This window comes from Nelumbo lutea, chromosome 3, assembly GCF_056320005.1.
Source record: "Nelumbo lutea isolate HS-2025 chromosome 3, American lotus-T2T, whole genome shotgun sequence".
NCBI lineage: Eukaryota > Viridiplantae > Streptophyta > Magnoliopsida > Proteales > Nelumbonaceae > Nelumbo > Nelumbo lutea.
In genome coordinates this window covers 51,299,925-51,372,013 of record NC_142686.1, presented here as the reverse complement: position 1 = coordinate 51,372,013, position 72,089 = coordinate 51,299,925, and the positions used below count along the sequence as shown (strand labels likewise).

Below are 72,089 nucleotides of genomic sequence, written 5' to 3'. Positions count from 1 at the left end.
TGAATTAAAGTTTTTTCACCCTGTAATATAATGATGGTGGAACTGGAACACCGACTCATTGATGGCATTGGAGAGAGAGAGAGTGAGTGAGAGAGAGATTCTTAGGTGGCAGACTAGTGGAGTCATCTTTCAGTCAACAAATGGGTTTACGTCGGATTTCCTTTTATATATAAGGTGGACACGACTTCTTGAGCTCTTTTCCAGTTTCCATGAAAGGGAAGATGCTGATTTGCTTGGGGAGATTGGCTTAGGAGTCCTACACATTAAAAAGCCTCTTCAAGTACTTTCAATCCCAACCATCTTTTTCAATTTGTAAGCCTTCCCTTCATTATTAGGGCTACACTCCTCACATTTGTAGGGTTAGGGTTAGGCTTTGGCTTTTACTTGTCCTGCTCTTTTAGTATTTGCATTAGAATGGTTGGTTTAGAAGGAATCTCAAGTCCCATCCCAAACGAGGACCCAATCAGAACCGGGTTGAAATTTGAATATCTGTTAATAGTCTATCGATTCTGACCAAAGCAATAGCACTTTGAACTAGCTGTTGTCAAAATAAAAGGAAAATAAATGACTTTCCTCGGAAGACGCTTTGGCAAACAGATCCCACTTTGAACTATCTGTAAGGATTTTGGTACTTAATTGGGAGCCACGAATTGCCAAACCCTAAAATTTGACTGTATGATAGGGCATGACTCACCATTATCTGAAGTACCCTTAGACAGAAAGCCCCCTCTATCAATCCCTTGTGGTTTGGGTAGTACATAGTTTTCTCCTTCTTCATCAGATAGGGATGAGCAAAAAAATGAAAAATCGAACCGACCAAAACTGAATCGGTCAATTCGATGTTTTTAAAAAATTGAAGGTATTGATTCGGTTTCGGTTAACTAATATAGAAAACCGATGGTTAACTGAATCCACCGGTATACATATATTCCTATATATTTTATATATATTTATGTATATTATATATATTTTATATATATTTATGTATATTATATATATTTTATATATTATAAATTAATAAATATGCATTATATATAAATATATGTTTATAATATATGATATATTATTTATTATTTAAAATATAATATTATACATATATTTATAATTTTTATTATATATTTATATATTTTTATAATATATATTATAAAAATTAAAAAACCAAAAAAATTGACAAACCAGACCAATCAACCGATTAACCAATTGGTTTTGATTACTGGTTTTCCAAAAAATGATAATATTAATTGGTTCGGTTAAAAAAAAAGGTAACTAAACCGTGAACACTCCTACCATCAGGGATTTCATAATGGGGTTTGAACCTGTAAGGGTTTGTAACAAATCTTTCATTTATCTAGATAAAGGCCATGATGAGAATATTCAAAGACTTTCCTCTTTTTCAAAAGAAATTATTGGAATTAGTTGCATTAAAAGAAGTTTAGTTCTAAGTTTTTAACTCTAGTAATTACTTCACAATCACGTTGAACCCAAACAACGTGAAGACATCCTAATATAATATTTTGATTGAGTTGTACTATGACACCGTATAGAGGCATAATGCCTGAAAAACTAATTTAACCAATCAACTGGTGTTCATCAAAATTCTTCTGGTCAAAGTTCTTCTGCCATCCTACCCTTCGGGCATCATAGAAATTGTCTTTTTGATTTGATCATTAGCATGTTATTCTATTGGGGGTTGCAAGAAAATGCATGCTGTGATTGTGATTGTGGTCACAGTGGATGTGATCTCCCTCAAATCAGTTCAGTTCTCACCACTTAGGCCCCATATTATTTTTATTCTGCCCCTACATCCTTCAATCCTTCATTTTGGAAAAGGTCATCTCTTCTGCATTTCTCTTCTCTTATTGCTACCAAAGGTCGGTTGTTATTTATCTCTCATCCCTGAATCAAGATCCGTTGCTCAAAGGATGGTGGGTTCATCTCTTTAGTATATCTTCTAAACAAAAATTTTAAGTGATCACACAAATTTTTAAACCATCCATATATCTCCAGCATTTTTTCATGGGCATTTTGTTGTTTTAGATTAATTTATAAATTTTAATTTAGAACAGTTCGTCTCTAAGCCCTAAGGGATGACAATAGGCTATAGAAAGAGCAAATGACTTAATTTGCGGTTGACCTCAAAAACTTGAAGAGAGGCAAAGTGAGGATGATGACAATAATGATGGGTCATTACTAGGAACATTGGACTAGGTACTGTTGCCATTTATTGAAATGTTGGGGTAGATTAATAAGTTGATAGGTTAGATTATGAGTTAATCTGCATTGTTAATCAGGATTAGATCATGTTGATCTATATATAGACACATTCTGGTTGAGTAGGAAACATCAAAGGGTGTGCTCTCTGTACTGGAAGTATAACACGCGAATGTCAGGTATCAGTATGGGCACTCTCATGCAATATATGAAAGTGAATAAAGGAAGAGTGATCAGAGAAAGAAAGTGTTAGTAATGTAGGGATATTTTCGTAATTAAGAAAAACTAGTAAGGGGGAAGTCAGACTCAGTACGAGTTTAAAAGATGACGTGAGTCCTGTTTAATACAAGATACTCATCACTATTCACAGTCTGATTTTAGCTGAGTAGGGCATGTAAATGTTCAGGAGAGAGGAGAGAGGAGAGAGAGGCTTGTAAATACTAAATATTGATAGAGAGAGAAAAAAAAGAAAGAAAAAAAATGAGAGAGAGAGAAAGAGGCATGGAGGTGTGAGGTCGACTGAGAGGTAGAATATCTGTTACTGTTTAAGGAAAGAGCTATCATGCCACTGGCGACCAGACATTGTCGGGAACATGCAAAATAGCGGGCATTGGAAAACACATCCAAGACGACCAAGAAACCCCTCGAATCATTGACATGGTAAGGGTAGTTGCAGACTCCTGGACGAATGAACAAAGATTGCTTATTCTCAAGTTCTCACTTCTCTTTTTTTTTCTTGTTTTTTTATTCAATATAATATATAATAAAAAGGAAGACTGTCCTTCTTTCATATATTGGAGTTTCCTTTTACTAATTATATTTGTTTATAGCATGTGAAGGGATTGTATGTGGCTTTGGATATATATATATATATATATATATATATATATATATATATATATATATATATATATATATATTCAAAAAGGTCATTTCAAATTTTTTGCAAATGGGTTGAGTCTCATTATTATTTTCTTAGGGATGGAAATTTCTATATTAACCTATGGGTATTTGTCCCGCTTCTCTCATGGGTTTTTTTTTTTTTATTTGAATGATGAATTTTTGGATTTTACAATCTGTATGGGTAGGGTATGATATTAGATTAAATCCAACCCTCCCCCACCCAGCATATTGTTGAAAAACATATAAACTTTATGTATTAAGTGTTGAATTTAATAATATTTTGAATTTTATGTAAAAGATAATTGATAGTTTGTGTCTTTTCTATATGTCTTAATCAAATAATTGGAAATTTTATTGTTTCTTTGTATCGTTTTACTTATTTATTGCTTATATATGACATGAAATAATAAAAAATCAGATATGGGTTCTAAACCCAAACTACCCCTACCCTTTGAATGGTATCGGGGAGGGTAGGGTTGGGGAGGGTTCTACGTTTTCATGTATGAGAAAGGCTTGTATTCTCAAAATTCAATCCACTACAGATTTTGGAGCAGGTATAGGTTGGGAAATTTAAGGAGGCAAATAAGGTCTAAAATTTACCAAACCCTCCTTGAACCCCCTCCATTACCATCCCTACGGTGTCTTGTTACTTTCTTAAACATGGCACTAAAGATGCCCAACAATGTAGATTAAATCAAATGGCACGAACAACTAAGGCCCCATGACATGAAATAATAAAAAATCAGATATGGGTTCTAAACCCAAACTACCCCTACCCTTTGAATGGTATCGGGGAGGGTAGGGTTGGGGAGGGTTCTACGTTTTCATGTATGAGAAAGGCTTGTATTCTCAAAATTCAATCCACTACAGATTTTGGAGCAGGTATAGGTTGGGAAATTTAAGGAGGCAAATAAGGTCTAAAATTTACCAAACCCTCCTTGAACCCCCTCCATTACCATCGCTACGTTTCTTGTTACTTTCTTAACATAGGTAAATGCAATTACCTGGGTAAGTTTTTCTTGGGAAACACTTACCCAGGTAAGTATATTTACCCATGTTCTTTTATTTCTCAAGTAAAAAAGAAAATGGCCATTTTAACCATAAAAATTCATTATTAAAAGGGGCATTTTTGTCCCATTCAAATGTTGGAAACTTTCCCCCCAAGTGGGAAAGTTATTTACCCACCTAGGAGATGGATGATTGTGATACGCAGGAAAATGAACTTTCCTTGATCCCCACATTAATTTGAAAAAAGAATATGAAATTTTTTATCAATATAAACCAAAATCCCATTGACCAAATGTCCCCACTCTCAAAATCTAAAAAAAGAATGCCCTCTAAATACTATCAAATTGTAACAATTAACATAAAAAATTTATACGACAGTAACCACAGCCAATGGGCTTATTATCCAACTGCTCATGCTACATCAGAACAAAATTAACTTATTACTTTAGCTAAAACAAAGATAGCTAATACCATGATTAGGCATGGGGTTGTTCTTTTAATCTATTTTTATCTCCTAGGATATGTCTTGTATGGACTTCTTGTGTGATGATTGTAATTCTCTCTTCTTCGTGATTCAAAGCTTGACAAAACAGTAAAGGTGGCATCCTAGTTAAAACATTTAATATGAAACAGCTTCACCCTTAATTTTCTTTTTCTGTTTAATTGTTTTTTTTCTTCTTCCATAGAATAGATATAATACCCAAAACAAAGGCACAAAACTTAAAAAAAATAAAAAATAAAAAAATAAACCCCACTGCAGTGGATCTCCAAGATACCATCATATCTAATTATCTATGTACCAGTATAAGTTTTATATATTTGAAACAAACCAAAATTCTTCTTTACACGTGTACCATGATGCAACATCACGTGTCACATTAGTTTCTCCCATACTTGAATTTGTGTTGTATATTATTTTATTTTTCTTCTGCACATGCACACCCTTCTTTCTAGATCATGAAGCATTGGTAGGGTGGTCTGCATATATTTCTTTGAGTAACATCACACAAGGTCTAAAAAACTTCATATTTCGTGATCTGGAGTTAAACTGTGAGAGAGAGAGAGAGAGAGAGAGAGAGAGAGAGAGAGAGAGAGAGATGGAACTTCAGCCAAAGAAAAAAACAAAAAATGTCATGGAGAAAATAGAAAGTTCATGGAATAAGAGAACATGGATACATGTAATGGAAGCTAACATTGAATCATCCCACTGAATGGTAAAACTTCCTCTATATGGTGCCTCTGTGTGTACATCGATCCACTTATCTTTCTCCATGACTGTATTTCCTAATAGTAGACATAAAATGCAGCTCATATAAACTAAAGATTAGTGCTCAAGAACCTAAATAATCATAGAGAAACAGTAACTTATGTCTACAAATTTAAGTTGCATAAGAGGTGCTAGCTAGTAGTACCCAAGTCGAAGTTCCAAATCCAAATCCTCCTTTGACTCTCTACAGAGGCCGATCTCCAGATCCAGCCTAACGATCTCTGCCGTCTTCAAAAGCTTGCACTCATCTTGTTGCCTAAGACCCTTCAATTCTCTAACCCCAAAGCGAGGTTTCATAGTTCTATTCCGTGCAGTATCTCCGCCTTTTGAGCTGCAGGAAGCATCTAGCAGAGAACCAGTCCTTGTCTTCAGTTCGGCGGAGGATGCAGAAGTGGGTGATGAAGAGAAACAAGCAAGAGAGGGTGAAAGCAATGAAGGAAATGTGTAAGTGAATGAAGGGAGTCTAGTGGAGTGAGATGATGATAAGAAATCAACATTGGGGCTTGGATTGGGATTTGGGTTAGGCTTGTTTTGAGAACACTGAACTTCCCATGGAGGTGATTGTCTCATCCTGGCTCTATCTCTCCTGTGAACGTTCATATGACCCCCAAGAGCTTGAGCAGACTTAAATTCCCTTTTACAGAAGCTACATGTATATGATCTTGGAGGCCATGGAAACCCACCTAACATATCTCCTCCAAAACAGCCATTGTTATACTCCCAAGAGTCTCTAACTTTGTTGTTGCTGCTGCTGTTTATAAGGTCTATACGATCCAAACCTGATGAGTCTTTCATGCTGTTCATCAACCTGTTTCTCTCCATGGATTCTTCTGATTCAATCAAATCTTAACAAGATCAGAACAAGAGCAGTAGATATGCTTTATCTTGAACCAAATCTAGTAGAGAAAAGAAAGAGAACCCACCCAACTCTCAAAAGCAAAGGAAAAATAAAGGTGAACAATCAAGTAAAATAAAGTAATGGGGAGTCACTGACCTGAGAAAATTGTTGATGTTGTAGAGTTGTGATGGGTCTCAGGGAGTGGTAATGAGAGTTGCAGCTATGCCCATCAAGTTCTAATCCAGAAACTGAAAATCCCATTGAAGGTACCTATCTGCAAATGTTTCTTACTATATTTGGTTATTACTTGGCGAATGTAGAAACTAGCCTGCCAGGTTATACCTTTTTGCCAAATCTAGCTGAGATCTAGCGGATGTTCCTTGGTCCTTTTTAAATTGTATGCCAAATACTCTTAGTCAATATCAACGATTTTTATTTTTTTTTTCAGTTAGATTGTTAATTTTTTTCTCCATTTATCTTTCATATTTTCGGGCATTAATTATTTAAATAATTTAGTTTTGGAGGTTTAGAACATGACCCAGTTTGAAGTTTTGGGCAGGATCTTTTATCTGTGGACTGATATTTTTGCTTTCCCTCTTGCCATTTTTTGCTAATAAAAGGGCTGAAAATTACCATGCATCAAATACAAAAAACTGTGATTAAACAGAAGCTTTCCACTTGGGCCAGATAACAGATGTGGTTCACATGCTCATCCATCAACACCATTTGGTCATCAATAGATCATCAGATCACAAGTGCATAATGAAACATATGCATGACTCTAGTCTATATTCTTCTGGGCAGTAAAATCAAAGCAGATCGGGCCAAGGAGAAAGTCAAACCAGTCCATCCCCATTTCCTGTCTTATTTTTGGGATGTGCATGGATCAGGTTAATCGGTAAATCCGCCCTGATCAATGCAGCCTTAATGGGATATGGGTCGGGTTCGGGTTAAATGAGTCAGGTTATGTCGGGTTTTGTTAACTCTCGCTTACCTTTTCTTCTTTCCTCTCTCTCTCTCTCTCTCTCTCTCTCTGAGCGTAGTAGAGAACTGGAGACCGTTGATTGATTACTGCAGCCCTAGTGCACAATGATTGATGAGAAAGAGAGAAGAGATTCACTTCCCTCTCTCCATCTCCTTTCTCCTTTCTCCTTTATGAGAATAACCGAGAGTCTGAGTCTTGGCATTGACCACTGAAAGCCTACCTATTTCAAAGCAAGTCTCTTCTCCACATCTTACAGAAATAGGTAAATTCAGACCCCTTTTCTTCACAATACTCAGGGTTTAGAAATCACCTCAAAAAGAATGAGGACATTCCAATGTTAATTTCACAAGAATTCTTATTCTGATATGTCCTTATTTTCTGGATGCATTAGCTCAATTTATACTTCCATGCTGAAAAGATCTCAATTGCAAATATGCAACTAAAGCTAAAAACAGTATATATATGAAATGTCAAATAATTTCTGGAAACTAACAACAGGAGTTAAAGTTCAATGGATTAGCCGGGTTGGCATCATCAGTAGTAGGGACCCAAATCAGCCAATAAGAAGAAATTAAGTTCATGAAATTAAAAATTCAGATCTATTTCTAATTTGCCATTACCGCTTCTAAAGCTAGATCAGAGTTAATAAGAGCTTTATATTTGATGGAAATGGAAACCCATTAAACTGAGAGAGATGCTTTTACTTTGTTTGGACTTGGGAGAGAATTGCACATTAATTCAATCACTGCCTCAGAGGAGCTAAGAGCTTTATATTTGATGGAAATGGAAACCCATCAAACTGAGAGATGTTTTTACTTTGTTTGGACTTGGGAGTTGGGAGAGAGTTGCGCATTCAATCACTGCCTCAACGCTCGGCAGCTAGCTAGCCAACCAGTGGGTAGTGGGTGCCGAGCTCTTGCTTGTAGGTGAGTGTATGAACTATGAACAGTGCTTTCTGATTCTGAATTTCTGATAAAACACTAATGTTAATGGCATATTAGCATGGGCCGTACATTAATGGGGAAGGGCGCTGCAATGACTACATCGCCATCGCCGATGCATCCGATTTATGGTGAAAGGTAAATACAAGACAAACGAAGAGTATCTAATCTAACTGAACCAGATTCTCCCGTTTTCGTTTTGAGTTCTGAAGAAAAAGATAAAAAGGTTGCATTTAACATCTTCAAAAGAGAAACAATATCCTTCCAGATTTAGAGGAGATTTAGGAGTGACTGATGACCAATTAGATGAACTCTTTTCCTGCCAAACATCACAGAGAGCTTTATGGCCGAAAGAACAAGGATTACCCGCCGAACAAAAGGTTGCCTTCTCCTCCACACTATTGTAGCAGATTGGACAAGATGGGTTGCTCATCTCACATGCATGTTACACTGTGCTAAGTGCTGCGCTAGGTTTAGTCAAGCTTTACCACATTTGTCTGTCTATCACAAAAAGACGAGCAACAGAGAAACTATAATGGGCCAACTCAATTCCATTGGTTTATTAATGGGACCTATCGAATTTGACTACTTGTTTGATACCATCTGTTAGGATCGATCCATTTCAATCCTATTCTAGACATATATATATATGATACCCATTTTTAGAATTTTAATTTAATGTAATGCTTTTCAAGATTAAGTGTGATTTTGGGTTTAGAAAAACCTATTTTCGTTTCTTCACAATGTATAGATTCTTCGTTTTGCATTTAATTAATTAGATTTATATTGATTTTATACAGATCTTTAAATCTCAAATCAAATTCCATTCAATATTTCACATATCCATATTGATTCTTTTGGGTAATGATCCGTATCGAATCCAGATCTCTTGTGTTCTTAACGGATCGGGTTGTATATCCATATCCAAATTTTATTAAATTCATTTGTAGCAATATTCCTAGATCGGCGATTACAATTAAGGTTATGTTTGAGATTGTTTATGTTAAAAATAAGTGCTTATTCAGGGGACGTTTGGGATTGGTGTGTTTTACGACTGTTCTGTTTCACAAGTGGGCCCTGAATTACAAGTGATTCGTTTTCGTCTATGTTTTTGAGAAACACAAAAAAATGGGATACAGGTTGACTATGAGTTTAAAGTGATTTAGCTTAATATTATAATATATTTATAATGACAACTATGTGGCACCTCAAAAAATGGAAAGCTTTTTCAAATTTCAATGTGCCATGTCACCAGGGTGATTCAAGATCACTCAAGCAATTTAAGAAACAAAAGTTTTGCATTTCAAGAAACCTCTCCTTTCTCGAATCCCAAAGCTAATTATTACAAAAATGTTTTTTTTTTTTTAACAGGGCTACCAATTACCATTTTTTTACCGATTCAAGAAACGAAATGGAACGGTCGTGAAATGCACTAGTCCCAAGCAACCCTTGAATAAGTGGTTAAAAAACAAGTGCTTATTCCGATAAGCACTTGTTTGCATTTGGCATCCAACTTTTTCTAGTGCTTATTTTAAAAAGTAAGCACTTATTTTATATCGGGTTTTTGGTAGTCTTTTTCTCCAATAAGCACTTAAATAAGCATTTGTGACTATTTTGTCCTTCATTTTCTTTCAAATTTTACGAAAGCATTTTTATAAAAGTACTTTTATGAAAATATAATGGTAAAATACAAAAACCTCTCTTGAAGTTTCTGACAATCATAAAAACCTCCCCTATAGTTTCACTTTAGCAAAAACCTCCCCTCTATTCTTAAAAAACTCAACAAATACCTCCCTTCCGTTAATGACCAAGAAGGAAAACGTTAATGAGATGATCATTTTTTTCAAAATACCTATTTTACACTTTTACGAATTAATGTGCATTTATTTTTACTAAAATAGTCCTGTCTCACCAACTCCATAATTCATTCGAACATTGTTCATCTTCTTCCTCATGACGCACAACAGAAGAATGGTGGTGCACTTCCCCCTCCAGACACATCACATCTTCTGATACATGGACCACCGAATTTGCACAGGAGATCCAATACACTATCTCGCTCTACAACACTAGATCGATGGTGGGCATAGATGAACCAGTTCACGTGATATCCATAGAAGGGAGGTTTTTACAATTTAGACTCACATGGTCGATATCTGGTCATTGTTGCTTTCAGGGAATATGATCAAGTTATCAAATTCCGTGAAGTTGATGCTGATATCAATTTTAATCTTAACGATTACAAAGAAGATCTAAAACAGGTGGGATAGTGGGTTAGGCATTTCTCGCAGAGTCTCAAATATTTGCAATTTTTTTGAAGGGTAAATTACAAAGACCCCCTGTACTATGGGGTGTATGACAAAGACCCCCCTGTACTATGACCATGAGACAAATACCCCCTTTCGTTAACCTTCCATCCAAAATCTGCCGTTGCAATATTTTTAATCTCCATATTATCCTTGTAATAACTATTCGGGCAATTTTAACCCTCTTTTGAGTTATATGTTTTCTCACCTTATTTCTCCCTTGCAACCAAGGGATTAAAACTAGCCGAGCTCTTTGTTACAAAACCTAAAATAAGAGGGAGAGGGAGAAGTTTCATAGCTGAAATGGGAAAACCAAAAATTGTCATGCTTTCTTAGAAATGGGAAAGAAACTTCCTACTTTGAGGAAGTACAAGCTAGGTCAGTCCACCATTCACTAAAGCCAAGTTTAATGACCATAAAGAGCATTTGGTCTCTAAGAAGTCTTAATATTGCATAGAAATGTGGAAACAGTTAACCAAGTAGGGCATTCTTTCTCAGATGTGAGTAAACCATGTGATGATGAGATGCAAGATTACAATGGAAACCAATGTAGAAGCCTTAACCAGATAGAAGGGACTTATGAGCCAGATTGTTGGCCTCAAATAGAAGGCACTATAGACTTAGTTGGAAGAAGCAATGCATTTGAATCCAAACAAGGAGTAGTTCATGTCCCTCAGAAGAGGGAGAACCAACTCTGAAAGTTTCAGAGTCCATACCTGGTTATAGTAGTCATAATCCAGATAGAGTTATAGATTCCCATGCTGGAGTTAATCAATGTTATTGTGGAGATAATGTCACAAATAACTACGATGGCCGAGGATCTACTACATACAAGATTCCAATTGAGGAGGAGGATTCCATTACTGAACTTGTATGCAGGAAAACTATCAAGGGCACCCTTATAAGATCATACAAAAACCCAGTTTCAAAAACTATCAAGGGCACCCTTCTTCTCCGGCAATGGCGAAAATAAATCTTCTTCTTTAGTGACGATGACAATATCTTCTTCTCTGGCAACAATGACACTCGCTTTCCTCTACATTCGGTGTGGTATTGGTGCAATCTCCGATAGAGAATGGACACAGACGATCTGGGATGGATTACATGAGGGTTTTCGGTTGGGCTTCAAGCAGTGTTTAGGGTTTCAAGTAGGGTTTTCAGTTGGGTTTCAGGTAGAGAACGGATATGGACAATCTGAGATGGATTACATGAGGGTTTTCAATGGGTGTCTATTTTTGCAATTTTAAAAATGTTAACTCGACTTGTGGAGGGTATTTTCGTCAAATGACACCTTTTAGCTGAGTTAACAGGGAAGGGGGTCTTTGTCTCATGGTCATAATACAAGGGGTCTTTGTCATAAAACAAAGTACATGGGGTCTTTGTCACAGACCCCATAGTACCGGGGGGGGGGGGGGTCTTTGTAATTTACCCTTTTTTGAATGATGTAGTGTTTTTGTTTCTTTTGTTGATTCTCAGATGAGGAACCTTACCAAGGAAGAATTTGTGAATATTCTTCGACGCCAAAGCACCGGATTTTGAAGAGGAAGCTCAAAATACAGAGGGGTGATGTTGCATAAATGTGGTCGGTGGGAAGCTCGAATGGGGTAGTTCCTTGGAAAGAAGTAAGACATCCATGAAATGAAATTACATATTCATATTACTTTATGCATCTAAGATTAAGTGGTGATTAGAGAGTCTTTAAAAAGAAGCTCTTATAACTTGTCTATGGAGGAAACCTTTCCTCATGGAAAACATTTCCAAGATGCCTAATTCATCAAAGGTAGAGAGTAGAGAAAAAAAAAAGCAAATGAAAGTGCTTGAGAACTATGAGTGTTTTCATCAGTGAGAATAAAATGCTTGCTTTCCAAGTCCTACTTATCATGAGTTTCCTTCTCTCTGATACTGAATTTCTTACCCTGAATTCTCAACCTCAATAGGGTTCCATCCAACTCGAATCTCCATTTTGATTTTCTAGAAATCAAGGCTTATGACAAGGCAGCTATAAAGTGCAATGGAAGGGAAGAGGTGACCAACTTTGAGCCCAGCACCTATGAAGGAGAGATATCCTCTAAGGCTTTAGCTCAGAAGGAGAGAAATTAGGGCTTATGGCATGGTAGCTATCACGCGAACTGGTCTATTTTTGCCCACCATCAATCTAGTGTTGTAGAGTGAGATGGTGTACTAGATCTCCGGTGTGAATTCGATGGTCTAGGTATCGGAAGATGTGATGTGTTTGGAGAGGGGTATGCACCGCCATTCTGCTACTATGCGTCATGAGAAAGAAGATGAACAGTGTTTGAGCGGATTATGGAGTTGTTGAGACAGGGCTATTTAAGTAAAAAAACATATGCACATTGATTTGTAAAAGGGTAAAATAGGTATTTTGAAAAATGATCATCTCTTTAACATTTTTCGTCTTGGTCATTGAAGAAAGGGAGGTATTTGTTGAACTTTTCAAAAATAGAGGGAGTTTTTTTTGCTAAAATGAAACTATAGGGGAGGTTTTTATGATTGTTAAAAACTTTAGGGGAGGTTTTTGAATTTTACACAAAATTTTCAAATATTTTATATATTATTTCAATATTTAAATAATGAAATATTTAACATAACTAGATTTTAAATAGTTAAAATAAGGAAATTATGTAATAACTTCAAAAAAAAATCTTAAAAGTAGAAAAATAATTATAACATAACACTCAAATTAATAATAATTTAATATTTATAAAATTAATAACAAAATTATGTAATAATAGTATATATTATAATTTTATGGATTATTAAATACAATAAATAATTAAGGTTATTTAGGCTTAGTTTGGAAGGAGTACAAATACAAATATGTAGAGTGTAAAACCTTGTCTTTTGTATTATTTTGTATGTATTTGCACAGTACATATTTGTATTTGTACTCCTTCCAAACCGAGCCTTATTCAATTTTCATTACCAATATATTTTCAATAATTGTGTATTTTCACTATAAATTTTCAATAATTATTGGAGATTAAACTATTGTTATTTATTAGAGATTAGACTATTAATTTAGCTGAAGTTAAGTGTGTCCATGGGTTGGTTCGACTCAGTTATAATTTGTTTGGCCAATCAAATTGACTTGCTCAGGTTGGGGAGTTGGTCACCCGAAACTGACTGACCATTAGTAAAAAATCGGCCAACTTGGGTTGTATCGGTTTAGTTCAATTTTTGGTTTGGTCAGTCAGTTCGAAACATTTAAACTAAAAAAATTAATTTTAAATTAAAAAGTTATTATGACATCATTAAAAAATAATTTTAAATTTTAAATTTATGATATAAAATATTTTAAAATAAGAAATATGAGAATTTTCCTACTTCACATATTAAAAATAATATATATCATCAAGTCATTCGATTTTGGTCGATTTACAAATGGTCAAAGTGAAACCAATCCAACCTGGTTAGGTTGGGAAATTGTTGAAGCAAAGCCAAATGGAAATACTAAAAAACTAACTTGGGTTGTGTTGATTGGTTTCATTAGTTTGATGAACAATCCTGATTGAAATTAATCATTGTTATTTTTGTATTATAAAAAATTATTAAAAGTAATATATAAAATATAAATAAGTATTAATTATTTAAAAAGTTAAAAAAAGAAATCCTGTGCATGAGTCCACGAGTCCCTTGACTATAACCTAAGTGAGAAATATCATATCCCCACCTTGTTTCTACTAGTTACATGTCCACCGATTTTTTTTTTCTTGGGAGGAGTGAATTAATTCATGGTGAATGGCGATCTAAATGATTTTCAGTGTATTTTTTCATTGAGAAAAATAAAGCGCCATTGCCAGGGATCGAACCCGAGTCGCCTGCGTGAAAGGTGGGAATACTTACCACTATACTACAAATGAGTATAACTTATGAATCTATTATTTTATTTAACGAAAAAAATGTAATCGTATTATTCTTATCATGTGTTTCTAGTTTCTACTCTTCATCTTAACCTGTCTCTCTAAAAAATATAGTTTTGTTTTCTCAACCCCATAATTCTGTATGTCTTATTATTACTGATTTTTGTTTGTAATATGACTTGTTAATTGGTATCTTATTGTTTTTCTATATCCATGCATGATCTTGTACAATCAGCAACCAAAGGAAATCAGAAAAGCTATTTACCTATGAAGCTAATATATCCAGAATTGTTAGATTATTAGCATGCATCCATCAACTAAAACTATAAAAAAAAAATGGAAAGAACTAAAGTAGAAAGTAAAAGCCGGAGGAAAGTTACCTAATGCCATAAACATGTACTATTTAAGCAACCACCCCCTCCACGCTAATATAGGAAAAAGCAACTAAAAGCCTGAAAACATGAAAATTTAAGAATCTACAAAACAGGTAATTAAGGAAATTTCTTAATTAGTGCTTAGCATTTGAAAACGTATAAATATGGAGTATATCAAAATTTAAACCAAGTATCAGTGATTGGACAAAGAAGATATATCTTTGAAAAACATATCCGACGGGATGGTGGACCCATTTAACCTGGAAATCAGTAGCTAAAACGGTTCTGTACCCGATCCGGTTTTTAAAACCTTGCAAAAGAAAATACCACGAGAGAGGTTTTACCCATAAGACATCTCTCCTCCTTTTAAACGCAAGCTTAGCTATCTTAAATGGACTACATACATGGATATACAATAAAAATAGGGAAAATTCCTTATCAATACCCTGTACTTAGGTTCGAGTGGCAATTTGGTCCCCAAACTTTCAAAATGTGACAATCCAGTAACTGCCACTAACCGGTATGTTAATCAGTTATTAAGTGATATTTGAAGAGTCAAAAATTCCCTTTGAATGCCATCTAATTCTCTTTATTGACCATTCAAATGTTGACAAAAAAACTGAACAATCCCAAATCCCAGCCACTTCTATTCAAAAAATTTGGTGACTGCTTAGAAGAATCTAGAATTTGGCACTGTTCATTTTATTGTCAATGCTTGGGTGGTTGATAAAGAGAATTAAATGGTATTTTTAAGGCATTTTTGACTTTTCAAATGTCACTTAACGGCTGATTAACATACTTGTTAACGAAAGGTACTGGATTGTTACATTTTAAAAGTTCTGATACTGCTAAATTATCACATTTTAAAAATTTAAATACTAAATTATCGTATTTTAAAATTTGAAGACCAAATTGTCACTCGAAACAAAGTTTGGATACAATATATGTTAAAGAAAGCTTATTCTTGGTTTATGCATGATATCTTAGCTCCTTTCATCTTTCATATTACGTCTTCAACTCCCATCAAGATAGCAAGATTAACCATGCTATAGCCTGTCCTAATCTCTACATCAATGGGTCTGACAGCTGTACAAGTTTTCCCAGATGGAACAACAGGGAAAAACCAATGGGCGTGAAGGTTTGTGGTGCTCTTTTCTACATAGATTTCACTCTAGAGCCATTTTTGAATCATCAACTGTGGATCAGAGCCTATGTACGTAGTCTAGGTTGAGTTATTAATTGAATTTGCATGACAAACCAAACAACAGTTAATTTGTTAAGCAAATACGTACGTGAAAAACCAAAAACAAGAGCACCCATGCACCAAGCCCAAATCAAGCAAATACTCATCTAAATAGCCATTACTTGTCTTTTGATGAATGCTCTCACCAAACACAATTGCAAAAATAGTAGGCATATAAAATTGAACCAATATTTGAAATTAAATTAGCGAAAACCATCACATGGAGAGTTTGGCTCTCCGTGTACAAGACGTGGATTGTTCGATAGTGGACCATTCAAAGTGTATATTGACAAGGGTATAATTGGCAAAAAAATAGGCCCCATTTAGTTTACAGGAATAGGGTCTGGAATTAGAATCGGAATGGATTAGCTATTTTGATTCTAACTGTTTGGTTGAATGGAATCGGAATCCCATTCTTATTTCTACTGGAATGACATTCTCTTATTTGAAAGAATGGCCATTCCCTATCTCTTCCTTAAGAATGAAATTCCTTTCCTACTAATTCCAATTTCATTCCTATTTTTATCTGAACCAAACAAACTATGGAAATACACCATTCCAATTCCCATTCCAGCTGCGTAGCAAACGGACCCTCAGGTCATTCGACCAAGATAATAACCATTCTCATTTTTATTATATGGTATGGTAATAGATATCTATTGTTTGAGTGGTGACCTGGTTTTGTTGAAAGTTGTGGGAAATATGAAAAGTATTGGGTGGGTATATTATATTTTAGCTAAATTTTCAAAATTCTGTCCAAAAGTTATCCACTTATTTTACCCCCTTTTCAATATAATATAAAATTAATAAGAACTAGTTATAAAAATATTAGGATACAATAATAAAATAAAAAAAATAGTTAACACTTATCAGACAAATTTTGTCTGAAGTTCTAAAATTTCGAAAATTTTCAGCATGGATACAATAATGATAAGCACACTTTTTTATCCTCCATACTGGAAGGCTACCGCTACTTATTCATTAAAAATTTTGACACCTGTTCCATATATATCCCCAACCTACCCGTGAAGTGCTTGCTCATTGTGCTCGCATATTAGATCTGGCCCTCTTAAATGAGAATAGCAGAGCAGATTTTAAAAATAATTTCTTAGATACCTAAATAATAACTGGATTTGGCTTTGTATTTGACTGTATTAAGGGTATACATAATTGAATTGAGCTTTAATTGAATCATATATTTAAGATATTAATTTGCATTTATCTTCATTGAATCATATATTTAAGGTTTCTTTATTTCTTCTCATCATTAAATTCTACAATTAAATATATACATAAATAAATTAACAGTTTCAATAACATAAAAACTTACACTTTTAATATCTACCTAGATAAAATAGTGTTTTCATCTAGGTGGTGGTAAGAAATTAAACCATTTGCATCAAATGGGTAAATCCATATTTCCACAATTAAATAATAAAATTCAAAAATATATAAAGTGAAAAAATATAAAAATTAAAAAATTAGAATATTTTTAACATCATATATTTGACATATTAAACAATAATAAATATGATAAACAATGTTTTAAAAACCGACCCTAAGGCCAATCCGCTTTTACCTTCGGATCATAGGTCACCAGTTCGATTGTCAAGGTCAAACGAGTTGAACTGCTCTGCATTAACACTACGTGTGTATAAAGATATATTTTATCAATAAATAGTATAATTATGTTTTACATATATCATAGTTATGTTTTACATATATTACATACAATGTATGTATTATGTTACATTTATTTATATTTTTTAAATTCTGTTTTAAATTTTTTATTCCTAAAAATATTAAAAATTGCAAATTGAGGCCAAAAATGGGTTTTTTTCGTGAAAATAGCAAGGCAAGGCATATAATTCCCTTGGGACATACAGATCAAAAAGTTACTAAAAATAATAAAAGAAAAAATATAACCCCAGTCGGACATCGAAGTGCAAAGTTATGGCTTCCAAAAGTTTGCACATAATTAAGTGCGCAACTTGTGACTTGGTTACTAGGTCGAATAGGTCAATGGTTGAACCACCCAAGTTAGACGGTTTTTAACCAAAAGGAGGGAGTTTCAATAAAACCAAACCTAGAATCAAGGCCAAGTGACAGTTCAAACGATTCAATCGAGTAGGTCAACAACAAGTTGAAAACATTGATTAAAAATAAGAAATGTTTTAGATATATTTTTCTCATCATTAAATTCTACTAATTAAATCAATAACATTAATTTTAATAATATAAAAATAAATATTTTGAAAAATAATTTGAAAACAAAACCATTTTCTTCCCTCTCGGTGGTGGGTAAGCAATTCAACCATTTGGGGTCAAATCCGTTAATAAACAATACCGTAACTAAATAATAAAAAATTAAAATAAATAAAATATATAATACAAAAAAAAAGAACTGGGCATATTCTTAATATTGTATATTCATTATACTGAACAAAAATAAGTATGAAATGTAAGAAGTACTATTTTGTAAATGATGAAAATGGAATGTCAAAATTAAAATCAACCTAGAAATGAAATGATGTCATTGTCAAATAATACAATTTTTAAAAATAGAAAATACAAAGAATCACAAAAAAAAATATTATACATAAGATATAATTGTATCAACAATGGAAATGTAATACAAAATTTAATGTCAACCTAGAAATCAATTTGTTTTTCTTTTTAGGTCGTGGGTTAGTCGTTTGAGTCAAACAAAAATTAAGTGTGATAAGTAAAAATTATGTACATAATGTAAATGAAATATATAATTGAAAATTGATCCGAAAGCAAAGCTATTTTCCTATTTAAATGGTCGGTCAATGGTCAAACTTTTCAAAGAAATTAATAATGTCATTATTGAATAATAAATATTAAAAAAAGGTAAAGCACAAAAGATAAAAAAGTACAGAATTTTGTCAAGGACATTTCAAAACATTTATAATGTTATATAATCATCATATTCAGTAAAAATAATTCTAAAATAAAAGTTATTTTTATTTAAGATAGAAATGGAATACAAACTAATAATAATAATAATAATAATAATAATTGTTATTGTAATTTAAAATTTCTGCAGGTACACATTTAGTACAAGTATTTAAGTTTATTTTTAACCATATTGTTACTTTTATTAATTTTCAATTTCTATCCTAACTATGATATATCTAAAATTAAAGTAATTAATATGAAAAAAAATCATACGTGCAACACACATGCTTAATTGCTAATCAAGTTCAAATGTCAAGGTAAGTTTGATTAATTATTCCAACCAAGAAAGTTCAAATTATCAAAAAGGCATGGTGTATCTTAATTATTATCAATATAAATTTTAATAATTAATTTTAACATTTATAAAAAAAAACATCTACTATAAAAATGCATACAGCAAGCAAATGTGGTGTGGCCTAGTGAGGTTCAAATCTTCTTATTACCAAAACTAGTAGTTTTTATACTAATAATTATGAGAAGAAAAATCAACAATGAGAATAAAATTAATTAGATTAATAAGAGGAATCCAAATTCAGATTTGAAAGCATGCATTAAATTGCTAATTAATGAGAGGGGGATTAATGAGCAAAAAATCAAAATTCAAATTTGGAAAGAGGGGGATTAATGAGAATCAGAGAAATCAGTCCATATACACTTACGGTATCAACTTATATTAGAATTTAGAACCATCTATATACATTAAAATTGGTTTGTCCATGTCAGCATCCTCTCCTTTGAGAGAATCTATTTATCTATTTTTTCTCCATTTTTTGCATTTTCTTATTTTCTTCGTTTTAAAAACATAAAACAGTAGTCATTGCTTATATTGATTAGGTTAATAAAATTGTATACTATTAGAGAGAGACCTTTGGGTTTTCCAAGGCCTCTTACTTTAATGCATGTTATTACTACATTTAAAAAAGATATTTAAGAGAGAGACCTTTGGGTTTTCCAATGGCTCTTATTTTAATGCATGTTATTATTACATTTAAAAGAGAGAAAGAGAGAGAGAGAGAGAGAGAGAGAGAGAGAGAGAGAGAGAGAGTAATAATATAAATCAAAGTTTTTAAAACCAAACTGGACAATGAACTGATCAGAGGTCCGGTTTTTGGGTCGGACGGTCCAATCGTTTGAACTGAACGGATGGCCCATTCTGACAAAAAATAAAAAATGGCCAAAACCGTTGGATGATTCAAACGGTTTGATCGCCCGAATCAGTAGTTTGTTGATCAAATCTATGGTTTATGGCAAAATAATGGTTCTAGGGTAAAATGAAACTGGTTCCCAATTTTTTCGGTCCGGTCCAGTATTGAAAACCATGGTATAAATCAAATAATATAAGTAGGTTGAGGTTAAAGAATCAAAAAATTATTAATTTAAAAATCCACTATACTTTCACTAAAAATAAATATTAACAAAACATGGTATATATTAAAAATGTGTTTCAATTGCACTTAAAAATCCAACTTAATAAATGCCAATAAAAATAAGAAATTTCAATATAAAAATATTAATTGATAGTTTTAATAATATAATTAGATAACTTATGAGTTGAGACCTTAATAAATGCTAATAAAAAATATTAATTGATAGTTTAAAATACCAACAATTAATTAAAAATATGAAAAATTCTGAAAAACCTAAAAATAATTAAAATATTAAAAATATTGAAAATCAGCAATATTTTATATTAATAAGGGTATTTACTAAAAATAAGTCAAAGTACAATTAATAGTATTTTATTATTAAAATACCAAAAACTATTAAAAAATTCCCAAGCCAAAAATTATTGAAAATATTCAAAATTAATTGTTTCTTTATTAACTATGGTATCTATTTAAATAGATATTTAAATGATGAAAATACTGAAAATTATTGAAAAATACTTATATGCAAAAATTACTGAATAATAATGAAAAAACACTAAAAATTAATTAAAAATCCCAAAATTCTGGAAAAACTAAAGCTTAATTAAAATACTAAAAATAATTAAAAAAATCAATTAATTATATTTTATTGAAAAAATAATGAATAATAATGAAAAAATAATGTATTTTAATTATTAATAGTAATATAATTAACAATAATTATTTTTAAACTATAATTAACAGTAATTATAATTTAATTTATAAATAGTAGAAAATTACATTTTATTACCAAAAAGTTATACTTAATTACCAGAAATTTATATTTAATTAGTTTTAGTCAAGAAATTAGCAATATTTCTAAAAGTATGATAATTTCCATAAATTATTGTATTTAAAGAAATATAGTAATTTAATAATTATAATATTTTAATAATTAATAATAAAAAGTAACGAATCATTTATAACCTAACCTAACCCGATTAGATCTATAAATTTGCATGCTCAAGCAACTATTTTCTTTTGAATTAGGTCTAGCTAAGATATGTACCATGCCCATGCATTATTAAGGATAATCTGATCCAAAGTCTAATTGGGCATCAAACTTTTGGAGTCCAATGATGGCTTTAGTGGATAGGGCTCAAGCTAAACAACCCCTAATAAACTCAACTTGGAAGTTATATGCATATATGGTAAATATTATTATATATAATATTTAAATAACAAATTTTATATATATATATATATATAAATGTATATATACTAGAGTAGAAGTAAATAAAATTTTTAATTTGTAAAAAATCATTGTTTTATAATTAACACAAGCCTCTTTATTAACAGAAAGTGTGCAAGCCCAAGACTAAGCCCGGCTTGACCATTAGACCTAGATATTGAGCTCAAGCCCAACCCTTATATAAAGCCCAAGCTCAAGCCCGATCCCGAAGCCTGATCTATACACAAAATGTCTTATTTTCAGTATACTTTTATAAACTAATATTATATTAATTCAGTAATAATTTAATAAATTAGTAAACTAATTTATATTTCCTAATAGTAAATTGATATTTGTTAATAATTTAATAAGCATATATATATATATATATATATATATATATATATATATATATATATATATATAACATAAGTACTTTTTTTATATATGTAATAGTATAAGGCTGGACCGTTAGGGTACCTAGCCCATGAATAGGTCTAATTATATATATAAACAATTGTATACATGAAAAATCATATGAAATAAAAATTTAAACATCTTTTTCAATTTTTTAAAAATGGACCTCACATAGCTTGGCTCGGTCCACGGCTTGGCCTGGCCCAAGGCTCGGCCCAACACGACCCGGTTTATACGTCTACTTAAACCCGCCCAATACTGGGGATGGCACGGGGAAATTCGAGAATTCCCCATCCTTAATGAGGAGTGGGGTGCCTTGCCCCTGAACTCGCCCGACATTGAGGAGTGGTTGCTTTGCCTTCAACCCGCTTGACATTGGGGATGGGGCAAGGATGGGGTAGAGTGTGTTGACTATGGGGCAGGGACAAGGATGGGGTGCTCCGCCCTGAACCCACCCCATTGTCATTCATATATAATTGTTAATTATTATTGAAATTAATAAAAACGTTAGCTTTTATAATTATTTTTATTTATTTAAAGTTAATCAAAATTTTATTTAGAAATAATAATAATAATAACAATTATTAAAATTACTATAAATTATTAATAAAACTAAATTTATTAAAAAGTATTTGTTCATATTAAATTAACAATAATTATTTTTTGTAAACATTAAATGAAAATACAATTATTAAAATTTTAGATATTAACAATAACTTTGAATATTTTTAGTTAATTAACAATGAATTTTAATTATTAATTTTGTATTAGTTAATAATAAATAAAATTATTAAATCTTTCAGATTTTCCTGTGCATCGCATGGTTTCCACTAGTAACAAAGAAAGAAACGCAACAATTGATTTCTATACGTTCCATGATAGCCTTATTAAAACGATATGTATCAATAAATAAATCTAGGGTTCTACTATGATATGGAAAAGATATGATATCTGAAATACTTTTGACTGGAATAATAAATGTGATAGCCAATCAGGTATTATTTATCAAAATTCAGGTAGGTTTTAATTGATCAAAACTCTTCTTATACCATATCTTTTCGGCATCATAGATTTTTCTATAAATCTAATATATATGATCATTTTAATATATATATATATATATATATATATATATATATATATAAAATTGATCTGCCAGCCATTAGAAAATTAGACAACATCATTTATCTTGCTTTCTAATTTCTGGGATTCTAGTTTAACAGCAAGCACTACCAGCACCAGGACGTACGAATCGGAATCGACCTGACTTGAGCGCTTAATTACGGACAAGGTGGGTCGATTCTCTAGCATTTATTTCTCCCAAGAAAAGCTTAGTCAAAATTCTTTAAGCCCAACTTAGTTTATTGCCTCTCGTGCATGCTTTATTCTATATATTCCACCAAGAAAGCTTTCTAACTTTTGAATCCAAAATAATTAAATAGCCAGAGGCCGGACTCCAAGCATTACATTCGTCAAAGGTCCAGACTCTCCAGAGAATTAATTACACTCGTCCAAGCATTCCATGCCAAAATCCCATTGCTTTTATAACGTTTCCCGCATGTGAGAAGTTCATTAGCTATTCATCAATGAAACCAACAGCACAAAAGAATAATCCATTGGATATTCTAATAAGCTTCCATTCTCTTTTTTGTTAAGAAACAGTGCTCATCAGAATTATGCTATAAAACCAGTTGGTTGAGCCTCTTGTCTTTGCGTAGTATCTCCACCAGTGATCAGAGCAAAGAAAAATGGCTAGAAATGCTGTTGCTGTCTTGTTCGTGGCTCTCTTCTTCACCTCAGTTGTTCTAGGTAATCAGCAACCTCATTTATTTCTGTTTGAGTTTTCTGTCATTGCAATCGATCTGTACTATATATATATATATATATATATATATATATATATCGCCATGACCATGAATCTGTCGATCGTACATCTGTTGCAATTGCATGCATGCACGCACTGTGTTTTCAATATTTCTGCTAGAAAATGCTGAATCCAGCTACTGGAAAAACATGCAGTGAAAACTGTAAAAGGTGATGATCAAGTCTGTATTGGGAGCTGCTGGGTCATCTGGAACTGCAGAGCTGCCTGCCATAGGTTTGGATACCCCAAAGGTGGAAACTGCTATCACAATGGCACTATCTTCAAGTGCTGCTGCTACACATGAATCAAACGACCAAGCCTTCCCTTAATTTTTCTGTGTCCTTTCACGTTTAATTCAAACATGTACATCTGAAAGTTCCAAAATTTGGAAAAATATATAGTTGAATAAACTGCTTGTAGCCAAACGTGAGAATAAAATCAGTTTTCATTTTCTGAAATCTGAATGGTATATGATCATCTGCTTTAATTTGCTAGTACCAGTAGCCAGTAGGGTTATTTTGAGATAGAAGAAATTAGACATATATATATATATAGCAACATGGCTAGGAGTACGTATTACTTGTAATCCTTATCCTCCTCCAATGTTTATTTTACAGTTCTACGTACTAACCCACCACCCACCCGTCACAAACACAATAAACACTGACAGAACCATGCATGTGGGTCCCACACACATCAGCATCAGGCTTACGTGGTCTATCATCAATGGCCCAATATCCTCTATGACATCCCTAAAGGACTACTGGAGTACTTAGGGGAGCCAACTCGAATCCTTCCATAGTCAGTCCAATCTAGCCCAATTGCATGGAATGGATCCCACATGAGGGAATAAGGCCCACAACATGCCAACTTTTATCCACCGTCATATTTATGCTGTAAAATGTCACAGCTGTGATGATTTTATAACTGCAAAGTATCGCAATGTATCGGTGTATATAGTATGATATGTATCGTTTCTTGAATTCATTGAAACGTGAAGTATCCGAATTTTGGACAAAAGGCCATTTTGAAACGTCACTACCCCGGCCGATAGGAAGAGCAGGGTGCATGTGAGATACTGAGATTCATTAACCTTATCACCTATAGCCTGCCCATGACTCATAATTGGAGGGATGTTGACTGATTAGGGGTGGTCACGAGCCCAACTTGTCGCGAGTTATTCGAGGTTAGTTCATGGAAATTTCAGTTCAGCTTGGCTTAAACCAAGTTTCGAGCCTGATATATAGATTCGTTTGTTAATCAATATGAGCTTGAGCCCAGTGAAATTCAGATCATGAGGCTTGCAAGCCTAGTATAATACATAAATATTTTTTTATTATATACATATACATATATATAATAAATAATTTTTATTATATATATAATACTTTTATTTTTTATGTATAATAGTAAATAATTTTTATATTCTTATTTTTTGTATGTAAAATAAAAACATTTTTATATATATATTTTTTATTTTTTATATGTATAGTAAGTAATAAACAATTTTTATATTTCTTACTTCTTTGCATGTAAAATATATATATATATATATATATAATTTTTACTTTTTAGAAAAAAAAAAAAAACTTAACTTCTTGCAGCCGAGCTTGAACTTGCAAGATTTGAACCGAGCCAAACTCGAGCTCAAATCTCTAGCTCGAATGGAGCTTTGGCTCGAATACACCCCTACGACTGACCATCTCAACTAATGGGTCAACAGCTGGAGTCTAGTCAATAATCCAGAGAGAATCCAAATTTGTAATCTTTTTATCTTCAACCAAGAAACCCTTCTATAGGGCCCTAAAATATATATATATTTTAGCCCTCCAGTCTTCCTCCTTCCAATCCTTGCCCATAGCATAAATTTCAACTTGTGCCCAAGTGGTTGAAGTACCTACTCTCCCTATGTTATTTGGTCATATTAGGTAACAACTGCTTCTAATAACATGTAATAAATAGAAGAATATCGGAAAGACAGCTTTAAGAGATGCATCAAGATATAGGCATGGATACAGGTGAAAAAATTATGATAAACACATGTATATGTATTGCGCTTCAAAGGTTACATTAACGATACTAAACCTAATTATTTAGATGACTATAAGTGAGTCATATAAACACTACTGAAAAAAGAAAAACCTGTAATAGTAGATATGGAGCATGGATTCACAGGAAACGATTGAAAATTGTTCCCAAAGAAATTAAGATAAGCATGCATGTATATCTTAATTCTTAGGAAACCTATATATTTATGTTATAAGTATATCTTAATTCTTAATAAACCACTTTGAAGAGTCTACTAAAACTAGCTTTGCTGGAAAGTTGATTTATTTGTTTAGTTAAAGTATATATTCTGGCTTTCCAGGTTTTTCACCAAACATAACTTCTAGGCTCTCCATGTGGAATCCACCTTGCATCCCTATAAGCTGTTGCATGCCATGAAAGCCTTCCCAATTTTATGGTTACTAATTAAGCATAGAGGAAATTAGAATTAATGAGAGAAGAATTAATCACATAAGTTAATGAGGAGAGATGATTGGAGTCCATTAAAACAGAAGCCAATTTGAATTTGAAACAAAGTAACGTAAATAATTGGAATCAATGAGAGGGGATGAGAGTTAATATTCATATCTATACTAATTTAAGAAGTACGAAAAGCCTCAAAAATATTTCTGAAATTTTGTGATAACAAAAATTACCTCTCTATATTTAAATTTATGGGAAATTTTCCGATAGGTACTCTATACTTAGGTCGAGTACCAATTTAGTACCTGTACTTTAAATCGTAACAATCTAGTACTCGGACTTCCAATTTGGGACAGTTTGGTACCCAAACTTTTAATTTACGACAATTTGGTACCCGATGTTAGAATTAAGTCAGTTAAAAACCCACATCTGAGTTAAAATTTTTAAAATACCAAAAATACCCTTTACGAAAAACCCTTCTTATTTCCCTAATCCCGGATGACTAGTAATTGAAACAATGTCTGCCCGCAATTGACATTTGTATGTACAATTGATTGGGAAAGGTGGAAAATACTTTCTTAAATTCTATTTCATAATCCATTCGTAATGGCTAACTATTGCTTTCCGTTTCCATCGTCACATCATCAAAATAGTATCTCATTATAAATACCAGGTATAAGTTGTTTGGTTAGGAATTTTCGTTCATACAAAACCTTCACTGGGATAAATCAGAAAATTTTCTTAAAGAATATGTTCAAACCAAACATGGAAAGCTATTCCTTCATTCCTTGGCTTGGATAGGGATTTATTTTCACTGTTCAGACATCAAACACTCGTATTGTTCTTGCAAGAGAAAATTTTATAGTCTGAATGTAGACTTTGTCTGTCTTGAAAGAGTTATATCTATAGCCAAGTAGTTCTCATATGGTATTTGAGTTGGCCATTTTGCTTTAGATACTAACTTACCTACCTAAATGTGGCAATGGGTTGATTCTTGGCGATCCAAATTCCACTGAGGTGTGCCAGATCTAACAGGGGAAATCTGGGGAATTAGTTAGATTTAGGCAGGGCCAAATTACGTTGGAGATGAAGGTCAGTAAGGACAAGCCTTAGGTGATGGAAATTAGTCATATTGATCTATTCAGATTATGAACTAGTTGTCAACATGGGTAAATGGTTGGCACATATAACTCTTATTAGGACTTAAGTTGCACAAATTTCTCTTATTTTTTAAGAGACATGAGTACTACATTGAAATCTTCTTTCAAATTCATTGCAGAAATTCCAGGAGTCTCAATACCTTGTACAACCACAACTTTGATGTCATTTTACCTGGTGATTCAGTAGTGGGGATTGTGGTGTCAAATGGAATTTTGAACTTCTTGAACATCTATAACACTCTGCTGATTGTCTGGCTTGTTTTGACCTGCCTAACACTCCTCCGACCATTGTTAGTCCTCTCAGGTGTGCTTCTTTAACTCTCATGAATGCTTTCCACTTACTAGTGTAAAGAAAAATCAATGTTGAGCAATCAGAGCTATTGGAGTTCTGAATTTTCTTACCTGTGATTGTGCATCGTCAATTAGAATACAAAGATATGCTATCTGATTTTCTAGACACTTAAACTTCTAATGGAGCATACACAACTAATTTTTGTTGTTATCCATGTTGTGGTTGTTTTGATTTTTTTTGTCTTCTATGCCTCAAATGTTTTGATTTGGAATTTCTTTTTTTCCTCCTTCATTCAACACTTTGTGTGATCTTACTTGAACATATTCCGAGGGATTATTCCACCTCTTGGAGGGACACTTGATCTCTCTCCTATTCAAGGCTTTCTAGCCTCATGTTTGCACGGTGGAGAATGATAAATTATTGTGAGGGATTGTTATTTTTGGAACCATGAATTAGTATGCTCGATTCGTTCCAATCCAGGTTTTTTGAACGAACGAAACCTATTGTCTAAATTCTGGGTTGAATGAACAAAACCTGTGGTCTTCATTCTGGGTTGATCGAACGAAACATATTGTCTTCATTCTGGGTTGAACGAACGAACCTTGGTTGTCTCTTCGGCGCCGGCAACAAGTCGTCTTCTCCGGCAACGGCTGAGTAAACAATGGGCGCAAGAATGTTCCAGCAACGGGCAACAAGAGTCGTCCTCCGAAAACGACAATGCTTCTCGGATTCTCGGCGGCGCAATAATTTTCCAGCATCATGTACGTTGAAATCAACTTTCGCGGCGGCACATTCGCCTGAAACCACCGACATGAGGGAGCCGGTTCTCTGTAAATGCAAGTATGAACAATGGTTCCTACTTGCATTGCTCGATGAGTTATTTTAATAATTTTAATCAGTCGAAATAGCACTAGGGGTATTTAACACTTTTTATCCTCTAACCGACGGAAATCTAACATCAGGTACCAAATTGTCCCAAATTGAAAGTCCGGGTACTAGATTGTCACGATTTAAAGTACGATTACTAAATTGGCACTCGGCCTAGGGAATTTTCCTAAATTTATTAATAAAAAATGAGCGCAAATAGGGTAATTAGTTATTGATATTAAATGATTTGAAAAGAGTTGATTTTAAGATATTCAATGCATTCAATTATCTCTCATTAAATCCAACATTTAAGGTACTAATTCACATTCACCTTCATTGAATCATATATTTAAGGTTTCTTTGTTTCTTCTCGTCATTAAACTCTATAATTAAATACATACATAAATAATTTAATAATTTCAATAACATAAAAACTTATACTTTTAAAATCTATTAGAAAAAATAGTGATTACATCTAGGTGGCGGTAAGAAATTAAACCATTTGGGTCAAATGGGTCAATCCATGTTGTTACAATTAAATAAGAAAATTAAAAAATATATAAAATGAAAAAAATAGAAATTAAAAAAAAATGGGTCAAATGGGTCAATCCAACCCGCTTTTGCATTCAGGTCATAGGTCACCAGTTAGGTTATCATGGTCAAATGAGTCAAACTGCTCTACATCAACACTGTTTGTGTGTGTATGTGTAAAAATATATATTTTATCAATAAATAGTATAATTATGTTTTACATATATTACATACAATATATGTATTACATTACATTTATTTATGTTTTTTCATTTTGGACATCGAAGTACAAAATTATGGCTTCCAAAAGTTTGCACATAATTAAGTGTGCAACTTGCGACTTGGTTATTGGGTCAACTAGTTCAATGGTTGAACCGCCCAAGTTAAATAGTTTTTAACTAAAAAGGGGGGAGTTTCAACAAAACCAAACCTAGAATCAAGGCCGAGTGATGATTCGAACGGTTCAGTTGAGCAAGTCAACAACAACAAGTTGAAAACATTGATTATAAATAAGAAATGTTTTAGATATATTTTTCTCATCATTAAATTCTACTAATTAAATCCACAACATTAATTTTAATAATATAAAATAAATATTTTGAAAAATAATTTAAAAACAAAACCATTTTCTTCCCTCTCGGTGGTGGGTAAGCAATTCAACCATTTGGGGTCAAATTCGTTAATAAATAATGTCATAATTAAATAATAAAAGATTAAAATATATAAAATATATAATATAAAAAAAAGAATTGGGCATGACCTTAATATTGTATATTCATTACACTAAATAAAAATATGAAATATAAGAAGTAGTTTTGTAAATGATGAAAATGGAATGCCAAAATTAAAATCAACTTAGAAATGAAATGATGTCATTATCAAATAATAATTTTTTTGAAAAAAGAAAATACAAAGAGTCACAAAAATAAATATTATACATAAGATATAATTTTATCAATAATGGAAATGTAATACAAAATTTAATGTTAACCTAAAAATCAAACTATTTTTATTTTTGGGTCGTGGGTTCGTCGTTCGGGTCAAATGGATTAATCGATGATATAATAGTTAAATAATAATCAAAAGAATATATAAAAAATTATATATTAATTATGTCAAACAAAAATTAAGTGTGATAAGTAAAAATTATGTATATAATGTAGATGAAATATATAATTGATACTTATTTAAATGGTGGGTCAATTGTCCAACTTCTCAAAGAAATTCATGATGCCATAATTGAATAATAAATATTTAAAAAAAGGTAAAACACAAAAGATAAAAAAGTACAGAGTTTTGTCAAAGACATTTCAAAACATTTCTAATATTATATAATCATCATATTAAGTAAAAATAATTGTGAAGCAAAATTTATTTTTATTTAAGATAGAAATGGAATACAAACTTTAGTTGTAGTAGTAGTAATAATAATAATAATAATAATAATAATAATAATAATAATAATAAATGTTATTGTAATTTAAAATTTATGAAGGTAAATATTTAATACAAGTATTTAGGTTTATTTTTAACCATATTGTTACTTTTATTAATTTTCAATTTCTATCCTAACTATGGTATATCTAAAAATAAAGTAATTAATACGAAAAAAATGCATACTTGCAACACACATGCTTAATTACTTGTAGGAGTAAATGAGAGAATACAAGTAAACAAATTTAAATTTGAAGTCGCAAAATATAGGAGCATACAGGTGCACCTAATAATAATATAGACTGAAATACTAACCATATAGGGTGAAATGCGTAGATACAGGTAGAATGGAAAAGAATTCCAACCATTCTACCCATGTCCCATTAGGGGTGCAACTTGGGCGGCCCAGCCCGAGCTCGAACCGGCCCAACCCAGAATTTTACCCGAGTTGAGCTCAAGCCTAAGAAGTCGAGCTTCTTTATTTTTTGGGTCGGGCTTGGACCTAACACTTAGGTTGCCCGAACCCAGCCCAAGCCCGGTCCAATTACACAAATTTATACATATATGTGTATATATGTAAATGTTGCATACATATTTACATATATATGCATACATATATATATATATATATATATATATATATATATATATATATATATATATTTGCATAAATACATTTATATATGTATAATTTCAAAGTGGGTTCATTGACCAACCTAAGCCCGGCCTAGGCCCGAGCCCAACCCGAGTGCATCAAATTTCAAGGCAAGCTGGGCTCGGGTTGGAAAAATCGGGCTTGACCTCGGGCTCGGGCCTTAAGCCCAAATTTTAGGGTTGGGCTTGGGTTGACCATAAACCCAGCCCAACCTGCCGGACTTGCATCCCTATGTCCCATGTAGCGTCTAAAACCATTCAACCTTGTTTCAAAGATGATTATGCTAATGGTTACAACCACCATCATAGCAAACAAATGACAACCCAAGACTGCAATAATAGACTTAGGGCCCATTTGGCGCGTCTTTTTTGAAACATTTTCTAGTAGCTTTGACATGTAAAAGACATAAAAACGCATTAAGCTTTTGCACGAAGATCTGAGTAACCCAAAGCATGTTTGGCAGACGTACATCTTTCTGTACCAAATTAAAACACGAAAGACACAAAAAGCTTCATTTGAAACTTCCCGAAATCAGCCCAAAATGGACTTCTTGCGTCTTTTCAGTGCCCCATCATTTGGCAGCTAGATTTTCCGCAAGCCAAACAGAAATAGACCAAAAATTGGTCTTCCTAGCTTATAAACAATCGAAAGACTTGTACAGAAACACACCAAACAGGCCCTTAATTAACATAACACAAGAACCCCTAGCAACAACTTAAACCCATCAGCATGGAACCAAAATAAACCAACCAACCCAGCCCAGCCACAAAAACCGAAAAGGCCAAGACTATCAACAACACAAAGGCATAACTTTATTTAGGAAGCCTTCTTGCTTTGTCAACCCTTCCATCTTCCTTTGGTGTTTTTTTTTTTTCTCGTCTTTGGGTCCCACTTTAATTATCGTTGCACATACATCCAATCTGCCATTTTTATGAGCTTCTTGCTGCTAAACAAACCACGGAAGTCAAACAAATTCACAACTTTCTCCACATAAACCAACCTACATGTTTGATAAACCAACCTATCTATATATATATATATATATAATAGCCTGAACATTGTCACTTGGGTGATGAAATGGAAACATATACTTTCAGACACATTTGCCATGTGCACACGCACACAGAGATAACTGGAAAACGCATAGAGTGAAGGCTCACCCATTCAACAGAGGTTGAAGATGCGGCCACCGCCATCTTATAAACATGTATAAACTTACAGAATGAAAATCCAATAACTACTTAAGAATAAAATCCAAGAACAGAGAGTAGCAATACATAATCCATCCATGAACGGATGCACAGAATGCACAAGCTACATCATATTGGATTTTAGAATGAGCATAAATCACCACCCATGTAAGAAGCAACAAAAGCATCAACTGCGAAAAAGAGAAAAGTGTTAGTATCCTGTACATACTTTATGCCACCATCAAACATGATACAGGGTTGTACATCCATTGCTCTCATAAGAGTAAGAGCCCATCATGAATTGCTTCTTTCTCCAACAAATTTTCCATCCGGTTAACATTAAACAATGAAAACCCAGTCTTCACCCTGGAATATGTTCGTTCTCCCCATCTTCTGGAGATTGGCATGACCCATGATCTGTTCTTCCTGTAAACAAAACTCAATATAGCCAAATATGCATCAGTGTAAAATTTATCCCAACTTCTCAAGCAAGAGAATCTCTCTGTCCAGAGGATGCACACCTGTTAATTCAATGTTGGCATTTCCTCTAGCATCTGGGCCACTCCTCCAATCAGTTGACCGAGATGGCATTACATGCATTCGAGGCTGTAGCATGAAATGACCCACACCAATATTTTGATGATCATCATTTACTCTAGAAGTGATTCTTCCAGATGGATCTGGTCCTGACCTGAAGCCTATACCTGAAACTGTTGCTCCAACTAGTGGAGAGGGCAATTTGCTAGCAGAAGCATCAATCTGTACACCTGCACTAGCATCTTTTTTGGCATCAAGCACAAAGGACCCAGCAATAACCTGCATAGAGTGGTGACCTTAATTTTATTATTTTTGTCCTTTCTCCCAGTTTCCAGTGGGCAGGCGGGTGTTATCCTAATAGAACCAAAAAATACATCTCAAAGCAATAGTACCTGTACCGGGCCTGCAGCCTTTAGAGGGCCCCCTACTCCCCCTCCAACTATGCGACCATCAGTACCAGACAGACATATACTGAGTCCACCAGTTCTTGAGGATGCTCCCTCAATCTCACTATGCAAGAAAGACCCACTAAGAGAAAGGATCTCAAAACGCCCCTGTAATCCAAAAGTGCATTAAACTTTAATACCCTGATGATGGAATTAAATGTGTAACGGAGAACAGGAAATAGATCCATATTTCAATTACCTTCTCTTTTTTTTGATAAATAAAGTATTCAATTATCTTCTTTTGCATTACCAAGTGTAAAGACGGGTAATCATCCAATAGATAACTAACACAGTGACAAAAATCTAATCATTCGTAAACAAAATCCTCAGACAGGAGGAGTCCTTGAAACATGTAGCTAAGCCTTCGGTTCAGAAAAAGGAGCCAAAAAATTAATTCATAATAAAAAAATCATGGAGAGTAATGTGGTCCTCGCTCTAAAATCTAAAAGGAGCCCCAAAACTTCTAATACTCACCACGAGGATGGTAGGTTCCATTCTAAATGTAAAGCATGCTATTTAATCACAAATCAAACCTAATTTAGTATCAAAGTCAAATAGAAAACCCATCCCAAAGGATTCCAAGACCCCATGGGGATTAATGGGATTAAAACAATATACATATATAGCTGGCTCATACTAAGAACAGGGTTACTAGCTACTTTATAACCATTAGTTTCATAATCTTAGAACTTAAATGTAAACTAACAAAATAATGCGTTTGAAACCAGGATAACATGCCATTGCCCATGTCAATGGACTGAGCAAGAAGATGAAAACTGTGGCAAATGCTTTCTCTTGGCTCTCAGTACGGGTGCCAATGGACCGGGTTTGGATTGGACTCCATTCAAAACAAATGTGTTTTGGACAGACTGGATGGTCCAAAGAATTGAATGGAGTCAAACCAGTCCAAACATAATGGTCCATACAAACAGTGGACTGGAATTTTGACAAAACTGATGACTGATGAGTCCAACAGTCCAAATCCTCTCGTTTGAAAAGTGATCAAGCGATTGAGTGGAATAGGGTTCTCTCCAGTCTCCAGGCTCCAGTGATTGAGTGAACAGGGAGAGATGTGGGATAAAGACAATGATGAGCAGGAGAAAGTGTTTGAAGGGGAAGATTAGGGTCCTGATTTTGCTAGGTTCTAAATGCTCACGTTTCGGGTGGGCAAAAGTGGAGTTAGCTGAGGATCTAGTCCTCGAGTTGTTTTGATCTTTATTTTGCTAGAATTCTGTAGTATGATGATGATTTGTGATAGTTAGTCTCAGTTTGTTTTTCCTTCTCTTGGTGATAACTTATCACCTCTTGTATTCTCCTTTTATTTAATGGAATTAAAAAAAAAAAATTGAGTGAACAGCCAAATAGGGTTCTCTCTCTGGCAGCACCCCTCTCTTCAGTGCTTGATTTTCCCTTTCTCTCCCCCTCTCTCTCTCTAGCAGGCTTTGTTATCCACTCATTCAGGTATGCTTCTAGAAAGGTGTGTAGTGATGTCGATGTGTGTGCATCATTCAGGCTCTGTTATTTTCTTTGTTCAAATAAGTGTTTTCTTAACTGATTGTGAAACGAATAGATGATTAGAAGCAAACAATATCTGAATGCATTTATCTTCAGGAGTGACAATGGTTGATCAAAACTTTCCAAGTTGTAGAAAGCTTTTCTTTAATCAGTTCAGTATGTATGAAGCTTAATCCAACGAATTGGATCTCTAACAAGATATCCTCATTCACGAAAGAAAACGAGCAGTGACCATACATGTACCTGATGCACATGGAGATAGGTTGAGAGGAGCAGAAGCCAAAAGGTTATTTTCAATCAAAAGGATAAACATATTCTCTTCAAATTAAGTGGCATGTTATAGAGAAGCTAAAGAGCAGATCCCTCTTCAATGCTGCAGTCTTTGAAAATGAGCTTAAGTGGTATCTTACAAAAGCCGAACCTGGGAAGATCAACTATACCTTAGCAGATCAGATGCTTTGATATGTAAAAGCAGCAAATAGGAATGCCATTTCAGGGTGGCAACAGCATGCTAGAGTACTCTAAATGTCAGGGATGTCTTGTAGTCTGAATCACATTTCAGAATTCAGAGTAGGTCCTTGTAGATAAGATTTGTTTGATCTTATGTTGAAGAGGAATGCCTTCCACTAGGTTATAATTTTGTATTTTCTTTGAAAGGAATGTTTAGGTTAACATGTCACTTTTCTGATTTCGTCCACTAGGTTCTATTTTTCTACAATTTTATATTTTTTGTGTAACTTCTAATCCATTTGCATTTCAATTGGATCAGATTGGGCGTAGTTTGTATGGGTTCAGACCGGATTGGGTCCGGTCCATTTGCACAGGACCCTCACTGTATAGGAGTGGCTTCCTCCACCCTAGCCTTATATTTTCATATTAACTTGTAGAACTCAAGTAATTTCACCTACTCAAAACTTGGTCATTTTGCATGTCCTTTGCAGACATCCTCACCAGTCACCACTGGATAGGAATATAGTTTCTTAAGTGATATTAAATTTTCATTTTCTGACACCAATGACGAAGTTCCAAATGCCATGAAAAAGGAAAAAAGAATTAAAAAAGTGAAAAGTATGAAAAATAGGAAAATGACTCTTTTGGAGTAGGTGGGTAGAGAAAAATAACTTGATTAGTTTAAAATTCAGTCATAATCCATCCAAACATCTCCTTTAGTTATTATTTTTGAAGATGTTGAATGTCCTAAACAGACTTCCATAAGCATATAAACAGGGAAAAAAACAAATGAAAACAAAAAACAAGCAGATTCAAAAGAGACAAAGAACAAGAAGTTGAAATCTCAAGCTAGAATTTTGCAAGTCATTAGCAGATAATGTGTTCACTCTACTTAATCTCACTGCAAATAAAAAACACTGACGGAATTTACCTCATATGTCACGTTGCCCCCTAGTGTAGCAGGCTGACGCAGAGATGCATTTGAAATTGAACCAGAAGCTGAAAGAATGCAGACTGCACGTTTGCGTTGCTGCATGAATGACATTATCTTCTGTGCCACATCCTATTGAATGAACCCATGTGTTAGGAGGTTTTACATAAACACATAAATAACTCCACTCTCTGACCTGTTGAAAATACCCATTATCGGCAAGTAAAAATAAGTCAAAACAAGATATAAAACATTGAAACATGATGGACTATGAGACACCTAATGAATTATTAGACTCGGTAAAAGAATTTAAGTAGACTGAGAGTCTGAGTGAGACCAACAATCTGAGGGTATTTGATAAATTAAGAATCTACTTGTGTATTATATAAGTAGAATATGATGAAGTCTCAGAAAAGAGATGCACATGACAAAAGTGTTGCTATCCAGCATGTTCAGTTACAAAAATTGAAAAAGACAAGAAAAGGAAAAAAAATAGATCCTTCCCAAGAGGCAAATAGGAATCTTGGATACTGTCAAATAATTCAATGAAAAACCAGCCCTGTGTAATGCACTTCAAGTCGACAACATTATAGCATTTCCTTTTCACATAATGTAATTCACTAAGAACACAGAAAGGAGAAAACTAACAAAAAAGCCTGATTCTTCAACAAGAAAAAGCAAGAGCCATAGTTTTAGATTTTCCAACAGAAATTGGATCCTTGATAGACCTGTAATAACTTCCTGATTCCCCCTCCCCCCTCTGTGGTGGAGATACATCGACTTCAACTTTAATGGATGCTCTCTCCCCTGCAACCTGAACTTTTGAATATTTGAATATTAGATGGGCTAGAAGATGGAAGCAGAGATGAAGCAGTCCTTGCTTATTCAGAGCCTACTTATGATGCTAATTCACCTGGGGCAAAGAAGAATTTTAGGTTTCAGATCCCCAGCCTTTCAGCTGCTAAGAGTTTAGGAGAATATGATTAAAAGCTCTGTATGAAGATCTTTACCAGCATAGGTTCCGTGTTTCTGTGCCCCACACCCCCCAGGGCTGTATTGGAAGGCTAGGAGCTTCTTTAGATATTGGTTCTATCTATGCAAGATCCTAGTCTTGTTCCTCCTTTTCTTATTAGTAATTTTGTATTCATTGTCCATTAATACAAAATTATCAAAAAAAAATGTGTTCATTAATACAGACAAATTCAGACTTCAATGTACAACAAGAAACTAACATCCAGAACCAAAAAGAAACCCATCTCTGCAGATCAAAGTGGAAACCTGACCACTAAGAGACCACTTAATCATCCCTACCCCTTAAGACAAAAGCCAGAAATTGATAATGCCTCAAGGGTCCAAATAAGTGCAGCTTATAATAGTGGATGTTTGAGAACCATGTAATTCAAATGTAGTGCAAATTCCATTACAGATACCTAATCCAGCCATGTTGGGCATCATAGAGCCCAGTAACACATGAAACATGATGGTTCTAACCATGGTTCAAAGTATCAATACGTATCATACCATATCATACGATACATGCCAGTCTTCAGGGTCAGTTAAACACTATATCAGTCTTCAGGATCATACTACATGAAGTATCAACAGAGGAGATGCTGAACTTCTTCATTTTGTTCCCATGGAAAGCCTGAGTATTCCATGTATTCCATTTGCATGGGTTGCGATTTCATGAATAAATTTTCCTTTCTTCAAGGACAGAAAACCTAATCATGATGAGAATCTAAGCATGTCTTGGTATTCTTAAGTATAATGTATTTTATGCTCTTTTCCTAATCAATAACCGAAGAACTTATCGCCCCCCCCCAATAGCTGTCAAGGCGACGCCTAGGCAACAAGGCACCCTTGGGGGCTCTCCTCGCCCAGTCACCAAGTAGTTTATTAAACATAATATTAATAAAAATATAAACTTTAATTTAAAAATAAATGTTTTAAAAAACATATTATCTAATATTAAAATACATAAATAAAACATGTAAAGCATATTCAAATGAGAATTTAAAAATATAATCAAATATATAAAACATTTTCAAGCATATAAATCCCACACTCTTTTTTTCTCAATTGCATTACTTCAAGTAGCTAATGTGATGTAAAACATATTATATTCCTGATTCTACAAGCCGCCTTTGTGCCATACCCCTCGAGGCAAGCCCAAACAAGTCCACGTTAGGTCTTAAATTCTTAGTTCTCACACAAAAAATAATGCTTTTATAGTTTTAATTGCTTTTTAAGAAGACATTTCAATAGGCGCAAAGCACACCAGGTGCACGCCTAGGCACACCAGGCGTGCGCCTTTTGAAAGGCTGCACCTAGGACCTGGGTGAGGCGCCTACCCTGAAATGTGCCTCGCCTATGCGCCTAGGCACACCTTTTAAATCACTACGCCCGCTTAGGCGACTAGGCGCCCCCCTGTCACAGACCCTCACCTTGGCGCCTTAAAAACTATCCCCCCCCCCAAAAAAAATAAAAGAAAGAAAAGAATACAAAATAAACCCTTTAGCCATGAACTTAACAAGTTGGGCAGTCAAGGAACCTGAGCCAATCATAGTCTTTGATGTCTGGATACCTGTCAATACCTAGCATACCTAATGATAGATACCCAATATGTAGACTATTATATTTTAGCATGATCATATTATAAAATTAATTTGGCAAGATATAATCACTGATAAATGAAAGATAAAAGGATAGATGTAAAAGCAACATAAGCATATAAAATGAGATATCGGTACTAGTGTCAGTATCTGAGATCTTAAGAAACAGAGAATTGTAAGTTGTAACCATGTTTCCCTTATCTATTCATGTATATATCCATGATTGGGCATCATAGGCCATAGCCTCTCCAATGACCCTTGCCAACTAGAACCAATGTCCATCTCCCCCTAATAACCTGGTTTGAATTGTGCTCCACCTCAATGCTAGCCAAACTGAGATTATTGGTTGATCTCAAGCCTTGAGAAAAAAGTTGCCTTCAGCTCTCCACAAAATCCCTACCCCACAGACCCAGAGATAACAAGTATGACAAAGCCATTGCAACATAATTTGGGTTAATCCAAAGAGAATCCATCAAAGTTAAGCTTCTGCACTTCACCCCATTCTGAACAATCCAGTGTAGGTGGACCATTCCCTCCTACCTTGCTAAGAAGGTCCGATGTCAAGATTAAAGTTGAATCTATATAATATATATCATTGGGAAACCTAATAAGAATTTCAATATCCACCATCCTCAATGAATTACCTTAACAATCTGATCTTGAAAAGTTTGACAACACTCTTACCATTCTCAATGAGCTACCCTAACGATCTTACCACAATCCATATTAGCACTTGATTCAACAACAATTGTTTGTTTGTTTCAAATAAGAAAACACTATATAAATACAATACACAAGATATTCTAAATGTATACATGTATGTATTTGCACACAATTTATTTTCTTTTAATAGCCAATTTACATTTCTCTTTTCATTACATGTATTCTTAATATGAATATTATGCTTTTGAATCTTTGTTTTGTATTGCATTTATCAAAAAAAAATCCTTATTTTGTATTGTGTTTCATGTTTATAACCTTTTCTATCTAAATTAAAAATCCATATATACATATTAAAGCTATCTGTAACATTTTATGCATTCAAGGATACAATTAAATTATTTTATATGAATCTTTTATATTTACTTCCATATATATTTGTTTTAATATTAATCCTATTTTTTGAAATTTTTAACTTTGTTTTATAGTTAAGACCTTCATTACCTAAACAAAATAATAAAGAAGGGCAGCCTAGTGCACGAGGCTCCCTCCAATGCAAGGTCTAGGGAGGGACCAATGTACGCAGCCTTACCCCTACACATAGAGAGAGGAAGACTTGAACCCCGGTCACCCAATTCACAATGGAGCAACCCAACCATTGCACCAAAGTCCACCCTCACCTAAATAAAATACCGTTTAGTTTGCATATATACAACAAATTGAATTTATTTATAATATTTTTATACATTGTCAAATTCAATTTATTGCTTTTATAGTTAATTTATATATTAACTTTATATTAGATTATATTCTATCTTTATGATATTTTTTGAACTCTATTTTACATTTATAACATTTTCTACCTAAATAAAATAATATCCTTAATTTACATATACTCTAGTACTTTCCACTATAACATAATTTATAAATGATAATGAATGTTTTGTATTGTGGATAAAGAATTAATACCAGAAAAAAGGTTGTTGAGGGGCTTAGTAGGGGTCCGGGCCCAAATGCTATTATTTTATTATATTGATAATTTTATTTTATTTAACAATTGTATTTAATATTTTATTATACTTGTTCCAACTTCAATAAAGTAAGGAAAAAGAAGTAAAGGATAGAAGCAAGAAAGAGAAGATATGAAGAGAAGGGGAAGGAAAAGAGAAGAATAGGAGAAGACAAAAGGGAAGACAAGAAAGGAGAAATTTGTTCTCTATTCCTTATTGTCGACCTAGGTTGTATTAACATTCTACTAAGGCTGAAATGATTACAATACCCTTAGGAAAATTACAGCAGATATAAGAAAGAAAGAATAACATGAAAAATGACAATACTACCCCTGTTAACTACTTCTAACAATTCTGACAATCCCCCTCAAGCTGGAGCATATATATATCATAAAGTTCCAGCTTGTTACAAATATAGTCCATCCTTGAGCAACCCACACTTTTAGTAAAAATATCAGCTACTTGATCTTCAGATTTAACAGAGGGTGTAACAACCTCTCCATTATCACTTTCTCTCTCATGAAATGGCATTCAACTTCAATGTATTTAGTCCTTTCATGATACACTGGACTAGAGGCAATATGTGTTGCAGCTTGGTTGTCACAAAACAATTTAACGGGTTTACAAATTGTGATTTTTTTATCAATATTTACAAATTGTGATATTCATCTCTCAAAGAAGATGCTCTATAGCTCACTGGTAGCATGGGCCATTGCCCTGAATTCAACTTCAACGCTACTCATAGCAACTACATTCTGCTTCTTGCTCTTCCAAGTAATGAGATTCCCGCACAAGAAAGTACAATAACCTATAGTAGACTTCCTATCCATCGGAGACCCTGCCCAATCTGCATCTGAGTACCCTACCAGAGAAATATCTCCCCCTTTCATATACAAAATCCCTCGACCAGGAACACCCTCATAACATCATCCCAATGAGCAGTTGTTGGATTCTGCATGAATTGACTTAGGACTCCAACACTAAAGGTCAACCCTAGTGACTTAAGATAGATCAACTTGTCTACTAGTCTCCGCTACTTTGTAGGGTCTTCTAATGGCTCCCCTTGACTATCAATCATCTTCACATTGGGATCCATGGGAGTTTCAACTGGCTTGGATCCTAACAACCCAACTTCATCCAACATATCTAAAACATACTTTCTTTGTGACTAGACCTGTTCATGGGCCGGGCCGGGTCGGGCTCGGGTCGGGCTTTTAATCTTCACTAATGGAAAAATGTTAGGCCCAAGCCCGGCCCTGATAAAAAGCCCAAAGCCTGACCTGCGATTTTACACGTTTCTTGCTTCAATAGAGCAGATTGGCTTGCTTTTCTGATAACTGATTAGTGTTGTTTCTCTGTCTTTCTCGTTTAACAAGTGGAAGAAGAAGAAGAGGAAGAAGACAAACATGTTTACTGTCAGATTTTTTGTTGCCACCGACTAAACATTATAATAGAATAAAGTGGTAAAGAGAACTCACCACTGCCGCTAGTGATTATATACGACGGAGAGTTCGCGGTGAGTCGGTGACTGGTCTATGAGCTGCAAGCCTGACCTGCAATTTTGACAATGATCAGTTCGCGTCTGAGAAAGAAAGAAAGAGAGAGAGAGAGCTCACCGCCGCCGCCGAAGATGTTGCGCTGGTGAACGTTCGTCGCCTCGCCGATTGTGGCTGCCTGAGAGTGTAAGGATGAGAACTATGGAGTGTGGAGGATGTGGAGATTGGAGAAGGGTTTGGCTGGAAAAAAGGGAAAGAGTCAAAGAAGTAAAAAAAAGAGGGGTACTCGAACTGACTAGGGTTTTTACATAGGTTTAATTATAGGTCGGGCCGGGCTATTTTGGCAAATCCCGAGCCCAGCTTGAATTTATTGCGGGCCAAACTTTTTGGCCCGAGGTTAGGCCCGCGTGCCCATATACCTGTTCAAGCCCGTCCGGGGGCTGGGCCGGCCTGTCGAGCCACCCAGCCCATGAACAAGTCTATTTGTGACAAAGAGATTCCCCACTTCAATAGAGTTACCTTAATTCCAAGAAAGTACTTCAAGATTCCTAAATCTTTAGTTTGAAAGTGTTGTTGTAGGAATTGTTTCAAGTCATCAATTCCATGTGTATCATTGCCAGTGAGAACAATATCATCAACATACACCGCTACAAAGATCTTCCCAAATGACAAGTCTACTAAACACAGAGTGATCAACACTACATTGTTTCAAGCTAAAATCTTGCACCACACTACTAAAACGACCAAACCATGCTCGTGGTTCCAGCCCATAGATAGCCTTCTTCAATCGACACACCTTTCCTGACTCCCCCTGAGCAACGTACCCAGGAGGTTGCTCCATATATACCTCCTCTTGAAGATCACCATAGAGAAACACATTTTTGACGTCAAGTTGAAATAGGGGCCAAGCAAAGTGGGCAGCTAAAGAAATGAGCACTCGTACAAAACCTATTTTAGCCACAAGAGAGAATCTTTCTGAATAGTCCACGCCATAAGTCTAAGTATACTCCTTTGCAACAAGTCGAGCTTTAAACTGCTCAATACTACCATCTCGATAGTGTTTAACTGTATATACCCATCGACAACCGATGGCCTGCTTCCCAAGTGGTAAGGAAGTGAATCCCAAGTATTATTGGACTAAAGAGCATGAAATTCTTCATCCATCACCTTCTTCCAATTAGGAGATGAGAGGACTTCCTGTACAGAACACGATAGAGAAACAGAGGATAGGAGGGAAATGAAACGTTGATGTGAAGGAGACAAGTGAACAAAGGAGACATACCGAGAAAGGGGATGATTTGTGCAAGTACGCTTACCTTTGCGAAGGGAAATAGGAAGATCAAGATCTGAGGATGGTGGATCTATCAACGGCAAAGACTCTGGTGACATGTCAAAAGCTAGAGCTAGATCAACTACTGGCGACAATTCTGATTGTCTATCACGTCTAGAGTACACTCTATGAATAGATGGTCGAATAAGATCCTCCATAGTAGGCAAGGGAATAAAGACATCACCAGATTCAGAGGGAAGGGGAATAAAAGGAGAAGGTTCACATCCAGAGAAATAAGGTAAACTCTCAAAGAAGGTAACATCCAGGGCAACAAAAGCTTTCCATAAAACAGGGTCATATCATTTGTAACCTTTTTGAGTACGTGAGTAACCAAGAAAAACACATCTAATAGCTCTGGAGTCAAGTTTATCATGGCATGGACCCAATTTGTGAACAAACACGCACACAACCAAACACACGAGGAGGAAGAGAGAAAGGCGAGATGGAAGGAAACAAGATAGGTGACTCACCATCTAGGCCTGAAGAAGGCATACGGTTTATGAAAAAACAAAAGATGAGAAATGCATCACTCCAACAGATACAATATGATGGTTAAAATGTTACTGAACAATGACGGGTTTGAGTAAGCTTACTTACAGACAAGAGACCAAAGGGAAACTTAGGAACATAAAAAACCGAGCGTAAACTAAGGTTAGAACCAAGATACACATTACCGGTACCAGTAACAGTAGAAGAAGAGCCATCAACTGAGGTAACGGTTTGAGAGGTAGAAGGTGGTGACAATGATACAAACATATCTGAGGAGCCAGTCATGTGGCCTAAAGCTCTAAAATCAATTACCCAAGGTGAAGGTGAAGAACTAGAAGCAAGACAAGCAATACCTGACTTCACAAGTGTCGCAGTGGTAGAACTAGAAGAGGCAGACTGGCGAAGCTTTTCATACTCCTCACATGAGATAGAAATTATGTCTTTATCCTTACCAACATCGGAAGTATGAGCATCTTCAATCACACTAAGACTCCCAAAATCACCTTCCACCATTGTTTGGTTAGCCCAAGTGGATGGAGGGCCATGAAGATCATAACAAAAGTTGATTGTGTGACCTTCTTGTCCACAATGTGAGCACTCACGAGCTGAACCACGACCACTAACACTACGACCACCACCACCTCTTGCACAACCAAACTCTCTACCACCTCCTCGTACACCTCTAGGCCCATGGCTAAAACCCCTCACATTTCCTCCATCTCTACCATGCATATGTCTACCAGGAAAACCTCATCTGGAAACCACCATGGCTGATTTCTTTGAAGGTGGGGGATGATCACTATGTGGATTTGAGGCTCTCCTTATGCGAGAGAAAACCTCAGACAATGATGGAAGATCACTGCTCCCTAAGATTTGGGCCCACATTGGTTCAAATTCAGACCTCAACCCAGATAAAAATCTCGCTACATCTAGATGTTCTTGTTGTTCTTGTTGAGTCTTCAAATCAGTGGATAGGGGTTGATAAACATTAAGCTCATTCCTTAAGATTTTTAGAGAATCATAGTATTCTTCAACACTTATATCCCCTTGTTGAAGAGAAAAATAGTCTTAGTACAACTGGAAAATTTTGTGACATTGTCTTGTCCAGAGTACAATTGCTTGGCATGGTCCCAAATCTCCTTGGCCGTGTCTAGAAACATAAGGTTTACACTAATGTGATTCTCCATAATATTCCGAAGTGATGTCATAATTTGGGCATTCTCTTGTACCCATTCATTGTACCCTTTTGATTCACTTTTCAATGGACCCTCCTTGATATACTTCGACTTGCCTCTTGCAATGAGATACCTCAACCGACTTGGCCCATGGGATATAATTAGTACCATTGAGTTTCACCGTAATTAATTGAGAAGTCATGAAATCTGATTGAACAACTACTGTAGGTTTAGTGCTACCATTTGATGAAGCCATGAGTGAGAGATCACTAATTTGTCACCTAGGCAAACTATCAAACAGCTAGTATGCAACTACTGTAACACCCCTTTTTCTTTAGAAAAAACACCAAGAATCATTAGCCCACTACTTTAGAAACACTTAGGAAAGATTGCATACTTACCACAAGTTGTCACCACAACACAAACCACTACAAAATCACCACACATTGAGGAGCACCTACCTCACAACTCGAAACATTACAAAGCTGCCATCTTCGAACTACCAAATAGAAGGCTTTTAGAAAAACACCAACTCACACAACACTGCAACTTGAGGCATTGAAGCCTCTTTTCCAAGTGGGCAATCAGTCCTCTTAAGTCCTTTTCCTTTCCAACAAGGCACAAAAAGTTGGGACGTGAACAGTGCCGCGAACAGTACAGTCGACCTCAGGGCTCTAATACCATGTTCCCACTTTAACAAAGTAAGGAAAAAGTGAAGAAAAGGATACAAGAAAGAAAGAGAAGAAGATGGGAAGAGAAAGAGAAGGGAAAGAGAAGAATAAGAGAAGAATAGAAGGAAGACAAGAAAGGAAAAATCTGTTCTCTACTCCTTACTGTCAACCCAGGTTGTATTAACATTCTACTAAGGCTGAAATGACTACAATACCCTTAGGAAAATTACAGCAGATATAAGAGAGAAAGAATGACATGAAAATGACAATACTGCCCCTGTTAACTACTTCTAACAATTCCGACAATATTGATATTTTTAGAAAGAGCACATGGTGCCTATATTTAGAAACAAGGACAATTTACAAAGTTGTAATAATTATGGCAGAATAAAATTCATGGCCACACTATGAAACTTTGAGAGAGAATAGTTAAGCAAAGTTCACAACATGAAACAAATATTTCAGAAAACTAATTTGAGTTTATGCCAAAGAGATCAACCATGGAAGCCATCTTTTTATTAAAACAATTAATAGAAAGTTTAGAGAGAAGAAGAGAAATCTCTGTAAGGTTATGGTGGACTTTAGAAAAGAAATGAGTCCCAAATAAGTATGTGGACCTAATCTCCTATCTATTTGTTTCTTGTATTTGGGTTTGGTTTTTCTCTCTTTGGGTGCAGTTGTGCAGATGGAATCCTCCAAACAATACAAAGGCTTGTTTGCTCCTACAATGCTTGCTTGGAAGAAGTAAAGGGGAAGGATAGTGTGGAGATGCACCAGATCTGCGATTATTTGAATTTGGACCATATGGGAGAAAAGAAATTTACTAGTGTTTGAAGGGAAAGAAAGAAGCGACGAAGCATTAATTGAATGCATTTTTATTAAGGTGGTTCCTTGGGTAAAATCTATGGAGAGCTTCTCAAACTTTATAGTGGATGGTATTTTAAGAAGGTGGACAGAGGTACCATTATCCTCATCAAGAAAGATAGTAAGAGTCGGCATTGGTAGTTGGGTACCACCACAGGCAGGGTTTGTCAAAATTTTGATGGTAACAATATGGGAAATCCAAGACTCATAGAAGTGGGTAGCGTTCTTAAGAATGAAGGAAAAATAATTGGATTATATTCTAGCCTAATTGGCAAAGAAGACTCATTAAGAGCAGAAATTATGACAGTAATGGAGTGTAGATAGAACAAAGAAGTTGAACATCAACAAATTGGTGATTGAAGGAGATTTAAAACTGGTTACAGGAGGGCTGAAGAGTGGAGATGATACTTTATGGGTTTATAAGAATGAAATAAAAAAGGCTTAGATGGATGGAGGGTTTAATAGGTACAAAGGGCAGCCAATAGCATGGCTGATTGTCTAATAAAATAAGGGGTGGGGAGAATGGCATTAATTAATGAAAGTAGTGAAGGATTAAATGAAAAATTAGGATTAAAGAAAGATACCTTAGAAGCAAGAGATTTTAAAACAAGTAGGACTAAACCAGAATATATGTGATATAAATTTAATAAGAATACAAGTGCCAATCGGGGTAAACTTAGGATCGGAGAACAAGAGATAACTCAATGTGACATCTTCTGTTACTTTGGCTCGATAATCCATAACAAAGGAGAGATTTAGGATGATGTTGCCTATAGAGTTAGAGGAAGATGCACAAAATGGAGAGGTACATCTGAAATTAAGTGATAGGCAAATACCACTTGGACTAAAAGGAAATTTTTATGAAATGGTTGTGAGTTTGAGGTGGGAAGCATTGAAGCGCTCTACCTGAAGGGTGGTAGATGGCAAAGGAGGGAGGTTTTGGGAGTCTAAGAACGAGAGAGAGCAAGGGAGCTGAGGTTTAAACCTGGCAGAGTTTACGCAAGGCTTAGGATAGGATCGCATGAGGGGATCCTCGAAGACCCCCTATTTATAGAAATCTCCTCAAGAAAGTTGTCACAAGTTTGTTGGATCAGGGGCACATAGGCAAGTTAGGGTTTCACCACATGTCCATGCAGTTAAACTGGTACTTGAGTTCCCGCTCTTCCCAAATTCCACATGTGAACACGAGTGTAGCTACTTCCGCATCTAGAATCTTGGTCGAATGCACCACTCTAGAAAATGTCCAAGTGTTTTCCATGACATTACAAGTAGCATGGGCCAAGGCATAATTGCGAGGTGAGGTCATGGAGCGAAGTTGTGAGTCATGCTTGCAAGGCAAGTGCATGAGACAAGCCTAGAGGCAAGGTCAAGACACTGAGTTGCAAAGCAAATTCGCGAGGCAAGGTCATGGGATTGCGACAGAGAGGAACAAAACCATGACATGGGGTTGCGACAGTCCTGCAATGTGAGGTTATAGCGCCACAGTGCATCACAAAGTCTTTACTACAATGTGGGATACACTGAGGGGATGTGATGGGAGGTTGTAGCACAATAGACCATTACAAAGTCTTCCCACAATGAGAGTTGGAAGGATAGTGAATACATGCATGGGAAACAACTAGATTTAGGACTCAGCATCACTGCCTTAGTGTTTTTCCGTGTCACTATTCATGCGCTGGCTACCTATGTAGCTTTAAAATGGGTCACTCATTGTAGGTGATGTGATGTCTTATTCTAAGTATTTACATTAGACCCCTCGCTTACTGATAGAAATATTTCTATTTGTAAGCACAATTTTTTTTATGATTGTGATAATGGATCTGGTAAGTTTGGGATTTACCTTCCTTAATGTAGCCCCCTACTTACTGATAGAAGTGTTTCTACCAGTGAGCAATGGTGTGATGACTATGAGGTGGGGAAGCCCCCCAAAATAAGAGGGTCTAGTGTACTTAAGGAAATGTGGATGTTGTACAAATATTTTGATGCAACAGTTGGTATTACTGATGGAATATATTTTAATAAATGAAAAACATTAAAGGAGGGAATGTTTAATTGAATGAAAGGATTAAGTGTCAATGTTGGCTCATTAATTGGAAGGCCATTAAATGGCAATCCAGGACCATTATGAAAGGTAGGGGTCTATCATGCAATTAAACATAACCAGCAGCCCAAATTTAAGATTATGAAAGCACAGTGATTGTGCTATGGTGACACATGGTGCTCTGCGCATGTGTTGGGTTATTTAACTGACTTGGGGGTTAAGAAATCGCCTATTCTATTTAAACACTATTTTAACCTTTTCATCTTCTCCCAAATTACCACTTACTACGTTTGTTGTACCGTTCATTTTCTTCATCTCCAGTGACTGAAAACCAAAGGAAAAACACCATGGCTAAGAGTGAAACTGCTATTGTCGTGGCACTAGTGCACCCTTTTGAAGCTTTTCTAGAGCAATTTAATGTTTGAGAATTGGGCAAAGCGAGCAGCAGAGCTGAAGATCCATGAGATAGAGAAGGGATCCACAGCCTCCTATACCGGTGAGAATTAGGGAAGATGGCCACTATGATACCATTGGAGGGGAGGAATTACTCTACTTCCACAATGCTTTCCAAAAGGAGATGATATTCTATTGTTGTGAGTCCAATAAGGAGGATTTCACTAACTAGCGAATTGAGTGTTCTAAAGCCCAATGTGCCGTAAGTTTCTACGTTCTTCTGGTTTTCCATTTGTTGTAGACTATTTTAGGGAGATGGCCAAAAGGAGGGGAATTGAGTACATGGAGACATTATTGGCTCATTGGTGTTATAGGATCCACACCTTCCTGGGGTCCTTTGGTAAGTTAGGTATCTTGGCAGAGGATGTGTCCTCCCTATAACATAAGAGGAGAGTTCACTCCAATGCAATTAGCTAATGCAGAGAGCTTGCCCAAGGAGAAGGCGCCCCTATACGATGAAATGAAGGGAAGTATTGCAGCATTTAAGAAAGCGTTGTTAGGTAATGGGCACAGAGACAAAGTGCCCCTTCACAAGTGGGTATGATTTTGGCATTTGTGCAGAGCGATGAGGGGTTAATCCCAACATGAAGAAGGTTAATTCATAAGTGTGCATACCATTCCTATCCATGTATGAGTGTGAGAAGTTTAAAGTCACAACCCCTCACAATGTGAAACCCTTTACTATCAGCATTGCAATGTCAAATGGGGAACAAGATAGGCAGGTGCTTGTTGCCATATCGCGGGAAACAGTGGATGAACTACAGGGTAACTGCAGTTTTAACAAGGCCTCAATTAAGAAGTGCATCAGTGGAGTTAGTTTTTTTTTTGTATATTACCCCTATGTCTATGATGTGGATAATGTTTATGACTGTTGCATAGGGCGCCTGACCAAAGAAGGGGAGTAGTTGGAATTTTTGGTTAAATATGAGGAAGACAATGTGTGTATGGCAGCATTTACTTGCTAGCCAGGAGTGATAAATATTTTGGATAAGCACAAGTGCATTGAAGTCAATAGCTTATAAACCTGGCAGGTTTTTGTCATTGTTTAGGTATACTGCATTGTGTTCACTATACTTGATTGTGGGCGGGGAAGATGCATTCTTCCACCCCAACAAAGGCTACCCCTTTACAGGGTGCAAAGAAATTCTTGTCACAACTTACAAACAAGGAGGTGCCTTGCAATCTAAGCAGGTGCTATATTTACAACAACAATTCGTGGAGCTAAAGTTTATATCAACCAATCCCAAGGCCCGACATGTGATGGCCCCTTAGAAGGTGCAATTGTTGAAAAGAAGAACAAAGGAGGAAGTAAAAGGAAAATGCCAGAGACAGCCTGCTAAGGTGGGAGGCACTAAAGTGGTCTACCTGAGAGGCAGTAGATGGCATAGGGAGGTTCTAGAAGGCTGAGAATGAGAGAGAGCAAGGGAGCTGAGGTTCAAATCTGGCAAAGCTTATGCAAGGCCTAGGATAGGATCGTGTGTGGGGATCCTCGAAGACCACCTATTTATAGAAATCTCCTTGGGAAAGGGGGGAAACTTTCCTTCTTTGGGAAAGTTGTTACTAGTTTGTTGGATCTGGGGTACATAGGCAAGTAAGGGTTTTGGACGTGTCCATGTAGTTATATCAGTACTTGAGTTCCCGCTCTTTCCTAGAGTCTGCATGTGAACACTATTAACCTTGGAGAGAGAAACAAACAAGAGAGAAGCAAGAAACTCCAAGGTTGTAGGGTTGATCAGATGTTGATCCAACCCAAAAAATATATATATTTACATTAAAAGGTAAATGGATAAGATTGTCCTTAGTTCCTTACAAAAGAAATAATAAAACAAAGTTGTACAAAGCTATACACTAATATACACGCCTAGTAATATACATACAAAGAAGGTAAAAGTACAAAACTACACCCTCAAACTGATGTTGGGAAATAAACATCAGTTTGTCCATAAGAAAATTGTGTATAGTCCTAGTCATAGCTTTGGTGAAGAGAACTATAAGCTGCAAGCCATAAAAGACATGTGGAGAGAGATGTGGCCAAGAAGAAGGTCTCAAATACTTCAATGTGTTTAGTATGCTCATGGAAAACCGGGTTGGATGTAATCTTGATGGCACACATGTTATCAACAAACAGAGGAATGGAATATGAATAATCAATATCCATATCAAAAAGTAAAGCTTTGAGCTAAACTATTTCACTGAATACAGAGGACATCACTCATTGCATCGCTTCAATAGATGACTTGGAAACGGTTTGTTGTTTCTTGCATTTCCAAGAAACTAGAGAATCGGCAAGGAAGATACACCAACCAGTAGTAGAACAATGAGTGTCAGGGCAACCAACCCAATCAGCATCAACATAGGTTCGAAGTTGAGTAGAGAAGGAGGATGAGAAAAATAAACCTTGAGACATCGTTCCTCTAGCATAACAAATGATCTAGAGGACTGCTGAAAAGTGGGGCTGATGGGGAGTAAAAACAAATTGACTAACCAATTGAACTACATAGGAAATATCCAACCGAGTCATAGTAAGGTAGATAAGACTACCCACAAGTTGCCAATATAAAGTAGCATCTGGAAGAGGCTCACCCTCATCCTTAATTAGCTTAAGATTGAGCTCCAAAGGTGTATCAACTTGTTTACAATCAATTAGGCGAGCCATTGCAACTAAACCAGAGGCATATTTCTGTTGATTGACAAAGTATCCCTGAGGACATTACTGAATTTCAAGGCCCAGAAAATAGGTGACTAGCCCAAGTTATTAATACCCTCCACATCATCTCCTATGATAAGGATTCATCAACATATACCAAGAGGAGAGTCAACCCTTGTGCTCACTTGAGGGTAAAGAGAGAGTAATCTGATGTACTTTTCTGAAATCCAGCATTGAACACAATTGTACAAAAACAGTCAAACCATGCTTGTGGAACCTATTTAAGACTATATAGAGATTTCTTCATCTTACACACCAAGTGAGGGTTATCATAGTATCCAAAAGGTGGTTTCATGTAAACTATCTCTTGTAAATGCCCATGAAGGAAGGTATTCTTGACATCCATCTAATAAATTGTCCATTGCCTAAGAGCAATAGTAGCCAAAAGTAAGCAGACAATTGTCATTTTAGGAACTGGAGAAAAGGTTTCATCCTAGTCAATCCCATATTCTTGCCTATAACCTTGAGCAACCAAGTGGTCTTTATACTGGTCTAAAGTACCATTTAACTTGAGTTCACTAAATAGACCCAACAACTACTAATGATGGAGGCATTTGGAGAAGGAGAAACAAGTTCCCATGTATCATTCTCCAATAGGGCCTAAACCCCCAAATCCATGGCATCTTTCCCATGCTTAACTGCTACAACCTAGTGATAGGACTTGGGAATGTCTATAAAGGACATAACAGCAAAAAATGAGCTATGGCTAGAAAGGTAACCATAGCAGTCAAGTGGATGAGAAATGCAAGAAGATCGACATAAGAAATAGATGAAGCCAAGGTAACAAGAGGAGAAGAGGGACTAACAATAGTAATGGGTGGAGAAGGATGATCAGTGACTGGTGCTGGAGGTGGAGGAAGCATGGACGTTGAGTGAACCGGATGTTTCTTGGAATAGACTAATAGCTGCTGAGGACTAAGAGGAGGAGCATGAGCATCACCTGTAGAACCAAAATGATGCAGAATAGAGAAGGATGATGGTGCAGCAATTTAATAATGTGCTCAAAGAAGGAAAGGTTCTCAAGAAAAATGACATTACGGAATATGCGCAGCTAACAAACCTTGGGATCATATAACAAAGGAATCCCTTGTGTTCCATACTATATGCCATGAATGCACACATAGCTGATTGAGCAGTTAGCTTTGTATGTTCATGAGGGGGGGAGACGGACAAAGCAGACACAAAGCATGGACGGGTTAGGTGGAGGATGAAATAAAGACTAAAAGGGAGAGGAGTTTTCAAGAAGGAAGGATATTAATAAGGTATATATTAGTGTTGGTCGCCTCCACCCAGAATGTAATGGGAACATGAGAGTCTTATAACAGTGATCTCACCATACTAGCAATATGACGGTTCTTGCGCTCAGATACCCCATTTTGTTGAGGTGTACCTAAATAAATCTCTAGAACTGAATTTCCCCCTAAATCGGACCTCAAGATGCTTATCGTACTTTTAAATTGGGTCATAACAATGGCACGAAAATTCTTAAATGTGTGAAAATCTTCTAATTTCTTGCGAAGAAAATAAACTCAAGTATATCTAGTGCAATCATCAATAAATGATGCATAATATCTATAACCCAAGCGTAAGATAATAGGAGACAACCAAACATCACTGTGAATGACATAAAAAGGTGTAGAAGCATGTTCAGAAGAAGATGGAAAAGGAAAAACATGACTTTTACTATTACAACAGGTCAAGGAAGATTTATCAACATTTATAAATGAAGAAACAGTCATAGGCAAATAACTAGAAGAAAAGCCGAAAACACATATGAAAGGGGGAAGACACGAGTAAGCAAACTAACCAGCCAGACCAATACAAAAAAAAAAAAAAAGAAAAGCAGAGGAAATAGTCAAAGACATAATCTGATGAATCTTATCTTCAGACAAGGTGCCTTGTGAGTCAATTTTGAGATCTAATGAGGAGGAAGAAGTATCATCCGGTTCAGCTGAAACCTAATAAACCTTATGTTGTCCTTTCTTGAGGGGCCTAGTAGCATTCCACAATAATATGTCCTTGTTGTCTACAGTAAGTGCAAAAATGTTTCTTCTTGCAGTGAGATGCTACATGCCCAAATTCCTTGCACTCATAGCACTACATCTTCATAAAAATCCTTCTTCCCTTTTTGTTTGGTAGCCAAAAATACAGCATCTATTCCACGTTCTTTCTTCTAATCAAGAGAGGACGAGTAAGATGTAGAGTTTCCTCTCTTAATAACTCTCCAAGGATCATATCTAGATCAAGTACAGGCTCTCTACTAAGTATGTTTAACTGCACTGTCTCATAATCAGGCCTGAGGTGCATTAGAAAGTGCATAACTTTCTTCTTATCAAAGTGTTTCTTCATAGATTTTACATAACAATCTAAAGATAGATCTCCAAGGTGAACCAACTCATATTGAGTCCAGAGGTTCACAAAACCAGCATAGTACTCCTAAATTCATTTCTCTCCTTGAGTCTACCTCAATCTGACATTGCATAGACATGTTTGATTGTTGATACACCTTTTCAAGATGCTCAAACCATAGTTGTCAAGGCGACCATGGGGCGCCTAAGCAATGAAAATTTGGAAAAGGGAGGACTGAGGAGATGATGATGATGATGAGTGGAGAAAGGGAGGACTAATTTACATGGGTTTTGGCCATATTGTTTTCTCCCTACAAAGTTGCAAGAGTGAGACAAGGGTATACAGTTGGTTAAAATATATTGCCGATCTCAGTAATTTCAATTGGTAGTAAGGTATTAGAGCCAAAAAATAAACATCAAGAGTGAAAGGAAGTTTTCCTAATTGCAAATCAACAATGACAGTTGATTACAGTTGGTTATTTGTTTTTATCCAACATTACTACACCTAATATCACTCATTCTCATTCCAAGGAATAAACAAAGGCAGTTATTTTAGGGAGAGGTGGGATGAAAATCTGATATTGTTATATTGTGTACAGTCTCAGCTACCAATCCCTAGGGATGCCTGGTTGCATCATTGCAAATTCTAAGTATATTTCCTTAATAAGATTTTGTCATTCAACAGAAAAAATATATATATATATATCATTCTTTCTATGCAAATGACTGTAAATCAGTCTATTGACAATATAAAAATAACCACAGTTGAATGACCCAAAACAACATAGAAAACGTTCAATTCTCCCTGTGCATTTTCCTATTAGATTTGTGGTTTATGTATTTATTTGAAACAATGAGCTGCCTTTTCTACTAAACAAAGACTAAACATCAGTATATCATAGATTCCTGCATTAATATACTCCAGTAATACAATTGCTTACTCAAATTGATTATGTCAAAACTTGAGCCTCTCAAAAATCAGAATTTAACTAGGTTAATAAATCACAAGTAACACAATATATCTAAGACAATAGCAGGCAACCAAGCTGCCTTAGCAACCTTTGCAATCCAACTACAGACACAGAGGGGCCCATGAAAAGCATTTGTTATAGATAACAATAAATTCAATAAAAACCAGTGCACTCAAAAAACAAAAACATGTGGAAAAAAGTACAAAGCTTGCCCCAAGGTTTGGAGCACCAATTACCAGCCAACAAATATATACTATATATAAAAGTGTGATTGCAATATGAAACGTTTTTGGACTAAAATTACCCTTTGTTTGAGAAATGGTATAAAAGTCCTTTCATTACAGTTTTAACGCCAGATTTAATGGCTACTAAAATGCCCATAATTTTGTACTTAGTCCATTTCTAATGGTAAGATTGAAAATGTAACTTCAATTATTACTTTCCACCCCATTTAATCCTCTCTCATTAAGGCTTATACTTTAATTATTAACTCCCATTTTTCTCTTATCAAATTAGATCCGTGTCAATTATTTTAACAATATAAACCCATATATTTTAAAACTAACTCAAAAACAAAAGTGCTAGCTAAGCGATTCAACCATCAGAATCAAATTGATCAACCTATGAAATCATAGTTAGGATAGAAATAAATATAGAAATTTACATAAAATGTAGAAAAAATTAGACACATTTTTGATATTTTTATTAATCAAATTAAAAAAATAAGTGTAATAAACAATAATTATTTTTATTGGTATTGAAAAAGAAATACATAATTTAGAACTGACCAAAAATGAAATTATTTTACTGTTTGGCAAAGACCAATAATTCAAATTTTGGGTCAAACATGTTCACCTTTAATGTCATAAATAAATAATAAAGTTAATAAAATATAAAAATACAAAAATGAAAAAATACATAAATTTTGCAAAAAAGATTAGGCACATGTATAATATCATATATTTATCATATTAAACAAAAAGTAAGTGTGACATATTAGAATTATTTTTCACATAAATAGTACAAAAAAGTTAAAGAAAAAATTGAAACCATCAATAATTCTACATTTATACTACTATTAAAAGTATGAATAAGATTGTGGGACTTTCTTTTGACTAAAATACTCAATTTTGAATTTAGTCCCTATTCAATTATGAGGTTTAAATTATAAATTGAACTACTACTTTTCACCCCATTCAATTCCCTCTATTTAAATCTTACATTTTTTGATAAATGAACGAAAAAAATGATACACCAAAAAATATTAAATATTACAAAAAGAAGAATCTAACCAAGCAAGTACGCCTATCAATGATACTTTAAATGTTGCAATTCGATCTGATTATCACATATTTGGGTGAAGTGCTTATGTAATTAGATTTGGATTTTCAATCCACATCTGATTAATAATAAAAAACAAAAAATAAAAAATACATAAAGTTCATAGAAAATTTTGGATACATTATTACTATCATTATCATCATCTAGAATTACCACGTGCACACTTACTAGTACAATAAAAAGCAAACAACAGCACAGCCAAGCAAAAACAAACTCATGTAAAATTATTACAGATTGAAACCCAGCCCTGGACATCCCCAATCTAACTGGTTTCTTCCCAACCCTGCTCTTGCAAGTGAGTCTGCTACAACATTTGCACACCTAGGCACCCAATTGAATGAGCAATTCAAATTGGTAGCCATAGCTTGTACCTGTCTCACCATTGGTTTAAACACCCATGAAAAGCATTTTGTTCTAGTATATCTTTTCATGAGCCTTGTTATATCTCCAACATGTTGCAGAGGGAGATAAGCTATCATTCCATACGAATTTTCATTACAAAAACAGCACAAAGGATGACTATTTCCAATTTGTTTGAGATAATTTGCTCTATAATATCAGGTACATACCCAATATGAATACATGTGGCTGGTTTCTTCACTAGTTAACAATTCCACATTTTATGGCACATTCACCATTGGTGTATCTTGAAAATCAGAAAATTTAGTTAATCACAGCTTAATTTTTAGGAGACTAATCTTGACATTATTAAACATGAAGAACAACAGTCAAGAATCTACATTATATAAGAAGATAAATATCTTATTTAAGGATTTTGAGGATCTAAAATCATGAGAAACTCTCAGGGTTCTGAATGAATTGCTTGTGTATAAAGAAATATTGGATTAAGGGATAATTCAAAATATATATATATATATATATATATATATATATTACTAAAGATGACTAAGAGAGCATACTTCTCCAGCAGCTACAGTAATGACATGAGGAGTGAAACCTTGTCCTGCTTGCCCTGCATCAAATAGCTAAACTATGAACATTACATATAATTATGGCACACACTTAAATTCAAATAAAGCTTATAGAATCTCAAAGTTTAACAATATCATGATAGCACAATACTAAAATGAAACCCTTGCCATATAACAAATTGCAAAACAAAATCAATGTAAAAGAGGAGGATGGAAACTAAAATATCGAGGTATCTTATCCTCAACCCACCAGCAACTTTAATAGGTTCTACAAAGCACTACATAACAACAACTTTGTTAACCAGAACATATATTGCCACCTGCTATCAACAACCTGAACAAGAGCTATTTAATTATCTCAGTCCACCTAAGCATTTCTTTCTTGTATAGGGTTCTCAGAAGATCATGTTTATGCACTTGTGTTGTCCCTTTTTCATCTGACCAGTATTTGTGGCTTTGATTTGCAAAACAATGTATAGCAGAACTGTTAATTCATGATTTCTGTAATATAAGTATATGGACATATAACAGAACCACAGATAACCAGGATATAATAGCTCCAAAAGAACAAAGCTGATAATACAGAACCAAAACTATTTCTCAGCAGCAGGTTATGCTTCTACATCACATGCACAAATGCTCAGAGGGACCAAAAACAATGACCTAAGAAAAATGACACCACACCAACCATAGAAATCTAAATAATAATGTAAGATATTCAAAATAAATTGCAAACATAAAAACATTATACGGATATTACCAAACAACATATATTTCATCATTTTTTGGATAACCATGCCAGTATATTTTTCCAACATATACAATAGAACCTCCCACTACAATTCAAAAAAGAAGCGTTCACAGATAATAAACTGCTTGTTCTACCTTTCCTAATACAGCACTCCACATTTTTTTGTTTTGAAAATTTCTGTTGTTCCTCTCTCTCCAGAGGCTAGATGTCAAAGGGAATCAGATTAGAATGCTACCTCTTTCCATAACCCTTCACTGGCGATAAACCATCAAAATAGCCATAAGCCTAGGACTATCCGCAATCGAAACGGTCACATTCCATTTCTGAATTGAGGGGGGGGGGGGGGGGGGGGGGGGTAACAAATAAACAGGCTGTCCAGAAAGGATTCAAACGATATATACGCATTTCTTAAAAGCCTGTTCCCTTGAGATGAGGTGCACAATTGTTAAGATTTTGTTTACATATGTTATCCACATGAAAAAGCAAGCTTTAGTTGCAATGTGGGGTGACCAAATCCATCTCCAAGGATACCTATTCCTAGCAAACAGAAAAGTCTAACAAGATTTCACTAATAGACCATTTAGATCAAGGCCCAATACTCTTTTCCATCCCTTGAAATATCTACCTTTTATTGTTGAATTCTTTCAAGTAGGGAATATTAATTCACCTTCCTCCTAATCATTCACAATACTTCTATCCCCAAGGAACCAAAACCACTTCATTTGCAACAATTTCATAATATTCTCATATTGAAGCTTCCTCATTACAAGCTAGATGATATCAGTGAGAAAAGGAAAAGAGTAGCCAAACATTGTAAGATATGCTGCTTTCTCAAAGGAAACGTTTTCCTGATTTTCCCAAGTGCCCAAATTTTTTTCTATTATACAGATGCTTCTTGGTGATTTCCATGTTCCATTGGGAAGATAGTATCAACCTAGAAGCTCAATGTAGTGAGAAAGAAAAAGAACAGCATCTTGGAGCATCATTCCCTTGGAAGTCATCTGGGCCATTTGGATGGTAAGAAATGCCAAAGTCATTCATCACTGCTCAAATCTGAGGATGTGATTCTAAGAATGTCAGTAGCAAAGGCTCATTATTGTTTCAGTTCACAAGACTTTCAGTAAAGTTGTGCATTTCTCCTACTTTTATTGTGTTAGTCTTTTATTATTTCAAAGGTAACAATTTTTTTTTAATTCTCAGAACTTAAACTTCCCTCTACAAATCCTTGTACAAGCAGATTTTTAATGCTCAGGACTTAAACTTCCCACATGCAGAAATCTGGTTACCTCATGTCCCTTCAAAAGCTGCCTTCCTACTATCATTTGATACACTAGACAAATGTCTTACCAGGGACAAACTGCTGAGGAGAGGTGAACCCCTGCAGTCTAAAATTTATGTACTATGTGGAGGTGAAATGGAAACAGAAAGCCATCTGTTTCTGCACTGCAAAGTGGTGGGAGAAATATACTCCTACTATTGCAAAATCTTTGATATCGGCTGGTGCTACTCAGGTAACCTGGAAAACCACTTAAAGGAAGATAGTTGTGGAGTACCATTCCAGTAGCTATATTGTGGGGTCTCTGGAAAGAAAGAAATCAAATGATATTTGAGTCGAAGTCTCAATCAGTAGAAAAAATGATGAGGAAGTTGTTGGGGTCTGTTCATTCAAGGTTGGCATCCAGAGAAGCATTTTGTAATACACCTCATTATAGTTTTTCTTTTTCTTTTTATTTTTTGGGCCTGTCACTATACTTTTGTATAGTGACTCACTTTACATGGCAATACCTATACATGATTTAAATTAAAAATTACAATACTTCAGTTTTTTCTCAAAAAAAAATACAAGAAATGAGTTCTGTTTAAGTTCTTGAAATTCTAATTCAATTTCATGATATAGCTTCTCACTATTCATAGGTTTTAATTTTCCTTTTATATTATTTGTACAATTTACTTTTACAAAGATAGAGCAACAATAATCAGGATGTTAGAACTTGTGTAAAATGCATACCATGGAAAGAAAAAACATGCACTGGATACCCAAAGGAATGTGACCCCCAGCATATTATGCAACATCAACCCATCCATTTCCAACTCAAAAAATTTCCATATCAGATGGATCAAAGATAAAGTTAACATGAGCAAGATATGTAGAGATAATTAAAATAGGCAATCTATGAATAACAATAACTATAAGAATAAAACATAAAAGCATGATTATATAGTGATATGTATTCAATTTCCAACTCACTAAGTAAAACAGTGGTACATATTTCCAAAGACAAATCACATAGAAACTGGCCAGAGGAAGAAAAAAAAAAAAACGTCTATCCCCAACGCTAATGACATGTCATCATTGCACTCAAGGATTTAAGTTTCACTTCAGAAAAGGGGAAAAATCTACCTATGCTTCCATGAAATCTTGAGTACAGGTCAAACTTTCAAGGAAAAAAAACAAACACCTAGAATTTAAAATAATAATAATAATAATTCTCTTTCTTCCTATTATGTCCCATTCTTCCAATTTCTTCTCCAATTCAATCTCATGTTTCCTATTTCTTGCATTTTTCTGTATTAACTGATTAATCTTCCATTTCATTACTAAAATTGTAAGAGTTTTATATAATATACATCTCATTCCAATTAACCTCAAAATTGGAAAAACGAAAAAAAAAAATGAATCTTACTTCTCTTACTTCCTATTATGTCCAATTTCTTCTCCAATTCAATCTCATCTTTCCTATTTCTTGTATTTTTCTGCATTAAGTTATTAACTGATTAATCTTCCATTTCATTACTAAAATTGTAATTTATATAATATATATAATATACATCTCATTCCAATTACCCTCAACATTGGAAAAACAAAAAAAAAAAATTGAATCTTACCACAAAATTTCAATCCCTAATTGGTTGCCATTGCAGTTTTATAGTTTAATATTTCTTCTACAAAATTTAAAAAGACAAAAAGTAAATAAAGAAATACCAACACTGACAACCAAAACCTCCATCACTAAAAATAAGAGGAAATAGAGCGCCTTCCACATTGACAAACAGAACTTTATAACAGCAAGCCTTCATGAAATCAAGAACGGCTTTAGAAGGATCTAATTTCAAAAATTTGACCTCTTGTTTAATTAACTGAACGAAGATGTATGAAAAAACTATGCAGATTTCTACCCAGCTATCCTCTAACCAAACAGCAGAAATGTGTAATTCCCATAGTGTTATTTCCAACTGCATGCAATTATGCATGTAAACTCGAGTTCATATCAATCACCCATTCCAAAAGATGAAGAAATAACCATAGAAATGAATGCATGATTAACAAAGGTGAGCAATGGAAAACACTGAAACCTATAACGTATACAGAACTGACACCATGCATCTTTACTCGATACATGCAAGCAAAAGAAGCAATCGAGATTAGAAGTAATTCTACGAAATTAGGCAAAAAACATGGAAAAGGAAGAGAAGGGTTTCTGCAACTCACCAAGCGCAACCAACTGGGCTTTCTTAGAAGACGAAGAAGACGAGCCCGATGACTGCTCCTTCTTGCGAGGCGGAGAAGACAGAGGAAGCAAAGAAGGTGAAGTGACCTTCTTTGCAGAAGACACCGAGGATGAAGCCGTGGCATTCACTGGTGCGTCGGCTGTACCATACTTCCTGGGCCTACCCCGTTTCCGGCGCACTGTCTCCGGTGGCGCCGAAGCAGCGACGGGGGCTCTTCCAGTCACCGAATGCGGGGGGAAAACGAGGGGAGTCCCACCTTCCGACGACGAGTAGTGACCGGAAGATGCGTTGAGGTGGTGGGGGTTGGAAAATATCCCATTAGTGGCGGCTGAAGTGGTGGTGCTCGTGGTCGTGGTGGTGACGCTGAGGTGGGTCGGGTGGTGCTGCTGCTGCTGATGGTGGTGGTAGTAAGAGCTCAGGCCGCTTTCGTTCCCCTCCATCAGAGAGAGAGAGAGATGGGATTTGGGTACTCGATTCAATTTGGGCTTTTTCTTTTCTTTTTTGTTTTGTACTTTTTGGGGATTGGAGAGAATAAAATACCATTGGTCACATGTGCACAGAACCATCTATCCGGATCGGCCTCCCACGTCGGGCCCACCTTATGGATCAAGTGATTAGATTGTTAAACTAACGGTTAAGATCACGTCATCACGATAGTTAGTAGTTATTAACATCAACAGAGGACCACTGGACCAGCACCGGTGGCTGATTAGGGCAATTCCAAATTTTGATAAATGGGTCACATTCCTCCTGAAAAGACAAAAACACCCCTACCAATACCAAAGCACAGTGGTTTATACTTTTATGGTGTGCCTTGCCTTTCCCTTTCAAAAGCGTATACAACTCGGGATGTGCCCCCTTTATAAACGAGATGTGTTCTTATCACAACTTATAATTGATAAAATATTATTTAATTATCGAGGAATTCTTGTAAAGTGTAAACTACGGGCGTACATAATTTTCGGGAAATCTCGCCGCATATGTGTGGGGCCCACTAAAAGACTGGTCCCACCTTATCTGTACAGTTTGTCTGTAGCGCGAAGAAGCGCAGGAGTTTCTTGAACTCGTGTTGTTTGCTTAGGATTTCGCTGATCACGTGCCACCTTCGGAACATGTTAAATTAATAGTATTTTTACTTATTTTGGGTTGAGCATTCTTTTGCCGCACTCGCTACGGAGAGTTTATATGTAATCTGTTTATTCATTCAATAACGATACTAAAATAATATTTTAGTACTCAGTACGGGAAAGGGTTGTGGTGGAGTGACCAATGAATGGACAAAAGCAGGCTGCCTCCTTGGGTTATCACCGTTGGGTTGGAACTTTTGGTATGTATTCGTTAATAATTTCCACGTAGAAAAGGATATGCATGGAAAATTTCAGTTTTAAATTCCTCAAGCTGGGAAAAGAAGAAACTGGAATACCGTATCTACGCCTCACACCGACATGCACTTCGTATCGTGCATTGGGAACATTTTATGGGAGACGTTCTCAATGCACGGTGGGATGTCTCTGTGAAGTCGTTGTGAGGCATCCGGAGAGTGAATCTCAATTCAGAAAAGAAATGGATAAAGAGTAATGGATTGATAAGGATGGCCTACTCAAGAATGACTGTGTTTGCACTGACTGATGCATTGGAAATCCCTATAAAATAAAGCATAAAAGTATGAAGATATTTTCAATGCGGAAATGGGATTCAGCCATTGCAAAGTCCGTTCAAACAATCATGATAATGTTGCATTGGAATATTTTCCTATGAAATAAAACATAGAAGTAGGGAGACATTCCCGAGTAAAGACTGTTCGAACAGTGTTTGAACAGGCCTTGCAGTGACTGAAGCCGATCTCCTCAATGCAAGGTTGTTCAAATGGTGTTTGAACGAGTTTGCACTGACTGAAGCCCATCCCATTTCTTTGTAACAAGCATTTGACAGCTCTGAACAGCAATTAGAAATTAAAAATAATGGGTCTGAACAGCAGTGGCCTTTGTGCTGTTTTCTTTCTTCAATACTTCATAAATGAGACCGGATATGCTCCTCACACCTGACGCCTCACATGCAAATCCTATCATGCATTGGGAACATCTCCCATACCTATTGATTATTATTCATGGGAGATGTTCCCAATGCATGGTGGATGTGCCTATGAGGCGCCCATTTGTGAGGAGCAGATCCCGTCACTTTGTAAACCAGTTAACCAAAAAGTAATGCTTCAGAATTGGAGACAGGATATGCTTCTCATAAAAGGCGCCTCACACACACATCCTACCATGCATTGTAAACATCTCTCTTGTAAGTTATTTTTCATGGGAGATGTTCCTAATGCATGGTGGATGTGCATGTGAGGCGCCCAAGTGTGAGGAGCAGATCCTGTTCCTTAGAAATGTTGAGAACTTATCTGGACTGACTTGCCACGTGGAACATCACAAGAATATTTAACTTAGCATCCTAAATCCCTGACTGCTCCTTCTTCATCTGCACAAAGCAGAAGCTTTTGTGCAGCGTTTGGCTTGGCTCCTTCCTCGGTAGATAAGAAGCTTCTAAGTCTGTATCCGTAGCAGTAAGAATCCTGTTTGGAAGAGAAACTGTTCCACCTTCACCTTACATGGCATGACTGATGAGGATTTTTGTTTCAGAAGCAGGAATTCTGGGATTAGAATCTTCCATACTGATTTTTGATAATCAGTAGATCTTGGAATCACTGTAAAGATTCTGATCCAATAACTCCAAAATCATCTCTTGTTAATATACAGTCTATGAATGAATGCACAATTGGGTTGACGAACCAATGGGCTTGGGACCGAGGTAGGTTTGATGTGATGGATTTGACACTCCAATTCATAGATATTTTTTCGTCTTGGGTTCTTTCATTCCTTATTGGCCACACGGGTTCCCTTATCTATCAAGCAAATTCCTTTTATAGGTAGGGCTTACAATAGTAATAATGTACCATACATTTAAAAATACTACAAGCTTTTGCACTTGTTGTATTTGTAAGACAAAATTATTTATAATTTATGAATAGTTATAAAGTTTATGAAATGAGACTAAAGGACATACATTTAAAAATACTAGTAACCGTGTATTTGATTTTGTAATAATATCTCAAAGACAAAATTATTTATAATTCATGGATAGTTTATGAATATAAATGGCCAATTTATGAAGTGATAGTAAAGGATATATATGCCCTCTTTATGTCCATTGTATGCTTAAACAAAAGGGGTAGAAAACGTCCAACGAAAATTCAAGAAAGAAGGGGCATTCGCTCTTTTATAGATAGTATAGATTTTTGAGAAAAAAAAAACATGAAATCCCCTACTTATCTAAAATTTGGGGTCAAGGTGTTATTATCTTTTTCTAAACCTTCCAAAATTTGGGCAAAAAAGGAAAAAAAAAACAGAGAAAAAACTATGGATAAACTCTATAGAGTGGTAAAATGGGGTCAAGGGGTTATTTCCTTTTTCTATAGAGTGATTGTCAGAGCTTCATGTGGATAAACTCTTTGCCAATGGATTGGTATCAGATGGGGATTAGGGTCAGAAATGGGGATGTATTCTAAAATTGGGGTTAGGGATAGGGAGTGATTTCACCATGAACTCACTCCGTTTCCATTCCAGTTTTTTATCTAAAAAAACAAATCTGGTTAAAAAAGAAAGGTTTTAAATAAAAAGAAAAGAAATAAAGGAAATGAAACTCTCTATTGGCTAAGTGTATTTAACCTCTAATTAAGCCACAGAACTGAATGATTAAAATGGCTTCCTCAGGGTACAACAACAACCTTTTTCTTGGGAAACAAATGGAGCAGGATGGGCTATTAGAGGCTCATAGTGATCAGCTCGAGCACCGCACCAACATGAACAAGAAAAGATATTAAAGAAAAAGAAAAACTTTATACTGTGTTTGGTTTGAAGGAAAAAGTAGGGAAATGATAGAAAAGGAAAGGAAACCTTTACAAACCTTGTATGAGTTTCCCTACCATTCCCTTCTTTTTCCTATCTTTTCCTTCAAACCAAACATAACCTTAAGGATAATTGTGGATTTTATCTACAAGTTATTTGGTATAAGTGATAAAGTAAACCATCATATGACATAACATGAATTATAAAACAATGAAAAACAATAATTTGTCAATTTTAACTTGTGTTTCTGTTGGAATGTTGAACTGGATTATCTGCTCATATATAACATCACTTACAGCCCCGTTCACTTTTTGGTAAGTTACTTACTCGGGTAAATGCAATTACCTGGGTAAGTTTTTCTTGAGAAACACTTACCCAGGTAAGTGCATTTACCCATGTTCTTTTATATCTTAGGTAAAATAAGGCAATGACCATTTTATCCATAGAAATTCATTATTAAAAGGGGCATTTTTGTTACATTCAAGTGTTGACAACTTTCACTCTATGTGGGAAAGTTAATTATCCACCTAAAAAATGGGTAAGTGATACTCAAGAAAATAAACTTTCCCTGGTCCCCACATAAAGCTGAAAAAAGAACATGGGATTCTTGGTCAATGGGAACCAAAATCCCATTGACCAACTTTTCCCCCTCTCTAAATAAAAAAAAAAATAACACCCCCTAAGTGATAAAAATCATAAGCACAAGGGCCTTAGTCTTTTGTCCAAAATATATAGTAGATTTGTTGCAATGGAAGTCATACAAAGAAGATAAATGACTATTTACTTGTCCCTTTCATGAAAAGAAAAAATTGAAGTTCACAAATTTGACTTCTAGGATGGTGATGAAGGAACAAGACACAATTTTCTTTATCAACCATTCCATCTGACCCATGAGCTTTGATGCTGCTCAATCCGATGTGGTGCACAAACTGAGGAGAGCAACCAAATAGTCCTTGCCAACAGGACAACACCGAGGTGGAAAGACGGAACGACACTTCAAGACTTGTAATAAAAAAAGATGTCAGAGGCCCGAGGAGTTATCCTTGGGTAGGTACTCTGACGCTCAAATCAGTAGGAGGTGGTGGATGGTTGGGCTGAGCAATAAGGGTGATGGTCCAAGTGGAGTAACAGTATGGGTGTCAAAAGTTGAAATCCTTTACCTTGAGTGGGGAATGCCTCTTTGTAGCCAAAGATCCGTGTCCTTGTCGAATTGGGCTTCCGGGGTTATTGGGATGAGGTTAACCGCCAAGGTCTTCGGAGTAGAGTCCACATCATCGACAGAGTTGTCTTTCTCTCTTCTCTTATCCGTAGTTGTGTTTATCCACATGATGTGTAGCTTAAGTGATTGAGAGGATAAGATGGGGGGCCACAGTAGTAGCGTAGGTCGGTCGAGCTATGCCAACATAGCCGGGCTGGCCAGGCGACAACTGGGCGGCCATGTGTCTCTCAGAACTAGCTCAGCCATGACCCGAACCTATGAAGAAAGTAAATGTTAAAAGGAGAGTTAAAATGAATGAATGTTAATAACAATAGGTGGTATTTGTGAAGAAAAATTTTTGCCAAATATTTAACACAAAAGAGAAGGGACAGTTCATGGTAATTGATTCCATAATAACAATCATCATGTTTTGTTAATGGAGAAAAAAAAATCAGGCTGCCCATATTCTAGCTTACTTAGGTTGTGAAGCTAGAGTAACCGCTCACTTTTACTCTACCCGAAACTCTCATGCAATCTTTAATTATCAATAGTATGAAGTTGTCTCATTATTTAAAAAAATCTAAATGAAGCAAATTAAATTTTAAATACTGCTCCCCATCTTTATCTTTATTGAAATACATAAATTAACAGGTATGGCTATCATGATAAAGAACCTTGAAATGACGAAACTTCAAATACCATTCCAGGGTAATGTTCTTAACCCTTAAGGTACTAGTATATTCAGAAGTGGTCTACCTCTTCTAAAATGATTTTCTGCTTAAGTCAATAGGCTAGGCATGACCATTTAGTAAAGCCTATAGTATATGCCAAATGGTCTAAAAAGAAGACTTAGTGGTCCTACACAAATAATATACACAGTGGACCTCTTTCATATCTTAAACATTTTTACTTCCCCATAATTACCCATGACACGTGGAATACAAAAATTACCAGAGAATGAAAAGATGGAGTGATGTTAATCTGGTATAAGATAGTTATCCATATATGTGTTATGACTCTAAGTGAAACCAAAAGAAGACTGAAAGTTGACAAAAATACTCATCAAAAGAAAATATGAAAAATTTTCATTTCCATTTTCAAATGATTTCTCTCTTCCATTATGAATTTTAGCTCAGAAAACAAAGACTCCACAAATTAATTCTCAATCAAGTCTCTAAAGCATGTTTCAAATCACACTTCTAGTATACCTATTAGAGCACTCCAACATATCCACCAACATATTTTTTATATCCACCTTAAAAAAAGTCATCTATAGGGTGTGGGTTGGGTGAATTTGGGGAGAGAGGGGGTAGGTCTATGCCACCATACCTACAAGTCATATACTCATTTATTGACTGTGCAAAGAGGTTTAGCTTGTTTTGAAATGGGAAAAAAGTTATTATTGCTGGCTATGAATTCACAAAAGTTAGAAAAGTAGACTGTGTTTGGAAATGATGCAAATAAGTGTGAATGCAAATATGTAGAGTGTAAAACGATTCATATAAATTGCAAAATTGGGTTAGTTTTGCACTGACAAATTTACCTTCTTATCAAACGGACTTTTAGTTATAATGGATGCAAACGTGAATTTCAATAAAGCATATGATTTGTCTTTATCAAAAGCCCACTTGAATGCAAATTTACTGCTTTTTTATTGATGTACTTTTACATCTTATTATCAATGTAAATATGCATTAGTCTGTCATTTGTCAATATATAAATGTAATGTTGCCAAACACAAGCAAAAGTGAACCAGAGTGCAAATTTACCCTGAACCGGGGTTTACACTCCATTTGCATCGTTCCCAAACGCAGCCTTAGCAACTTACACCAAATTACTAATGACAAATTCCTCTCTCTAGCTATATGCATTTTTGCTGCGTTTCTACCTCTATCTAATAATTCACAATGATCAAAGGATTTCTGGTATTTTTGTTTTGTCATTTATTGGATGTTCTCTAGAACACTTCTAGAGAAAGATACCATATCCCTATTGTTTTAGTTTCATAAGACAAATATATTACCTTCCAGAGAGAAATGCATCCATTCCATTCACAAATATATTCATACTCCATTTCCAAATTTAATTTCACAACATCCTTTGATCGATTCAAAAACTTCACATGCTTTATTATACTTGAGCTTTTCACTCATTTCCTCCCTCTTCACAAGTGCAACATAAGATAAGATGCTATGAAAGTCTTAAAAATGAAGTATTCTTACAGCCCATAACATCAATTATGAAAGCTTATTAAGGAGTCTCTTTTCCTCTAGCTTAATAATTCCCTGCAAGCATCAAACTATACGCCTATTCCCTGTATGTAGAGACATGCATCTCATCTTATTTATCATGGGAACATTTGTATTTTTCCTGTCCAATAGGATTTAAATGCATTGAAGATCCTTAACATAATTGTGGCTCCATGTTACTCTTAAAGCAAACTGGAATCCCATCTGTCCCCATTCAGAAGAAAACAAAACTTCTACTGGAAAATGATGAATCTTTCATGGCATGGGGCAACTCATGAACTTCACCAATGAATTCAGTCTACTAAAGAAAAAATTACTCTATACGAATTTATGATACTTGGATGCAATAGTGCTTTGTAACTATGCATCATGATTAGTAGCAAACTGATCATTTAGTTTTCACCTTCTTAGTTCATAAATCTACCTAGAGGAAGAGATTCAAGTATTTCCAGCATCTAGATCCATCCTTTAAATCTAGTAATAACTTCTCTAATTAAGAAGAAGATGAAAAAAAAAAGAATCTGTTAAGTGCCTCGAGGTACTACCTTTATACTTAAATTTTATGACCTACAAGTAAATGCCAACCAAGGTTTTGAACTTATTCAGCTACTATTGACCAGGAAAAGAAAAACACCTTATTCGGACACTTAACCTCTCCAACTTCAAATACTCTTTGCCAGAAGTTAAGAGAAACAAATTGAGCTATTTGTACCAAAACCTTTCAAAGAAATAGTAGTTTCCAATGCCATACCTCTGTCAAGATCATTAGGATCAACATGTACAACAACTACCTTTCCCAGTATTGAGTGCTGCCCAGTTGGGGAAATCTACATTTCAAAGAGAGTGAAATGAACTCCTCAAAGCTCAAAAGAAGTTGGTACGACACTCCATAATGCAAGAATTTGAAATAAAGGTTTAAGGTAAGTAAGGTAGAATATAAAACCTGCATGTCCTTAATGAAAATTTCATCAACTCCTAGAAGCAAAGTAAGCTACATTTAGATGAACAAACAACTCAGGCCAACATATCTTTAATAAGCAATAAGAAGAAGAACACAAAATAGACAAGACAAACCATCTACGCCTGCCACTATGTTTCCCAAGTCACTTGCATGCCGCTCGATCTTCATCAGAGGGAGCTCCATGATCCTTCTTTAGTGGATTGAACTGAGGTCCTGCAGTAAGGGGATAAAAGGGAAAACACCAAAACCTATATTTTACTAACTAAACCAGAAGAACAAAACTGGCAAAGAAATGGGTGAAAATCAACATTTTGGCATGATTAAACACAGTGACTACCACAAAAAGAAATGACCATTTTAGGGGGTGATCACCAATATGTATAACTTTGTTTTGCAAAAGAAAAAAAAAATCAGACTGAAAACACAAAACCAAAATTGAAGCTTAATAAACAGAGAAGGAGCTCAACAATCCTTCTTTACCGGGTTCAGATGAGGCCCTGCAATATCAAAATCCAAGATTAATTAATAGATATAGTTCATTATCCTTGTTTATTGGATACAAATAATTAGCGCCTTCAATATGGGAAGAAGACAAAAAAAACACAAGAAACCATGTTTACTAACCAAACCACAAGAATAGAACCAGCAAAGAAATAGGTAAGTATCAACGATTTAGTGTTGATTAAAAAAACAAACTGTAACCAATTAAACTAAAATCATAAGATCAAGTAAAGAAATGGGTGGCCATCAAAAATTCAAAATTGGAGCCTAATCAGCATAGAAACACATAGAAGAAGGACCCACCAGTTGAATTGCAGACATTGGTGGTATTGCCAGGAGCATGAATATGAAATCCATGGAAACCTTGTGAGAGGCCCATGATCTTTCCTTTGACATGGGTAGCCCCTATAAATTAAAAACCACTACAAGATAAGAAAAACAAAAACAGAGAGAGAGAGAGGTGGGTGGCAGAAGGGAGGGAAGTAGAGACCGTTGGGTCCTTGGGCAAACTGAATAGAACCTCTGACGTTAATTATTGCTGATGGTGATGACAACAATCCCTTTAACAATGCCTTTTGCAGCCATTTTCCCAATGGGAAGTTTTTGAACAATTATAAGTGGATAGTATATATATATATATATATATATATAAGTACAAAGCAAATATAGAAATGTGGTTTAATATGTGGAATTTAATGTGGACTTTACTTGAAACTAATATTATATTGCGCAAGTTTTGTAGAGCGGCTAGAACCTTTGGCTTAATGGCTCAATTGAATGATATGTTGTGGTTATTTGGCATCCCTTTATTAGGGTTGTTCATCAAACTAATGAAACCGACCAAATTTATCAATCTGATCCAACTCAACTCAAGTTGGTCAGTTTTTAATATTTTTAGTGAATTTTGATTCACTAGTAAACCGTGTACGTGCATTTGCATGTGGTAGTATCTCTAAGGCAAAACTATTTATAATTCATGGACAATTTTTGGACGATTATAAGTGGGCGGTTTCTAAATGGTTATAAGTGGGCAGTTTCTAGAGTAAAGGAAATATGTATCCTCTTTATGCCTGTTATGCTTGGACAAGGGGGGTAGAAAACGTCCAATAAAAATTCCAAAAAGTAGGGTCATTCACTCTTTTATAGGTGGTATAGATTAATTTCTCAATCAGACTAGGTCGGGTTGGTTTCAATTTGGCCATTTGTAAGCTGACCAAAACTGAGCCGACCCAATTATAGATATATATTACTATTTTATATTTTAAATATAAATTTTTTAATATGAGAAAGTGGGAAAATTCCCATATTTCCTAGCTTAGAATAGATTATATTGTAAATTAAAATTTTTAATTTATTTTTTAATAATACTGGTATAATTTTTAAGTTAAATTTATTTCTTTTAAGTTTAAATCTTTGAACCGACTGACCAAATTGAAAATCGACCCAAATTGATACAATCCGAGTTGGTCAGTTTTCACTATTGGTCGGTTGGTTGTGACCAATTCCCTAACTTGACCAGGTCAATTTAGTTGGCCATACACTGTACAGCCAAGCTGAATCAACCCGTGAAAACATGTGGAAATACAATCTCTTTGTGGTATGGTCCATTCAGATGGTGGGCCTCACATGTACCACGCTCTTTTCCA

General features: G+C 35.1%; 2 protein-coding genes and 1 pseudogene across 3 annotated transcripts; all 3 read right to left on the bottom strand.

Moving 5' to 3' along the window:
- Positions 1–5,295: 5,295 nt before the first annotated feature.
- LOC148864924 (transcriptional regulator SUPERMAN-like) lies at positions 5,296–6,497 on the bottom strand. The gene is made up of 2 exons (XM_088980687.1): positions 6,384–6,497; positions 5,296–6,219 (listed from the first exon to the last, which is right to left on the bottom strand). The coding sequence occupies exon 2, from the start codon at positions 6,209–6,211 to the stop codon at positions 5,525–5,527; it is 687 nt and encodes a 228-aa protein (XP_088836813.1). The 5' UTR covers positions 6,212–6,219; positions 6,384–6,497; the 3' UTR covers positions 5,296–5,524.
- A 25,878-nt stretch (positions 6,498–32,375) lies between these two features.
- On the bottom strand, positions 32,376–62,140 carry LOC148864923 (AT-hook motif nuclear-localized protein 14-like). The gene is made up of 6 exons (XM_088977785.1): positions 61,616–62,140; positions 57,363–57,415; positions 36,275–36,406; positions 33,325–33,486; positions 32,917–33,211; positions 32,376–32,821 (listed from the first exon to the last, which is right to left on the bottom strand). The coding sequence occupies exons 1-6, from the start codon at positions 62,073–62,075 to the stop codon at positions 32,757–32,759; spliced, it is 1,167 nt and encodes a 388-aa protein (XP_088833911.1). The 5' UTR covers positions 62,076–62,140; the 3' UTR covers positions 32,376–32,756.
- Positions 62,141–66,283: 4,143 nt separating this feature from the next.
- LOC148864922 (superoxide dismutase [Cu-Zn] 2-like) lies at positions 66,284–71,028 on the bottom strand (annotated as a pseudogene). The gene is made up of 6 exons (XR_016110797.1): positions 70,934–71,028; positions 70,747–70,848; positions 70,056–70,155; positions 69,925–69,956; positions 69,733–69,808; positions 66,284–67,008 (listed from the first exon to the last, which is right to left on the bottom strand). The product of XR_016110797.1 is annotated as a superoxide dismutase [Cu-Zn] 2-like (transcript).
- Positions 71,029–72,089: the final 1,061 nt, after the last annotated feature.

Coding starts and splice junctions, on each gene's coding strand:
- LOC148864924 (XM_088980687.1), bottom strand. CDS start 6,211: ATGGAGAGAAACAGGTTGATGAACAGCATGAAAGACTCATCAGGTTTG.
- LOC148864923 (XM_088977785.1), bottom strand. CDS start 62,075: ATGGAGGGGAACGAAAGCGGCCTGAGCTCTTACTACCACCACCATCAG. Junction 57,416..61,615: donor AGCCCAGTTGGTTGCGCTTG/GTGAGTTGCAGA, acceptor TATTTGATGCAG/GGCAAGCAGGACAAGGTTTC. Junction 33,212..33,324: donor AGGCTGCAGGCCCGGTACAG/GTACTATTGCTT, acceptor CACTCTATGCAG/GTTATTGCTGGGTCCTTTGT.